At 35.5% G+C, this 72,089-nt stretch overlaps 2 protein-coding genes and 1 long non-coding RNA gene across 4 annotated transcripts; all 3 read right to left on the reverse strand.

Moving 5' to 3' along the window:
• Nucleotides 1–20,740: 20,740 nt before the first annotated feature.
• LOC107900192 (uncharacterized) lies at nucleotides 20,741–21,685 on the reverse strand. The gene has a single exon (XM_016825885.1). It carries the CDS (start codon nucleotides 21,683–21,685, stop codon nucleotides 20,741–20,743), a length of 945 nt encoding a protein of 314 aa, XP_016681374.1.
• Nucleotides 21,686–28,403: 6,718 nt separating this feature from the next.
• On the reverse strand, nucleotides 28,404–28,922 carry LOC121218294 (uncharacterized). Its single transcript, XR_005914521.1, has 2 exons — nucleotides 28,751–28,922; nucleotides 28,404–28,635 (listed from the first exon to the last, which is right to left on the reverse strand). It is a non-coding gene; the product is annotated as an uncharacterized lncRNA (long non-coding RNA).
• Nucleotides 28,923–29,384: 462 nt separating this feature from the next.
• Nucleotides 29,385–37,564, reverse strand: LOC107902053 (mediator of RNA polymerase II transcription subunit 8). Of its 2 annotated transcripts, none has more exons than XM_041095316.1 (13): nucleotides 37,252–37,564; nucleotides 36,303–36,725; nucleotides 36,081–36,205; nucleotides 35,802–35,926; nucleotides 35,539–35,722; nucleotides 34,963–35,070; nucleotides 34,804–34,868; nucleotides 33,960–34,238; nucleotides 33,587–33,640; nucleotides 32,296–32,499; nucleotides 31,136–31,189; nucleotides 30,056–30,113; nucleotides 29,385–29,803 (listed from the first exon to the last, which is right to left on the reverse strand). In XM_041095316.1, exons 4-13 carry the CDS (start codon nucleotides 35,841–35,843, stop codon nucleotides 29,604–29,606), a joined length of 1,248 nt encoding a protein of 415 aa, XP_040951250.1. In that variant the 5' UTR covers nucleotides 35,844–35,926; nucleotides 36,081–36,205; nucleotides 36,303–36,725; nucleotides 37,252–37,564; the 3' UTR covers nucleotides 29,385–29,603. The 2 variants fall into 2 exon arrangements, with proteins under 2 accessions (XP_040951250.1, XP_040951251.1); XM_041095317.1 differs by having other exon boundaries at nucleotides 36,303–36,496; nucleotides 37,252–37,561.
• Nucleotides 37,565–72,089: the final 34,525 nt, after the last annotated feature.

Consider the following 72,089-nt stretch of genomic DNA (forward strand, 5'->3'; position numbering starts at 1 on the left):
CACTTAAAGATTTCTTTTATGCTAAGAATTCATGCACAGCAATGAGAGCAAAAATGTGACTCTTCAAGTTAAAGTTCATGCGTGAATATCATTAAATGAGGTGCATGAACGTCCAAATACATGCCAATACAAGGGATGAACGTCCATGAACCAACAAAGGGGAGTGAATAACCATTTATATGCATTTAAGGGAGTTCATGAATCATTCGGTTCATTGTATGGTTTGTGTACATGAACTACATTAATGGATGACTGTTGGTCATTTATCTTTTTTTATAGTTTCCAATAAATAGTTGTTTTGTAAACATTTGGAACTTACTTACTTCATTGATTTTGATATTTTTATGAAATATAACAGACTTTGTGAGTTGTTCACTATCATTGTTCTTCTAGATTCAATTTAACTTATCTAGTTTAGCTAGTGGCATCAAACTTGTTTCTTTCTTGAACTTATCACTCTCCGAGTGTGGCATTCACCCTTATACCATTTGGTTCCTATCTTGCTAGATAGTGGGTTGCGGTCCTATCTAGCTATCCACTTTTCACCTTAAAACTTGTAAGAATCGGGTCCTTAATCTTTATTACGGGTTCATTCTTGTTTTAAGTATGTAATACCATCATTCTATCAATTCTATCTTTATTTTCATCCGCTTCTTTAAACTATCTTCTTTAAAATATAGCCTTTTGTTAAACCAAAACGAAACTACTTATTTTATCTATCGGGCATTCAACGACTCAATTACACCTCGTAAGCAAGTTCGTATCAATTGGTATTAGAGCTAGTAAAATTAAGTAAGTTTTTATAATTTTTCATACTCCCGGAATGAAGAGAAGTATAAAAAATTCAGATATAAAAAAATTCCGTGCAAAATACAAAAGTTGAAAATACAAAAGTGGGAGTTCGGGTTTTGAGCTATTTCAATCAAAAAAAGGAAAAGTTAGCGTACAAAAGTGTTTAATTTTCCGATCGTGTCTTCATTTGATCTTCAAAATCATTTTTCAGCCACACTCTTGAAATTGTTTTCTTTCAAGCCTACCTATTTACCTAACATAATTCCTTTTATTTTTAGCCTTTTGAAGCCAACCTACAAGCTTGCTAATAGGTCTAAGGTAATCTCTAAGAACTTCAAAAGGTGAACTTGAGAGGAAAAAGGCATAGAATGGAGAGTTCAATCAACGAGGTAAAAGTAAAAAAAGAGCAAAAAACACGAGTGGAGTGCTCATCTTTTATTTTCTTTGTAAGAGATTTAAGTGAGGTTTGTGGTGAGGTTTCAATCAACATGTCAAGAAGTTCTGAACGGAACCGAGAATATGTTGTTAATGGCGAGGTGCTAGTAATCAAGCGAAGCCTCAATCTTCAAAGTCTGGAGAACAAGCAGTAAAGGAAGAATATCTTCCATACTTGCTGCCATGTGCAAGGAAAAGTATGTAGCGTCATCATTGATGGCGGGAGTTACACCAACGTGGCCAGCACGATGATGGTGGAAAAGCTTGGCTTAACTACTACCAAGCATCCACACCCTTATAAGTTGCAATGGCTTAACGATGGTGGTGAACTCAAGGTGACCAAACAAATCCTTGTTACCTTTTCAATCGACAAATATGAAGATGAGGTCTTATGCGATATGGTGCCTATGCATGCTGGTCATCTACTGCTTGGATGGCCATGGCAATTTGACCAGAGAGTTATGCACGACGGCTACACCAACTGTTACAATTTCAAACACTTAGGAAAAACTGTGACTTTAGCCCCTCTTACCACAAAACAAGTGTACAATGATCAACTCAAGTTGAAAGTTTCTATTGAAAATTCGAAAGTAAGTGAGTTAGAAAAGAAAAGTGGCAAAGAAAAAGAAAAGAACTCAAAAAAAAGGAAGAAACGAAATAGTTGAAAATTATTGATAAAAGAGATAATGAAATGCAAAAACAAGAAGAAAAAGAAAGGAAAAGAGATAGTGAATCTGAAATGTGGAATATTTATGCGAGAGAAAAGAGGAAAATGAGAGTGATAAAAAAGACAATATTAGAGATGAATGTTTCAATGAGATCGAAGAAATAAAAGAAAGTGTGGAAAAAGAAAGAGAGATCGAAAAAGAAACGAGTGAAGAAGATGAAAGTACTCGAACAAAGGGAAGGACTATTTTTACTAACCCACATTCAACTTTGCTTTTTGAATTCTCTCCATTTCAGGTTTATAAAATTCCACCCAAGGACGAGTTCCAACTACATTACCTTGCTGACGAGAAACGATTCTAATTAATCGAAAAAGGTAAGTTGGAAAGTAAAAATGTTCTTCACATCTCTAAAAATAAGCAAGGTAAAGAACTTCTTGATACGAACCGCCTCGGTGTTGAGTCGAGTCGTATTTGAGTTGCCCGATCTTGAATTGAGTAGGATAGATTCGTTTCGGTTTAAAGTAAACAAAATAGAGATAATGGCTTCAAACAAAGGCGGTAGACAAAATAGATAAGAAACAATAACGAATTAATTGGCTAAGACCGAGAATGAACCAACAATAATGGATTGTTGACCCGAATCTCAAAATGGTTCTTAGGCGTTTATCGATTTAAAGAAACAGCAAGAAACCTTGACCCTCTATCAACTATGATAGTAACCAAAGGTATATTGAACGCCACACCAAAGGTGATAAGTTCGGCAAACAAGAAAAGATAGACGCCACAAGCTATGCTTGATAAGTCAAATCAATTCCGTAAGGACAAAGAGAATTGGATAACTCACAATTCAAAGTTTTCATATATATTCAGCAAAAATTCTCTTCTCTAAGGCTGATTACATCTATTTATAATGCTAGAACAAGGTAACCGAATGGTCAAAAACATCCAACTTAATGTGCCATAAAAACTAATGTCTTTTCTTATGCTTGAACCAAATAACTCCTTCCATAAAATCACTTCAATTCAGCTAATTTGAATATCTTTAATGGCTTAAAAATGACTCTTGAGTTGTCCTTGGCCAGCTAAATAGACACCATCTTTTAACCAGCTCCTTAATGACATTTAAAAGGCTTGATTAAATTCTCTTGAAAGCTCCAAAAAAAACTCCTTTAATGATTTTTAAGCTTCCTTTATAACTGCCCCTTTAATTGTAACTGAAAATAACTTGAATAGCCACTTAATTCAATGTATAACAGCCTTAAATTGTAACCACTATGAGCTGAAAAGTCACCTACAATAAACACATTAAAATGAGTTTATTAAACACATGAAAACACTTATTAATCATAACACACATTATTACTTACTAAAATAAATGAACTTATTCCAGCAACTAGTTTAATTAAATAAGCATAATTAAATGAACTGAACTCATGCATCAATAAATAATCCTAGGAACTAGATTAATTAAGAACAACACTTATTAAATAAAGTTCAACAAAAACACTTATTAATTAAAACTAAGATGAGTTGAATAAATGTCCAGCAACTCATTTATTAAACTAAGATGCTTAAATGAATGGTTTTGAAATGCAAATTTAACTAACATGAAAGTTACATAATTAAACTAACTTGACTTAATTTAATGATGCAAACTTAACTAATATGAAAGTTACATAATGCATGACTTTATTAAATGCAGAACACATATTAATGATGTGCAAACTATGACATAATTAAAAACACAAACTAAAATAACTAAAAATTAATGAATCAAAGTCCTTATTTTCCAGCAGCCAAATTGACAAACTGAAATTAAAAACTTCATTTTTCACTTGAGCCCCTCCAGTTTGGGCCAATCTCGGTAGCATCGAGTTGTGTCGTAACATGATGCGACTGGGATTGCATCACTTCTCGAGATTCAATCAGATTGGTACTATTTGAATTACGTTGACAATTTTTCCCATGCTGTTTATCTTAAAAAAATTCCTCATAATTTGTTGTTATACATTGAATAGAGTTGTTGAATCTTTTTCGAATAGCGTCCTAAAATGTTTCTTTCATTATTTTTTTTGTGTTTATTCGAATAACATCAAATTGCAAGATGATGTGGACATTGTTGGACAAAATGTGATTGTCGTATATGATAAAGATTTTGTCACGTGAAGATCTGTTCAATCTAGAATGCTACGTGAATTCTTTAACTCCATGTGCAAAAATTTTGTGGATATCACTCTCTGTTCAAAGGAATTTTGAAAGTTTTGATTGCTCTCACATACTTATGCGAAAAGTTTATTTGTGTGAATTGTTGCTGGAAGAAAAGTTTTTACTGTACCCGAAAATAAGTGATCAAAACCATGTGTTTAAACCCGGAGCATGTTTTCCCAAGTTAATGATGTTAGACGGTGAGCAGCATAATTTTATTTTGTATAAAAATATTTGCCAGTTTCATTTTTTCCATGATTTAACATTATTTTCGAAAAAAAAATATGTTAACTCTGCTGGTGTACAAAGTCAAAATCAATTCTTTGATTTCGGAGATTATTGTTCCCTATTATGGTTGAAAGGATTTAAGCATGTCTTGCATGATTATAACTTTATATTTCTTCATGTTTTTTCTATGTTGCCAGCTATGAAAATCTGGAGTCTAATTGAAATGGTTCTGAAAAGATTTGTGTTCAACCTGATGGAAGGAAGATATAATTTAAGGAACTTTGAACAACAAAAATTCTTTTCCAACAAATGGCCCGATTTAAGAATGAATCATTTTGAATTGTTGCTACCTAGAGATGTTGGTCCGTTCCAAGTGTTGGAGCCAATCGTTGATAACTCATATAGATTGGACCTACCAGGTAAGTATCCTTTAAGTGCAAATTTTAATGTATCTAACTTGTCTCTTGTTAATGTAGGCGACGATTTAAGGACAAATCGCCTTGAAGAGGGGGAAATGATATGAACTCACCCAAGGACTCAATCAAACCCATTTGTGACCCAATCGAGTTACCAGCTGGACCGATCGCTCGAGCTCTATCCAAGCAATACCAAGGAGTAATTTCGACTTTAGTTGTACGAACTTGGGAGGAAGCTTCAATTGGACTCGTCAAACAAGTTTGGGATGGTTCAACAAGTGCTCCATGCAATTTAATCCAAGTTGAATTCCACCTAGCTAACTAATTAGCTACTGAATAAGACTTAAACATTATTAGTTATTTTGGTCTTATTAACTATGTTTAATTTCCTACAGCTTTATTACATGTCTGACTGTTTTGTTGTTTAAGTCCATTAATTGTGTCATTGTTTGTTCAGCATTAATATTGTCTTGGTTTTTTACTTTAATTTATGTCTATTAAGTATGTTCTAATTAGGATAACATCAATGCATGTTTTGAGTCATACTCATTAAATATGTTCTAATTCGGACAGATTTAATGCATGTTAGCAAGTAAGATTTCTTAATTGTGTCTTACATTAGTACACATTTAATTTGGTGTTTAGTTTATCTTATCGATACTTTTAATCAAGTGTTTATTTTGTCTTAGCAGGTTATTTAATATGCGACTGGACATTCATGCATTTTCTAGGTTCATTAAAGCATATTTTAGAGGGACATTACACCCGATTGTGCATGCACTTTGGAGATGATGAATCCATTCTTCAAGGTTACTATTCGGCAAGGGAATGAATTTCAAAGATCTATGCATCAAATTCATGAACCAACAATCTCATTATGGTGTCATTAATGGAAATGCATGTCCCATGCATTATAGTAGTCAAAGGGGATGGAGAGGAATTAAAGGCTGCCAATTCATAGAACATGGAGTTTCTTCATGGATAAGCATCCATGCATGTCCAAGGGGAAAGAATTCAGTAATTAATGTGGCACAATGAATGGTAACATGCATGAACATCATAGAGGATGAATCTGCAAGATGCATGTAACTAGTTCATGAACCTACATGCCATTTAAACGCCTATTTATGAGAATGCATGTTCCATGCAAGTGCATGAACGACCCAAGCAGATGAATAAGAATTTTGGTGGTCATACAAGGCACTTGAAGCTTTCTTCTATGCTAAGAATTCATGCACAGCAATGGGAGGAAGAATGTGACTCTTTAAGTTAAGGTTCATGCATGAATATCATTCAATGATGTGCATGAACGTCCTAATACATGCCAATATAAGGGATGAACGTCCATGAACCAACAAAGGGGAGTGAACAACCATTCATATGCATTTAAGGGAGTTCATGAATCATTCGGTTCATTGTATGGTTTGTGTACATGAACTACATTAATGGCTGACTTTGGCCATTCATCTTCTTTTATCGTTTCCTATAAATAGTTGTTTTGTAAACATTTGGAACTTACTTACTTGATTGATTTTGATATTTTTATGAAATATAACAGACTTTTTGAGTTGTTCACTCTTATTGTTCTTCGAGATTCAATTCGACTTATCTAGTTTAGCTAGTGGCATCAAAATTGTTTCTTTCTTGAACTTATTACTCTCCGAGTGTGGCATTCATCCTTATACCGTTTGGTCACTATCTTGCTAGATAGAGGGTCACAGTCCTATCCAGCTATCCACCTTCCACCTTAAAAATTATAAGAATCGGATCATTAATCTTTATTACGGGTTCATTCTTTTTTTAAGTACGTAATACCACCATTCTATCAATTCTATCTTATTTTCATTCGCGGCTTTAAACTATCTTCTTTAAAATATAGCCTTTTGTTAAACCAAAATGAAACCACTTAATTTATCGATCGAGCATTCAACGACTCAATTACACCTCATAAGCGAGTTCGTATCAGCTGTTTTGGTAGATTAAACTTAGGGTTTGAAGCATGATAATGACATTGATGAAGTTCCAACCTTAATCATTCATGCTTATGTATTGTCGATGCAATCTTCTTTCTTCTGAGTGTGATTCATTCATTGGGAATTTAGAGGGTTCAAATTGCTAGAATGATCATTTGCCTTAGTAAAATTTCGTTAGCCTTGCTAGTTTTTGTTTTATTTGAGGACAAGTAAAAACTCAAGTTTGGGTTTGTGATAGCACTAGAAAGAACATAGGTTTTCCCCCTTACTTATTGGTTAAACTATTCCCATTAAGTTATTCTTAGCATATATTTTAGCATTTTCAGTTTAGTAAATTGCATTTTATAACTTAGTGAATCCTAGCCTATTTTATCCTTCATTTTGCTATCTTTTTGCATTAATGTCGCTGCATGAGTTAATTCTAGATAGTGTCTTGAATTACCGTTGCACCTGACAGCTGTCTGGATAAGAACTAAAAGTGTATTAGTTGTCCAGTCTGGTATAACCAATCTATACATCCAAGGGAAGAATAATTCTGAGGAAAGGACACATAAACTGTTGGAGGAGGACATAAAAGGTTGACATGAGAAAAAAAAAAGGAGAGAGCTTTTTCTTGACCATCATCTTCTTCATCTTACCTTGAAGCTTGCAGCTATGGCAGCTTAAGCCTCTCACGGGTGAGCCAACGTGAAAATTGATGCAGATTAGCTTCTACCGAGAAGACCTAAGTGTGAGACAAGAGGGAACAGAGAGATTCAGTCGAGTTGTCTAGGGATAGTATTCTCCACACAATTCTTTCTTATTTCTTTCTAAATGTTCGTGATTACTTTGTTTTGTGTTTGTATGGAAGTACACATGAATCTTGGTTAAATGTTATCGTATTCAATCTTGCTTTTATTTTTTAATCTTGGGTTTGAATATTTCTTAACACAGAAGTGTTATTACTATCACTGACACTGGAAAGCGCAGTGACAGTTCGAGCCAACAAGCATTACAACGAAAGTTGAGTGAGGATTAGAGAAATTTAGTCCACTTGTTCTTAATAGTGCCATATTGCCATCATTGGAAGCTGGGGTTAATGTGCATGTTTAAGTCTCAGATTAAATAGAGGAGTGACGCTTGGTAGGATATACATTGAAATATATTACCTCGACAATCACCTATCATTTTATACCTTGTGACACTTAGTATTCTACTAAAGATTCATGTTGGGGATCCCAATTTATCACTATTATATTTTATTTTATTATTTTCAAGTTGTTGCCCCGACAACTATCCTCACAATCTATCTCGTTTCTATCTAGTTATTACACCAACATGAATAGACAAAAGACAACCATCCCTGTGGGATAGGTATCCGACAGACTTACATTTGTCTACTATACTTGCATCAATAGTGTATGCTTGCACATTATTGCTATGCCGTTAAACAGTCGACCAATAACTCTCTGACTTGGGTTACACGGACAAGCCACACGCCCGTTTGCTAGGCTGTGTAACCTTCGAAATAACCTCATACACCCGTGTGCCTGGCTGTGTAACTTTCGAAATGCAACCTTTAAAACCTACAAGGGCCACACGGCCGTGTCACATGGTCGTGTGTCACACACAGCTGAGACACATGCTCATGTCTTAGGCCGTGTGGACAAGAAATTAGCCAAAATTCAAGTCATTTCTTACACCCATTCAAGAATATACCTACAAGACATTTGCACATTTGACCAAGGCATCAAAACATACTAAAACATGCATAAAATGACCAATTCAAATGACCAAAATCCATTCAACCAATATGCCATAATGGCACCTCAATCACAATCAAACTAACATGCCTGAACATGTGCATATTTAATCTCATTGCTACCATTTCTAAACATACATTACTTGATCTATAACATGTCAATATAGACTTACCATTTGGACCATTACTCACATGCATCAAAATCACATAAGTGACACAAACCAACCATTTCCAAACGATACCAACAACCAACATATATACATACCATATTTCAATCATGCACATCTATTCAAAACCTTTCTAAAGCATACCATAACTTGACCATGTTGAGGTCAATTCATCACCTACCACTTTGGCTATTCAAACATGCATTAACACATTGTCAAAATAACACACATCAACAATGCATCAAAAGCACCAAGATCAAATCAACCAAAATAACATATACATGCCAAATTTATCAACTAACATAAACTACAAGTCCACCTATACATACCATTATACCCTTGATCAAAACATCATAATCTGCCAATATAATCGTTGGATAGTGTGATAGTTCTCTGACGAGCTTTCAAACCGGTCAAGCTTCCGATAATCTATAAAGTAAGAGAAAGATAACTACGTAAGTAATGAATACTTAGTAAGCTCGTATAAACTTTAAATATAACATTTCATTTTAATAATGAACTTTATAAGGTAATTATAAACCTATACCAACTTCACAAAGTTTATCAAACTTTATAACCGTCAACTCATAAATAAGTAAATTCATCAATATCACATATATTTTTTCATTCCTAACATAATAGGATTTTATAAGACTTTTAACCCTTCCATTTACTTACTTTCCATTGCATTTACTTACTTTCCATTGTATTTACTTACTTTAGCTTAAATAACAACACCAATTCATTAATTAATATATTGGATCATGAACTAGGTATATTCATCCATAACATACGTAAATTTCTCACATATAAGTATATCATTCAACTCATCATTCCCTTTTCATCATATTACTTTTCAACTATGAACTTACCATTTCATTACCTTTCCTCACCTAATTCATATGCATAACACACAAGACACAAGCATAACATCAACTATGGCCACAAGCTAGTGCATTTAACATAGCTCTTTCGGAATCAACTTCAAGATAAACCATTTCATAATAAATTACATACTTTGATCCCTACCACCCTTTCATGAACATAAGCATATTTCCATTTGGACACTTACCATTCCAATGCGTAACTTTAAAAGAAAACATAATATAATCCAACCAATAGCTTGGCACAAGCCTAAGCATCATCAACAACACATGTTGGTGTATCAATTCATAATTCACTTGAATTAACATAAGATAAATCATTAAACATGAACAACCTCACTTGAAATCATCAATTTCATGAACATGGACATACTTTCATTTAACATTTCCTTTTCATTCATTTTCATAGTTTTCATGCTAAAAGTCATTTGAATAGTTATCGTTCCTTCCCTTTTTATACCCGTTGAACCACTTAGAATAATATCAGATACGTGGGAAAGCTCACACAAAGTTTGCTAAACATATCGTCGAAACCATTCCTTTTCATCATTGCTCACTCGAGTCATAAATGGGTTTACTCACACAAGCTTATGGTCAGAATGTAGATACATGATGCTGCTCACACAAGCTGATGAGTATTCACAACAAATGTCGAAACTCAACCATCGGTAGGACATTCAGGACCAACACCCTAAACATGGTAACCTAGGTCTACTCACACAAGCTGACGGTCGAAATGTAAGCTACACAATGCTTCTCACACAAGCTTATGAGAATCTGCAACAAATGTAAGACCTCAGTTGTCTGTAGGATAGTCAAGATCGGCACCCAAATCATGGTAACCCAAATGACATGTAATTTGTATCCTATATATTCCTAAGGTTCAAACGGGGTTCGATAGTCGTCGAACATCGTTGGATTTTCATAGTTTCTTTACATGATAAATTTCATAATAACACATATATATATTGATTCATTTACAATAGAGTAACACATTAAACATTCAATCTAATCAAGATTAAGTGATTATAGTTCATACGAACTTACTTGGCTAAATTGCAGAAATGTCAAAGTACAGGGGCTATTTGGTAATTTGCCATTCTCGATCTTGATCTAAATTAATAATTTCATTCAATTTATTAATTTAAATAGTAAAAATATTTATTTTATGCAATTTAGTCATTTTTAAAATTTTTAAAAAAATTGCCCCCAACATTTTACTTTATTTAATTTAGTCTCTGAGCCTAAAACATGCAAATTGGCCATTTTTATTGGAAACCCATGCCAATCGAATGTTAATAGCATCCATTTCAGCCCATTTTTACAATGATTTCACATCAATTCCTTGAACTATTACTCTTTCAACAATTTAGTCCCTAATCGGCAAATTCATCAAAAATCACTTAACAAAATACTTTTAAATACCAACCAATACTTGAAATTCATCATTTAACATCTAAAATAACAAAGATTCATCAATGGAAATATTAAAAATCTTTAATAGTTTAAAAATAAAGGTACGGGCTAGATGATCCTAGTTGCAATGTCTCAAAAACATAAAAATTATTAGAAAGGGGTCAAAAAATGGCTTACCATCCATGAGTTGAAGCATGGACGAACCTTGGTTGTTCTTGCCGTTGAACACATCGAAATATTAACGGATACATCGGAATATTGCACATAGTGCCACACTTTTGCCAAAGCTACTTCACATCACTTATCACACATAGGCTCGTTCTCGAGCTATTCACATTCACGGGTCTGCTCACACAAGTTGTTTGTCATTCGTAACTACTCAGTGCTGCTCACACAAGCTGTCAGGTATCCGCAACACATGCTGGATTACCCAGTCATTGGTAGAACTTATAAGACCAGCACCCGGATTCACTTAGTCACAATTTCACATAGTTTTCACATAGGTTCCTAGTGACATGTCATTTGTATCCTATTCTATTCTTAAGGTTCAACCAGGAAATTTCTCACTTGTCGATATTTATTCAAATACATCAAATATTTAGCCACATTTCCCAAAATATATAAAAATATGAAAGCGTAAGTAAAAACAATGCATTATTTACATACAAATTTACCTCGGTCCAAAATATCAAATGTTTGCGTCTTAGTCCACAACCTTGCCTTTTCCCCAGTCAAGGTCAATTCTGTCTTTCTTGATCTATAATAACACACTTAACTCATTTAATACACACATTTTAAATTCAGCCCCAAAAACACCTTATGGAAAAAATTACATTTTTTCCCCTAACTTTTCACATATTTACAATTTTGCCCCTAGGCTCGTAAAATGAAAAGTACTCATTTTTCTCATTACTCAAGCCTAGCCAATTCATATTCCCTCTTATAGCAGCCAACAATTTTCACTAAATCAAATTTTTTTCTTTTTTTACACATATTTTACAACTTTTACAAATAAGTCCTTTTATGCAATTTCACTAAAAATCACTTAGTAAAAGTTGTTTATTACACTTTAAACTTTCATATTCTACCATAAAACATCAAAACACATGCAAGTCATCCATGGTAAAATTTTTGAAGACAAACCCTAGCTCAAAATAATGGTAGAAATAGCTGAACCGAGCTGGGAGGATCTCAAAAATGTAAAGAACATTAAAAATAGGGCTAAAACGGACTTACAATCGAGCTTAGAAGCTTGAAAAACCCTAGCTATGTCTTTCTCATGTGAAATTCGACCAAGGGGTTGAAGATGAGCAAAAATTGGCTTTTAATTTGGCTTTTTAATTCATTTAATCACCAAATTACTAAAATGCCCTTAACTTCAAAATATTCTATTTCACCTATTTCATGTCCATTTTTGTCCAAAAAATTAACCAATGGTCTAATTACCTTTTAAGGACCTCCAATTTAAAATTTCATAGCAATTAGACACCTATAGCTTCTAGAACTCAAGTTTTGCACTTTTTTACAATTTAGTCCTTTTGACTAAATTGAGTGCCTAAACGTCAAATTTTTTTAATGAAATTTTCACGAAATCATTTCGTAAATCTGTAGGTCATAGAAATATAAGAATATTAAATTTTTCCTTGTTGGATTAGTGGCCCCAAAACCACTGTTTTGACGAGGCCCAAAATCGGGTTGTTACAACTCTCCCCACCTTTAGGGATTTTCGTCACCAAAAATCTTACTGGAAAGAGGTTTGGGTACTATTTTCTCATGGCTTCCTCTGATTCTCATGTAGCCTCTTCTACTCCATGTCTTTCCCACAATACTTTCACTAAGGCTATACTTTTATTTCTCAACTATTTAACTTCCCGAACCAAAATCTTTATTGGTTCCTCATCATAGGTCATATCCGGCTGAATCTCAATCTCTATCAGAGAAATTACATGTGAAGGATAGAAACAATATCGTCGTAACATCGATACTTGAAACACATTATGAATTCTTTCTCACTCTGCCAGTAAAGCTAACCGATACGCCATTGGCCCAATCCTTTCAATAACCTCATACGGCCCAATAAAACGCAGACTCAACTTGCCCTTTCGGCCAAATCTTAAAATTTTCTTCCACGGAGATCCTTTCAGAAACACTTTATCACTCACTTGAAACTCGATTTCTTTTCTTTTCAAATTTGCGTATGACTTTTGTTGATCTGAAGCAGCTTTCAGACAATCACAGATTACTTTCGCTTTCTCTTCGGTTTCTCTAACCAGATCAACCCCATGAAACTGTTTCTCACTGAGCTCGGTCCAATACAAAGGAGTTCAACATTTGCGACCATACAATGCTTCATAAGGTTCCATCTGTATACTCAATTGAAAACTATTGTTGTAGGAAAACTCGACCAAAGGTAGATATTTCTCCCAACTACCTTCAAATTCTAAAACACAACATCGGAACATGTTTTCGAGAACTTGAATTACTATTTTAAATTGACGGTCAATTTGCGGATGAAATGCGGTACTGAAATTAAATTTCGTACCCAAGGCTTCTTGTAACTTTTTCCAAAACCTCGAAGTGACCCTCGGATCCCTATCCGAAATAATAGACGTAGGCACTCCGTGCAATCCCACAATTTCGGCAATATACAACTCAACCAACTTATCAAGTTAGTAGTCGGTACGTACCAACATAAAGTGAGCCGATTTCATCAATCTATCAACCACAACCCAAACGGCATCTTTTTTTTTTTTGGAGTCAGAGGCAAACCTGTCACAAAATTCATTGTGATTCTGTCCCATTTCCACTTGGGAACCATCACTGGCTGAAGTAAACCCGAAGGTACCTGATGCTTAGCTTTCACTTGTTGGCAAATCAAACACTTTGATACAAATTCAGAAATATCTCTTTTCATACCCGACCACCAATACAATTTCTTCAAATCATTATACATTTTCGTACTACCTGGTTGAACTAAAAAACAACCACTGTGTGCCTCATGTAAAATTTTTTCGAATCAGCTCATCATCTTTCGATACACATACCCTATCACAAAACGTCAAACAATCATCTGGTCCGATTCGCAAATCTAAATCACAACCTGATTCACACTAAGCTCTCTTGGCTTGCAATTCACTGTCATTCTTCTATGCTTCACAAATTTTCTGAAGAAATAACGGTCTAGCCCTCAACTCGGCCAAAATCGAACCATCATCAGGCAAAGCCAAACTCTTATTCATAGCTTTCAAAGAAAATAAGGACTTTCTGCTCAAGGCATTAGCGACTACATTCGCTTTTCCTTGGTGGTAATCAATCACAAGGTCGTAATCTTTTATTAATTCGAGTCATCTTTGTTGTTGCAAATTCAAATCCTTTTGATTCATCAGATACTTCAAACTCTTGTGATCGGTAAAGATTCGGCATTTCTCACCATACAAATAATGACGCCAAATTTTTAAAGCAAAGACGATGGTAGCTAATTCTAAGTCATGCGTCGGATAATTCTTCTCATCAGGTTTCAACTGTCTCGAGGCATAAGCTACCACTTTGCCCTCTTGCATCAATACGCAACCAAGACCATTGAATGACGCATCACTATAAATCACGAACTCTTTCCCCTCTCAGGTTGCACCAAAACTGGCGCCTCAATTAATAATGCTTTCAATTTCTCGAAACTTTGGTGACATTTATCGGTCCATTCAAACTTAACATTCTTTTGCAGCAACTTAGTTATAAGAGAGGCAATAATCGAGAATCCCTCGACAAAACATCTATAATACCCGGCTAAGCCCAAAAAGCTTCTAACCTATGATACATTATTTAGCGGTTCCCAATCAACAATTGCCAAAATTTTACTCGGATTAACCCGAATACCATCACCTGAAACTATGTGTCCCGAAAATCCAACTTCTCGAAGCCAAAACTCATTTTTACTGAACTTAGCAAACAACTTCTTTTCTCTCAAAATCTGCAACACAGTTCTTAAGTGTTCGGCATGCACGGACTCATCTCGGGAGTAAATCAGGATGTCATCTATAAACACAACTACAAACTTATCCAGATACGGTTGAAAATTTTGATTCATCAAGTTCATAAAAATAGTCAGAGCATTAGTTAAACCAAAAGGCATCACAAGAAATTCATAGTGTCCATACCTAGTTCTGAAAGCGATTTTTGGAACATCTGACTCTTTAACTCTCAACTGATAGTAACTGAATCTCAAATTGATCCTTGAAAACAATGTCGCCCTTTTCAACTGGTCGAACAAATCATCAATCCTTAGTAACAGATACTTGCTCTTTATAGTCACTTTGTTGATCTGACTGTAGTCAATACAAAGTCTCATAGATCCGTCTTTCTTCTTCACAAACAGTACAGGAGCACCCCAAGGAGAAAAACTCGGTCTCACAAATCCATTATCTGTCAATTCTTGCAATTGAGCTTTTAATTCTTTCATTTAGTCAGAGCCATTCTGTATGGAGCAATCGAGATTGGTGCAGTCCCAGGTAATAAATCAATAGCAAATTCAATCTCTCTAATCGGAGGTAAACCAGGCAATTCTTCCAAAAACACATCTGAGAATTCACAAACTACTAGCACTGATTCAAGTTTCGACTCAGACATCTCAATATTCAACACGTATGCAAGATAAGCTTCACACCCTTTTCTCATGTATTTCTGAGCAGACATGTACGAAATCACCATAGGCAATTTATTTGATTCATCTGTTTCAACCCAAAGAATCTCACCATTTTAACATTTCAACTCAAGGGTTTTCTATCTACAATTTACCTTGGCATCATGCAATGTCAACCAATCCATACCCAAAATAACATCAAACTCATCAAACGGCAATAACATCAAATTAGCTCGAAAACAATGACCTTGAATCATAAAAGGGCAATTCTTGCAAACCTTATCTACTAATACATATTTGCCTAAAGGGTTTGACACTTTAATCACAAATTCAGTAAGTTCAACAGGCAAACTCTTACTAGATACTAAATTCACACAAACATATGAATGAGTAGACCCGGGATCAATCAATGCAATAACATTAATATCATAAAGAGAAAATGTACTAGTAATCACAACGGGAGATAACGTATCCTCATGAGCACATATGGCATAAGCTCTAACGGGTGCTCTAGCTTCTGGCCTCATAGCTGAATCTTTCACTACACTTTTACTGCTAGCTCCACTTCCGGCATTTCTCAGTGGTCTACCTCTGCTGGTAGTATTACCCAGTCTAACACTCTGAATTTTTTCTTCCTCGGCCCTCTCAAGACAATCTTTAACATAATGCTTTTGAGATCTACACTTAAAACAAGCACGGCTAACCATATAACACTCGTTGGGGTGCCGTCTTCCACAATGTTGACATTCAGGTCTATTGGATTTAACATTACCCACATTTTCCGTTGAAGTAGCTTGGGTTTTAGAAACTAAATATGATCTCCCACGGTCCCGGTGCGAATACTTAGCTGAAACAGTCAATCGAGGATTCATCTCTTTGGACTTCTTTAACTGAGATTGGAATGACTTACTCATTGGCCTTTTTCTTGTAACTCGGGCTTCAATCACAACTTTTTTCTTTTCTTTGTTCAACTTTTCAGCTTTGCAAGCTCGATCAACCAGTATCAAAAATTCTTTCAGGTCTAAGATTTCAACTAGCAGTCGGATACCCTCATTCAACCCATCTTCAAATCTCTTACACATAATACCCTTAGTAGACACACATTCCTGGGCATATTACTGAGTCTAACAAACTCTCTTTCATACTCTGCCACGGACATTTGGCCCTGCTTTAACTTAAGAAAATCTTTGTGTTTTTGATCACTGAACCGTTGGCTTATGTACTTCTTTCTAAATTCCTCTTGGAAAAAACCCCATGTAACCCTTTCTTTCGGAACCACAAACAGCAGTGTTTTCCACCAGTGATATGTCAAGTCCTTCAATAAAGATATATCACACTTTAAACATTCTTCGGGAGTACAAGAAAGTTCATCAAATACCCGAATAGAATTCTCAAGCCAAAACTCTGCTTTCTCAGGATCATCATCTATATTAGCCCTAAACTCTTCATCCCCTTGCTTTCAGATTTTATCAACCGAGGCTTAGTCAGTCTTACTACGAGAATCGATTGGGGAATAGGAGGAGGTGTAGGAGGTTGGGCATTCGAATTCACCCGAATAAATTCTGTGTACCAATTATTCATCAGATGGAGGAAGGCTTCCCGAGCCCCATCTCCCTGACTATGTGTTTCAAATCTACTTTCAACTGGCGCAATCCCTTGCGCGGGAGCCAGCACGTTACTCTTTATGCCATCAACTACAGCTCCGTCAGGATCTATTTACTCTATATGCAAACACAATTTAAATTGTCAGGAGTCATCACACTATCACAGTATATTTATGGCATGTATATCTAGACTCTCACACACGTTATGTTAGTTTGAGAATCGAATAAACCATGGCTCTGATACCACTAAATGTTACACCCCTTACTAGTGTCAGACGCCGGGATAGGGTACGAGGCATTATCAGACTTAAACATAACCAATCATACAAAACTGAGTCATGAAATTTCATCCAAATTAAAAATTTTCATATTTCATCATAAAGCCCCTAATATGGGCTTACGAGACCCAATACATTTTTTTTGAAGGAAAGACCCGAAGGTCGAAAGCTCAATTAATAGCATCTCTCAAAATTACATCATGGATCTCAATCGGATATTCCATGTCAAAAGCCTTAGTACAATTATTTTTAAAGGCCCACTTACAAAGCTAGTCCGCCGCTTTATTACAACAACGCGGGGTCCAAACAAAATTAAAAACAAAACATGGGTCAAAAGAATTTAGAAGCTGCCGGATACAGAAACCAAAGGTAGAAAAGTCAACGAACACTCTTTTTAGCCGATTCACCAAATTTGCGCAATCTGATTCCAGCTCCAGCTTGAGCCACCTTTTCTCCCGCGCCAGCTCCATGCTTTCAGCCAATGCCTGCAACTCGGCCCATTCAGCTCTAGTGTTAATCGCCAAAACACCTGCACGCCCCCCAAGCACAAAACCATCGTGATCCCTAGCCAGTAGCCCGATGCTCATCATTCTCCCAACAACTGCAGCATCAAAATTTATTTAACCACCCCAGCTCCAGGTTTCTGCCACCCTCTCTCTTCGACCGGCTTGGGAATCATCGGTTTTTCCACAAGATTAAAGATACGAAAGTCCCTATTCAACAAAGCAGCTCTATCCCAGATAACCTTCGCCTTTTCCTCCTTGTTACTAAACAGTTTATTATTCCTACTGTTCCAAATATTCCAGAGCACCGTAACAAAGTCCGAAAGTGCCTTCTTGTCCAGTGAACGCGCCGCATCTTCTATCCAGTCCATGCATCTACGGTAGTTGCCTTCCACCAAAACGTTATCAAGGCCCCCGTAAATCAGGACCGCCCTAGCTCTCGGACAATCTTTAAGCGCATGTATAAGGGTTTCCTTCTCAATCCCACAACGCGGGCACATGCAGTTAAAATCCCTCCTGATTTTAGAAATATTCTTGTACGTTGGCAGAATGTCATGGCCAATACGCCAGCAGAAAACCTTGATTTTTGGTAAGGTATGAATTTTCCAGATAAGCCTCCAAAAGACCCGATGGGGACCGAAACCCACATGCTTGAGAGTCATCCAGGAATAAGCGGATTTTGTAGAGTAGGACCCCAAGGGATTATGAAACCAAATACGGTGATCGTCAGGGCCATTATGGAGAATGGGAATTTTGCAGATTTGGTCCCCCATGTAGTCACCATAGATCTCCTGAACCCTCTCCTCCTTCCAGCCAACACTCAACTCATCAATAAGCTCACAAACCCTGGTTTCGTTCACCTCCCCTCTGTTCAGCCGAATAGACTCACCCGAGAGCCCTTCAACACCCCAGTTCTCCTGCCAAAAATCAATCTTTCTGCCATTTCCCACATTCCACCCAAACCCCTCATGCAAAATACAGGCAGCTCTAGCGATACTCTTCCACGTAAATGCAGGCTTGTCAACTTTCTTTGGCCGAAAAACATCACCCTCCGGGAAATACTTGGCACTCAAGACTTTGAAACATAATGTGTCTCTACAACTAACCAATCTCCACACTTGTCTCCCAAGCAACGCCACATTGAACCGCCGAAGGTCCCTAAAACCCATACCCCTCATGCCTTTCGGGAAGCAAACCTGATCCCACACCAAACTATTCCAACCTCTAGACTTATCCTTGCCACTCCACCACATACGGCTTATCATTGATTGGATCATCTCAAGAATACCCTCCGGAGCAAAGAACACCGACAATGCATAAGTGGGGATCGACTGGAGGACCGATTTGATAAAGACCTCTTTGCCACCATACGACAATAACCTCTTCGACCAACTATTAATTCTAATGGCCATACGATCAAGAATGCTTTGAAAAGCCGCAGACTTCTTCTTGCCGACTGGAATGGGCAGCCCCAAATAAGCATCGAGGTTGTTGACCACCCTCATCTTAAGCATACTGCTTAATCTGGCACGCTGAGGACCGGGAGTGCTGGGGCTGAAATAAAACATCGACTTCTCCAGATTAATATTTTGGCCAGACATCTTTTCAAAAGACTCCAAAATCTTTGTGAAAGCCTCTACCTCACTCTGTTTGTTCCTGACAAACAATAAAGCATCGTCAGCAAAAAATAGGTGGTTGATTCTCGGGCCATCCCTGCTGACCCTAATGCCCTTAATCTTATTCGTCTCCTGGGCATAGATCAACATACGAGACAAAGCTTCCATACAGAAGAGAAACAAATATGGGGAAAGAGGGTCCCCTTGTCGGAGCCCTCTTTTCGGGATGATGATATCGAAAGTAATAGAGTTGCATTTAACTTTATACCGGACAGAGCACACACACTCCATGATTTTATTAACCCACACCCTATAGAACCCTAATTTTAACAACACGCTTTTCAGGAAGCCCCATTCCACGCGGTCGTAGGCTTTGCTCATGTCGAGCTTGACTACACAACCCTTGTTCGGACCATTTTTAGAGCTGCCAAGATAGTGCATGAGCTCATGAGCCACCAGGATATTGTCATGGATCATTCTGTTGGGGACGAAGGCACTCTGATTTTGGCTAATGCACAGGGGGAGGAGGACTTTGAGCCTATTAGCAAGCGCCTTAGAAACAATCTTATAAATAACCCTGTACAAACTAATAGGCCTAAAGTTAACCATAACACACGGGTTATTAATCTTAGGGATCAGAACAATAAGCGTTTCATTTATACACTCAGCGCTCCTACGACCATGAAGAATATCCTAGCACAAACTTAAGACATCCTCGCCCACTGTATTCCAATGCTCCTTATAAAAACTCCCCGACGGTCCATCAATCCCAGGAGCCTTTCGAGGGTCCATCTGATTGAAAGCCTTCAAGATCTCCTCTTTATAGAACTCCCCATTCAGCTTCCTATTCATGTCTTCGTTTATACACTCGGGAATAACCTGCAAATCGCTTTCCTCCACCGAGTCAATAGAAGTCTTGAACAGCTCATTGAAATAATCACGCGCAACGTGGCAGATTTCCTTATTGTCCACGTGCCAATTCCCATGCGCATCTTTAAGCTTATCTATGTTGTTTTTCTTTCTACGGCCCGACGCCCGCACATAGAAGTAGCGCATGTTTCTGTCCCCTTCCCTCAGCCACTATGATCTCGACCTGGTCGCCCAATACTGTTCTTCCGTCTCATATAACTGGCCCAGCTTGTAACGAGCTTCCTTAAGCAGGTTCGTAGAACTATCGCTCATAGGCCATCCATGACTTTACCGATATCCTTCTCCAGACTTTTAATTTTATGCTTCATCCTTCTATAACGTTGGTGTTGCCACGGGCCCAATCTCTCCCGGATCAACTCCATTTTCTCCAGCAGGTTAGTTCCCTTGTTGAGCCAAATATTGGAAATAATGTCTCTGGCCTCCCGCTCTTTTGCCCAACACCGATCGTATCTGAACCAAACTTTAGGGTCGTACCCCTGCTGTTTCGGTTGACTTCCGTACAGGTCCATTAAAATGGCCTCATGGTCAGATTTGGACTGGCGCACAACAAAGGAAGCAAGGAACGACATTCTCTCCATGATATCATCCGAGATAACAAATCTATCCAGTCTTTCTTTGATCAGTCTGTTACCTTCTCTGTTGTTCGTCCAAGTGAACCAGCCATTACACGTTCTCACATCCGTCAAGCTTAACTCCTCCAGGATATTTTTAAACTCATCCACCAAAGCCCTAGGTTTTCTACGACCCCCTTCCTTCTCCGCATCATTCAAGATAGCGTTAAAATCACCTCCCACAATCCAACCTTCATTGACCGTGCTCTTCACTCTTCTCAGCATATCCCATGCCTGATGCCTTAAACTTGACTCAGTTTGCCCATAAAAGCCAGTGAACCTGAATTTCTCCCCATCCTCCATACATACAAGCGAATCAATATGATACTTCGAATAATTCTGGATCGTGACTCCCACGCCGTCCCTCCACAGCAGAGCCATGCCCCCACTCTTCCCTTCCGAGCTCACAGCCAAGCACCCCTCCATCCTACACATGAACCGAATACGAGAAAACTCGTTAGAGTGGATTTTGGTTTCACATAAAAACACAATGTCAGGAGTATTCGCAACGAGAAATTGCTTTAACTCACGAACTGTCGTGGGGTTTCCAACCCCCCGACAGTTCCAACTAAAGATTTTCATTGCTCTTGGCGGGGCTGGTCACCAGCCACCGCCTTAAAAGGTGAGACCGTTTCTAACAGCCTCCTTTTAACCGATTTTGCCAGGCTTTCCTCCACATTTTCTCCCCCCAAATCCCTGTGTCTCTTTCGTTTACCCTTACACCTTCCCATCCCGTACCGCATAGCTTTATGGTTCCTTTTTTCCACAGGGGAGGGTGACATTGACTCCTCTTCCCCAAGCCTTTCCTTTCCTTTCCGTCCCAACTGCTCACTCTCTCCCCTCGAGTCCGACTGGCTCTCCTCCTTGTCATTATTCATTTGAGTTTTTGAATTCACAAGCTCCACCCCATTTCTTCTTATATTTCTGTCTTGGTTTGGAATCACTATCGGAGCCCTCATCCAACTACCATACTGTAGGTTTGATTCATTTAGCGCCGACCCCTCCTTGTTATGTTTACATGTCTTGCTCGAGTGTCCTATCAACCCGCATACATAGCAAAAGTCCGGAAGCCTTTCATACTTTATCACCCCTATCACTTCCGTCCCTTCTTTATCCAGTAATTTCACCACTCTCCTTAGGGGTTTTAAGACATTTATCTTAACTTTGATCCTGACAAATTCAGTCCATCCTCCATTACGGTCCTTCCAATCAATCGCAACCAGCTCGCCCAGGGCATTTCCAACGTCCAAAGCCATCTGACGATCCATCAGCTCTAGCGGAAAATTATAAATCCTTAGCCAGAAAGGCGACCACCAAAACTCGTACGACTCAATGTCTTTTCCTTTCTCAAACGGCAACATTGAGAATAAACACCTATCAAACAACCAAGGTGTAAGGTTCAAGATGCGACTGCGGTCTTCCTGGCACCCGAACTTAACAATCACCACCCCTTCCTTTAACGCGACAAAGTCGACCTCTTCCTTGGTAAACCACAACAATTTGAAGACCCTGTACATGGCCTCCCTATTCGATATCTCCGTCGCCATTATCTTGCCAACTGCCCAAGACTCAAAGCCGCACGCGCTGTAGGTATCAATATTATAAATAACTTGGGTGGATTCCTCTTCTGAAAATTTCAGTCTGTCCACGAGGTCATTTATCTCCTCCGTCATTGATGTAACTTTGAAATCCGATCTTTCCTCCATGAGCCACCCGTAAGAAAACTTAGAGAGCGCCAGGCGCCAAGAAGAGCTCCGTAAAGATAGAGAAACCAAACCCGAGAGACTAAGATTTCCAACCGAAACGCAAACAACAGAAGCAAGGATGACAAAACCAGGAAGACCAAAGAAACCTATTCACAAACACAAGAGAAACGCAAAGACAAGAAAGAGAAAAAAAAACGAAGACAAAACCTGCATGCAAGAAAACATGCAACCAATCGTAACGAAGGGATAAAAAAAATTTTAAAAAACCAAAAAGTAGAAACAGCGTTAGAAGACGTACTGAAAGGAGGAAAAGAAATGAAAAAATAATAAAATGAAAAAATAAAAAATAAAAAATGTAAAGCAAACCACCGTGGGGGCCACAGAGGCCACCACTCCTATCACGAGAAGAACGATGACAAAAGCATGCAAAACCATGCAAAAACAACAAAATTCACGTGAAGGAAACCAAAACTCCAGCGGGTAAAAGAAAGAAAGGTGAAAGAAAGTAAAGAAACACCCGAAACACCGCAAGAACCGACTGGCGATCCCTGCACGCAAAAGTCTTGTCCAACAATCAAATCACCGTCTGACGTCCAACGTAAACAAAGCATGCGTACCACCGGAAGATCAGGAACCGATGAGCATAAAGATCACACCAACATAACACAACACACCCAAAAACCTCAAAACTGCCATAATATTCAACCGAATAAGGCAGACACACTCATTCATCCATGAACGGACTTCCAAGTCCCCTGCATTTTTTCAATCAACTTGAAACAAGCGGATTTTCTTGAAACAATGTGGAAAAGAGGGAAGAACATGCAGGGAAAATGGGAAAAATGTAAAACTGTTGGGTTCTGAAATAAAAATAAATTAAAAATTAAAACAAATTTAAGAAATAATTTCACAAAACACACATGAGGATTCAAACCTAGAACCTAGAAATAAACTAACACACATCCAACCACTAAACAAGCAAGCTCAATCTAACATCAGAACGTGGAAACAAACAAAATTACTCAACCTATGCATTGACCCTACACACATACCCCAAAACTTCTAACCCCAAATTCTTGGGTGTTACATAGCTCGACATTCCCTTATCTCTCTGTTCCAGGGCCTCTTGCCCAAAGCACAAAACACAAAGGTGAGTACTCACAATCTTATGGTATGCCATTATATACAACGGTTTTAGAAGACTTATAGTGTCAAAACATTTACTTTAAACATAGAGCTCACGGGTCATGAGAAGCTCACAAAACACAGGTCATAATTAGCTCATAATATAGAGCTTGCATATCTTTTCTCATAAAAATACATATATAATTACAATCATAAAATAGGAATATAGAGAAGACTTACTCTTAGAAATTAGGATAAAACCTTAATCTCCTCATTAACACTATGGTTCGTACATATATGTGGAGATCCCTAAACACTCACTAATTTGCTAGAAACTTTTAAACAAGCTTCTCTTTTCTCTTGTCTTTGCTTGTAGATGGTTCTATTAGGTTCTCAATTTCACAAACATACACAAGTCACTAACAAACAAAGCACATTAAAACTCATACATAACCACAAGCGATCCTAGGTTCACACATGCTAGTCTTTTAGAGAACCTAATTTCCTTTGTTGTGAACCTTTCTTAATTACTTCTAAACGTCAGCACAATAGAGAAACAAAGTTTTACCTTAAACCCTAAGAGCTAAGTTTTGGGTTCTTATTTTCATGGAAACTTGTCAACAAGAGAGAGAAGTAATGATAAAGAATTTAGAAAGAGTTTTTATCATTTAAAAGAATACGAAATTTCAATTAAAATAGCTTAATTTATAGGCATTAGGTGTTTTGATGTTCTTAGGATACCTTAGTCATAGTAGAAGTAGGAAAGAGTTACATGCATGAATGGTGTTGTGAAGAGGAAAATAAGTTGACTTCCTAATTTTGGTATAATTGTCCTTTAGCTACTTCTATTTCTAACTCTCAACCCCAAAACAGCGATCACAACTCGCTTGGTCCACTAGTGACCTTAGTTCGCTAGGCCCAAACCAATGATTGCAACTCACCAAGCCCACTACCTATCTTAGCTCGCCAGCGCATTGGCGAACACCAACTCGCCAGGCATAAACTTTTAGGCCTTACTTTGGGATGTTATATCATATTTTTGAAAAAAAAAATTCAAACTCTGATTTTTTTTCTCAATTTTATTTTTCGCTACATTTTCCAAACCCAATTTTCCAAGAATTCTAACTATATCCAACTCTGCCCAAACAGTTAATAAGGTAACCAATTACTCAATTTATCATATAAGTCAATTCACATTTCATAATTTGCAATTAATCAATCCATTCATCAATTCATTATGCAACATAACACATTTCAACCCAATTCAATGTTAATTTCATATAATCAAGTTACACTATTTCCATTCTTTTCAATTTAGTCCTCTCTACAATAATCAATCTCGAATATAGCATTTCAAAATCAATTAATTAATTTCAACTTACCATGATATTATACCATACAAAGCATAGTAAATATGCAACAATTATGATGTTTCAAATTAATTACATAATATTAAATTCCATTTCAAATCTCAATTAATTACAAAGTCACACATATTTTATAATTTATTCAATTTAGTCCATAAAATCGGGACTAGTATAACTTTCAATTTAAATCTCCAAATTAAAATTTGATTCCACTATTATTCATTTGGGACCTCCTATTTCTTATTTCCACAATCAATTTTACATTTCTTTCAGTTTCATTCCTAATGTACGAAACTATCAATTAGGCTTTACAATTTAGTCATTTTTCACTTCTAAGCTTAAAATCTATCAATTTAACACCTAAAACTTCAAGAAATCAACAATGCAAACTTCTTAAAACTTTAAAAATTTTAAAAATTGGTACATGAGCTAGCTAAATCAAGCTCCCATGACCTCAAATCTATCAAAATTAAAGGAAAATGGCTAGGGACTTACTTGAATTTAAGGATAAAAGCTTGAAACCCTTTAATAATGGTGTGGGGCTCATTTTTCTTTCTCACATTCGATTGAAGGTGGAATTATCTTTCCATCCACTGAATTTGGTCATTTATAGTAGGAATCTTAGGTTAATTAAGTAATCTTAGTTTAATTAAACAAAGTTTATTTTAATCATATTTATGACTATATAACTTTACCGTCAACCAACTCATGATTATGCATAGCCAAATTGTTATTTTAGACATTTGATTAATTTAAATTTAAGTCCCCAAGACATTTCCTAATTAAAAATCTATAGTGATTGGACTTTACAATTTAGTCTTTGAGCCCTAATTAATCACAATTTCGACTAAATTGACTATCCAAAATTCAATTCATATAAATAATAACTCTATAAATATTTTTATTTAATATTAGCGAACTCAATTTATGAAAATAGGGTCCCGAAACCGTATTTTTTACACCAATGGAAACCAAGTCATTAGAATAGGTGCCACTAGAGTCCTTGCTTGATTTGTATGGAATCTTTATTTTAGAAAAACATTTATTTTTGGAGATCTTAAAACTTAATCGTATTATTTATGAACATTTGAAAACAATTATATGGATTTTTTTGAATCATAAAATAAGTATTTATGACTCTTTTGGATTAAAACAAGATTGTTCAATTGAGTGAATCAAGGGCTTTCACCAGTGATCAAACTTTAGAACATTTAATTAAAAACTTAGAAATCATATTCAAACCTTTTGAAGGATTTAAAATCAATTTAAAATTATGTAGAAATAATTTTCGGGTGGTGGAAGGTGATTAAGGTCATGTATGAGCTTTAGGGAGTTCAAAACAGCCAAAAATAGTGTAGTGGCCTTGTACAAAGGGCTAGGTATTAGTACCAAAACCGTAGGTATCGATACATTGGCCATGTACTATAGCATTTTAGCTACTAACTTGTTCAGTGCAGTACCTATGACTAGAGTATCAGACCTAGGACCCCTAAACTGAAAATTGAGTCAAAATCACTCTAAAACCATGCCCAAACATTACCATATCATTTCAATATGAAAAAAAAACCATTATAAACCAATATTTAATCTCTTTTGGGCATAAGAACTTGACATCAATACATTCAAATTTGAATGACAAATATTTTAGCTAAACAAATTTAAAAAAAAATCCAAAACGTACGATTCACATTACAATTTTTATATTTAATATGAGACTTAGCATGCATGCCACTATCTATTACAAATTACACTTTAACATTTGAAAAACAACCTTAAAGGATCATCAAGTGATGTGATGCTCTCTGATTTTCATAGCGACTTCTCGGTAAGTCCATACCTACACGATTTAAATAACTAATGTGTGAGCTATAAATCTCAGTAAATAATAAGGATAATAAAACTTATCCTAAGTCTTAATTAACAATGAGCCCTTTAAATCAAACATCTTATTAAGTTTGTTTTAAGCTATGTTTGATTGTTTAACTAATTCATTCAAATTTACTAAGTTAAGGGCTCCACCTACAACTTAGTTATGAATTCATATTCAAGTTCCTTATGGGAGGTTTGTATCATTTTAGAACTTATTTAACAATCCTTAAGTCTTTGACCAATGCCATTTTCATGTATTTCAAGCTTCCAATTATGGACAATTGTTCTAAATGTCTTTCTTCATTCCATTCTCAATTTCTTCCTTAATGACTTTCATAATCCAATTCTCACCTTAATAGCACTTAAGGCTTTTATTTAAACTATGTTTATTAGGATATATTATTATGTCATAGTTTTAGTGGCTTATTTGTAGTAAGTTCTTTATAGTTGATATAGCTTTTTAATACATAGTACTTATTTTCATGGCCAAACTTATTAATCAAATTTTAACTCTTTATGACCTCAGTAAGCTTAAAGACAAAGGTCAAATACATGTGACTAATCGATTAACATACCACAGTAACAATAACATGTCATAGCGTTAATGTCCGAAGACTAGAACAATATAGTAACAAAACACACCGAAGTGGTATGCCCAAAAGCTAAACCACAGTCGAAACTCCCCTATAGGCATGTCAATCACACCCTAGCTAACTCACTAAGCTACTAGGATTTCATTTTATTAATCTATTTTATCAAAAGTTTCCGTTTTCAGTAATTATCAGTTTCAGTATAGATCTCCATAACTCATGCCACTATAACAAAATTTACTAACAATTTCATTTCACATTTTCTGTCAATATCCATTTCAATTATAAACATGATTTCTAGTCTTTTGAAGTATTTTGTTTCAATTCATATCGTTGGTAGACAATCATTTGCTAACTCCACATATAGGCACTAAAGTGTCATTCCATATACATTTCGATACAAATTTCCAGTGGTTAGTGTTCTTATCATATTATGATCATTTCAATGTTTTAAACTTGTATAGACTCTTGTTGACATTAAGAAAAATTTTCCACTTTGACATTTTTTTACCGTAGTGGCCTTACCCAATCTTTCCATAATGATTACACAATTCATTCATATGCATACATATCCTATTAAGTTATAATTTCTTCCATGGAAACCTTGGTAACATTTTCACACAATTGGATACAAAGCCTCACATTTTGCCATAAAATTTCACACTAATATTAGCACAATTAAACACTTATTTATAACATCAATTTCATAATCGCTAAGCCTCCTAACTTAAGAGAATGATGAGTATCCATGATACTTTAATATATACTCTACATTGCTTAATCAATCTTCCATGATCTCCAATTCGTCCGCTTAATCAAGCTTCCATGATCTCCAATTCGTCCTTGATCAAGCTTGGAACTTCATAAAACATTTGCTTATTTCCATAAAACAAAAATACATTAAAAATTAAGATAAATTGCTTTAAAGCTTTCTCTTAATATTTCTTAACAAATATCAAGCTAAGAGAGGTGTAGGAAGCCATTTCTTACCTTATTGTAACTTTCTCACTCTAGCTTCAAATTCTCTCTTTAAGCTTCATAAACCTTAAGTTGAGAATGATGAGATTAATGGTAGAAATGAGTTAAGGAGATTGTTTGTTAAGAGATTTTAACAAAATTTGAAAGTGAAAGGTAAAAATTTTGAAAGAAAGTGAAATAATCAAGAGAGGAAAAACGGTAGCCATGGGGTCATTTGGCTGGCTGGAGAAGAAGAAAAAAACAAGTGGCTAATGGTGTTCATCCCACTTTGAAAAATATCCACAAATGGGCTCAAAGCCCTAGCCCATTTTGTTGTTTAATTTTATCAAATTGTGACCTATTCTAACGATCCAAAATAAATTCACATATTAAATATCAAATTTAAATATTACTTTCATCATAAAAATCTCAAAAAAAATTAACCAAATTACCATTTTACACCTTTTTCTATTTTTTTACATTTTTTTTAAATTTGATACTTATGCCAATTTGAGTTCATAATTCATCATAAATCTTTATTATAATCCCATGAGTGATAAAACCTTAATATAATCCCATGGGTGATAAAAATGGCACGTTGACTCTTTCCCCGCTAAAAATGAAAAAAAATTACAATTTAATCTTTATACTATTCAATGTTTCAATATAGTCCCAAATGTGATTTTCATCACACCGAATCACACTTTAATCCATTTCATGCAAAATAATCCATAATAATAAATATTTTCCATATTCGGATAATTTTGCACATTAGTACTCGTACTTTTCAATGATGAAACATGGAAGATTATAAGCAAGCCAACCATAAGCAAAGCTTTAGCATGTTATCCACAAAACAAAACTATCGATACTTGTAATTGATCTATCACTGCTGGTTCTGCTGTCTTTGCTGTGCAAAATTGGGGTTATTCTGAAGAGCTGCCATATTAGATTGTAAATTCTGGGCAGTGCCCATATTACCGAATGCAGCTTGTGAACCATGCTGCTGCTGTGACTGCTGTTGCTGCTGCTGTGGCTGTGGCTGCATGGCCATAAGGCCTCCTGGATTGGATCCCATATTAAACACTGCATACAAAAGAGCCCGAAATGAAAATTTTTTAAGTCTGAACTCACATCAAACTCAAAGCTCTAAAGGCTATATAGTTGCATGCACAATGCGCTTTCAGTTTCTCCAAATTTTGGTTTTGTTGGGTTGAGGCAGAAATTGGAAGTCAAAAGAGGGAAGAAGCAACTGAGCACCACTAGATATAGAAATCAATACATGTATATGTATATGTATATGCATGCATGAAAGAATGTCAAGACCATTATTCATACTTTGGTCACTTAAGATTTGAGATGCATGAGTCCGCTGAGGATTGCTACCAGGTACAAACTGCAGAAAGAATTGAACTGAATGAGTTAGGTTACACTTAGAAGTTATGACAAAAGGAAAAAAAGAAAACTGAATGTAGTATATCAATAAGGACAAGTATACAAATGCAGTATATACAAACACCAATTACATATACAGCTTTAGGGACAATGGTTAATATGTGGCAAACAGCTGCCAGATCTGCAGCAAAATTGTGTTTGACCAATCCAAACTACATAAAGCCTTGAACAAGAAGTGATAATTTCTAGCAGGATGAAAGGGAACAGAACTGAGAGCCAGGAAACAGGATTTGACAAACAGCACTATCCTAATCCCGCATCTATGGCCAAACCATGCTCCCCCAGACCACCTTGCTCTTATTTTTATGCTTATTTAACTAACCTCTCTAGTTTCTTAGATAAGAATTAACAGATGCCAAGAGCCAAAATGCTTAGAAACCAAGCCAAAAAGATAAAATAGGAAAACAGATATTACTTGCCAATCCTATACAAAGGAGAGGCAAAGACATCAAAGGCTTAGCTACCAGCTCTTTTTAGTCTCAATCTAGCTGAAACTCTATGACACAACTAGTTTTGATTGAAACAAATCTATGGGTAAAACCAATGATTCAGTTCATCACAAGTGAAAAAGTTCAAAGGTTTTTAAATCTGCACCAGATATGCCTAGATAATTAAGGAAATAGTAAACATCCCTATGGATTTGTATAAATCTCTAAGACCAAGGAATCATGTTCCTGTAAGAATTTTAGAGAAGAAAACCACACAAACAAAAGATTGTATACATCACCCACTCACAACCACATGAAACTGAAATTTTACAAGCTTTTGATATTTACACAAAGTGAACCTTAGAAATAAAGACAGCTCCACAATTCATGAAGAACATGAAAGCTTAGAAAGTCTTTTTTTTCTTTTTAAATGACATTTATAATACAGACAAGATAAATTTCACAATATGCATGATTTAGATGAAGAGAAGTCTGACTAAGAAAAAGAAACTCAGCAAAAGCATTAGCAACTAACCTGCATCCTTGGTAGTAGTGACTGAGATGACATAGTTGCGGACATGTTTGGAATCTAAATCAAAACATTTAAAATACAAATTTAAACCATGAAAGATATAACTTCAATATAAAGGAGGCAAATCAACATATGTGTAATAAAAGCGCTTGTAATATATGGATGAGAACTGCTGAATTTGACATGCAAAGCTGTGAAACAGAAATTTCATCCACATTTCATAATCTTTAAGAAATGTTTCATTTCATCCTTCTGACCTAAATCTTCATATGCACAACCATGTTACATTCTTACATCCTTTATCAGTCAAAACTAAAATCTTTATCAAATTTGACACATTGATGCCATGTGTATGTCCATGTGGATAAATCCACCAAAACAACGAATGATGCGCATTTCCTCATTGTATAATTGTATCTAATTTACCTTACTATAATAGCATATATTTTCCTATTTGATCACTTCTTCACCACATCGTCACAAAGCATTAAGTTGTACAAAGGAATATTATATCATGATATACTCCAGCATTAAGCTCTACAACAGGAAAATCAAAATAACTGGTATCAAAATTTGAAAACCTTATGAAAACCAAATGAACATTAACCAACCAACCGTGCCACTCATTTCCTTCCATCATCTTTTACCAATGAGCAAAAAAAAATCCAACTAAAGGAAGCCCTTTTCTTTTGTCTGAGGCAAGTCATATTTGCTCCCTCCCTCAAAACCAAGAGCCTATCTTGAATCAATACTGCAAAAGGCATTTCCAATCCTAGAAACTATAAGTTCAATAACTATGGACGAAGCACTCTCTTAAAGAACATCAATAATTCCAGGATGAATAAAAACATAATTAAATAGACAATTTAGTGTTAATAAATAAAAGCACCTATAATGAACAAACTAACAGAAAGTTATTTGAATTTCTGCTTAAACTCCCTAATGTTAGAAGGTGGACACATTTCCTAAGTTGAGAAGCATGAGTAAAGGTACCATCAATCTGGTATATCTTTCATTAGAATACAAAAATCTAATTCAATGAATGACCTTATCCAATGATAAGTTTTATTTTAAGGAGAAAAAAGAACATCATATATAATGTTTTGAAAGAACAAATGCAAGAACACAGAGCATAAAACAGATTGAAGAGTTATATAGCTAACCATCTGAGTACTTGGTGTCCCCTGAGCAGCATTGAACAATGCAGTATTTGCTGCACTGGAGAATTGGCCTAAATGACGACTCAACTGATTTCCTTGATTGAGTTGGCTTTGCCCTATGCCATGCTGCACATGTCCTGGAGGAAGCTGCCTACCCTGAAATTGCTGATGGCCCAAGGGTTGAGAAAACTGCATCTGACCATGTAACTGGTGGAAAGAGATTTTGGTTTCAGTTAAACCAATAGTATAAAGAAAAGGTTTATTTTAGAAGGGTAAAACATGCCTCCTCAAGAATAAATTGTCCCAAGTTAGATCCAAAAGAAGGAAGAGATAAAACCACTCATTTGAAGGCTCACTTCACATACCTGCATCAACACACCACCACCCCAAGCAACTCCTACCCTCTCCGCTTCAAATAGAAAAAATAAATTGAAAAGGACTACAAGCCTAAAAAAAGTTCAATGGTTCCTATAAATTCAGTAAACAAAAGGAAGGAAAACCAAGATCTTCATATTTCGTTTCACAATAAAAACGTCACTGGTGCTTTTACTTCCATATATTTTGCTCTGCAGCTTTCATACAAAAGTATTCATCTTTCAAGTGTAGCTGATTCACAGAATACCTTCATAGTAATTCACTATTGTAGTTATTTCAGGAGGCGGTTGCAAATCTTGTAAAATTTTCTCTGTGCAGTGAAAGTGAGTAATAGCTAACAATCACTTAACATGTATACAAGTTTGAATGAGAACTGTAAAATATAACAAACATCCACCCACTATCATTTTAACTTTGCAGTCTTTGCAAGAAGCACTTTTTAAAATTTTGTTCTCAGATCTGCTGTATAAAACTCAACCTGAAATCAAAACCCAAACAGTCGTACTAAAACTTCTGGTTTATTTTAAGCTACCCAAGTGCAGGCAAGCGGCTCCAAAGACTCACAGAACAAACCCATTTCCTGAACTCTAAATCCTTAAATTTACTAGGTTATGGCAATAATGATATTCAAAAGCACAACTTAGGGTGGGTTTGGATGGGCGATTGGGTGCAGTGCGGTGCAGTGCGTTTAGCTTACTTTTTGTCTCACGCTATAGTATCGCTACAGTATCTAATCTCACCGCCACCGCTGTTTTTACACTAACCGCAGGTAAACGCACCGCCCATCCAAACTCACCCTTAGACCCATCACTGGAATGCGGTTTTTCAGGCACTGATATATATGAAGCATGCATTTGTAATTCATAAGAAATTTCAGATAAAACAAGAAGTAAAGGAAAAAAAGTCATAAGAAAGTTACCGACTGAAACTTTTGCTGAGTCTGACCCTGCAGATCATGAAGCGGCAGCTGATTCTGTACCAAAGAAATGATTGTTCATAGTTATAATACAACTGAATGGCTAAGAAACATACGAAGCTATTCTATGCTTCAACAAAACAAACATAAAAAACTTATTCAAATTTGCTTAGAATCATAAGATTCAGCCAAATTAACTGTCCTTTACCTCATGATAGTTTTGAAAACCCTTCAATCCAACCAAGAGTCATAGTTACTATGTAAAATCAAAGCATGCACTTACATGCATATGTACATATAGATGTCGATATGTCACGAGTTACTCTTATGGCCTCACAGAAACTTTAAAAGCACAAAAAATAAGCAAAATTTATACCTGTCCCAGTCCTTGCATTGTAGACTGCCTAAACTGTTGCTGAGCAAGGAGTTGCTGTTGATGCTGAGGCAATTGCATCATTTTTTGCCTTTGCTGCTGCTGCTGCTGCTGCAGTTGCTGCGTCTGTTGCTGAGGAGATGGTGTGTTCATCATAGTCGTTGCGGACCTTGGTGAGTTGGCATATGGGAGTGGAGAAGTTGTGATGTTATCATAGGAGGTAGCACTAGTAGCAGCAGAAGGAGATGCAGCTGATCTACCGATAAGTTGTGCTCCAGTAGCCTGGCATAAGAAGACTAGAAGAGTAAAGCTATTGCATATAAACTTTGATCTTCAGAAAATAAGAAACATAACCAGAAATGATACAGAATGCTTTTCATAGGATCAGAATCAACTGATAAGTATAATCCAATTAAAATGATTAAAATAGAATGTGTCTCCCATGAATGACTTAAAAAAGGAGAGGATGAAGAATTTATCAAGAACAGGATCCTGATGTGGCCTTTGCACTAGGCCAATGATCGCAATATTGAGGCTATAATGGTTGAATTTTACTCATAATTACGTTATCCTACTCCTAGCACCATTTAAAGAGAATGATGAGAACATATGGAGGCTGCAATCACCTAAGTAACAAAGAGTAGATAGTGTGCTCTAAGAGAGTCCAAAGTTGAGCTCATACAGACTTTGATATGAATGTAGCTCTTTCAGAATCAGATATTCATTTAGATGAAAATAATCACCAAGAGGAGCACAAATAGCCTTTCACCTTATTTGAAGAAAACATTCAGGTTTACTTGCATGTAGGTTTAGGAAAAGACTGATTAAGGGGAAGTCAATGACTAACCTGTAACAAAGACCCCTGACTGCCAATGTTGTTTGGCATAAGAGGAGTGTTCTTCATGTACATGCCTGTAAGCGAATTTGAAGTATGCTACTAAACCGCACAAGAAACTTTCCAGGATTGAAATAGAATAAAAAACTATAATAGTTGTACGAAAATTACCAGATGGATCAGCAAAAGATTGCACTCCATCAGCTGCAGGCATAATGTCCACCAGATGAAGTGGAAGCGAAGGTGTGATCAGCTTCTGATCTGCAGGTAGACGCAGACCTGCATACAAAGACCAATCAATAATTGGATGATAAGCATGCTAAGATCAAAGTACTAGGCCTTTCTCTAGAACATAAATAGACAAACCAAATCTTAGATGCTAATTCTAAAGAGATTCATCTACAGGTCCATTAAACTTCAATTAACCATAGAAATCAATGCAGAAACTTTCATCTACCATTCCATTAAAATTCAATTACTTCAACTACTGTATCAATTGACTGATGTTGATTATCTATGACCAAAGGGCATTCTTATAAAACAATACAAGGAAAACTATAATAGATTTTCTAAATTTAAACCTATTTTCAATGAGGGGAAAAAAATAAAACAACAACCATTGCATATGGCCCACCAAACTATCAGTTGAAAACTATTAGTAGCCTGCAGTTGCAAAATCTAGAAAGATATCTCGTTACATCTCATGGTCTAAATATAGTTGCTACACTAACTGCTAAAGACTATCACCTTCGCCAAAATTAACAGCAGTACGGAGTAAGTTCTCTTGTTCTTGAATTTTAGCAGCCTGCCCCTTGTCTAGAGTAGGAAGAATGGCTGGCCCTTGGCGAGAGAAAAAACAATATGCTTTGCGGGTATCAGCTAATACTTTCTCAGCACTTTCACATGCAGCCGCAATCATATCAATTCTAGCCTGTAAAACTATAAAAATCACACACCTGAAAATAACCAGATTCGACCAGAAAAACAATTATTGTGTGACACTAGCTCACCTTTAGCTTATCAATTTGTGAAGGTATCGGCAGATTTTGCATTCCTAGAAGCAACTATTCTCGCTTCAAATTATCCTCCACTTCCATCTCTGGCAGTAGCTTCGAGGATAACATAACCGGTAATACTACACAGCCAATGAACCGGATTTAATTACTCAGTAATTACAATGAATAAAGATAAGTATTATTGCCAATCCAAATTATCTCAATCAGCATTTTAAGGGGAAATAAAACAGCTAATAAACTTGAAGCGTAAAGAGAAAAAAAAAAAAAGCGTACTCGGAGCATTGTCAGCATTAACATTTTTGGGATGAACAACAAAAGCCTTTGAAACCTTTTTTATTTCATCCACAATGTTGAAAAGTTCGAGATTCACCATTGAGTATTGACCCAAAATATCCTGCCTGTTTTACGAACAAACAAAAAAGAAAAGCCCTAAATATATAATATGAAAATCTGAAGATTAAAGGTTATAAAAGAAAGAAAGAGAAGAGAGAGGACCATTTGGGGGTGGTATTTGTGCGAGAATAGGCGTCGAAGTCTTCGAGGATGCGAGTTATGGCCTTGAAGAGGGAAATGGCTCTGGTCTTTACAGATTCCAAATTGAGCTGTTGTTGAAGCGCCTGGTTCAGCCTCTCCGCCCCTACCACTGCCTGATTCTGCTGCTGTGGCTGCGATTCCGGCTGCGATGGGTCCTGAATCATTCCCTCCATTTTAGTTTAGCTAATCTTTCTGTCTTCTTCAAGATTACAAACAGCTGCAGACACTTCGTCTTGTTTGGGGACGGTTAATAAATGGGAAATTTTTAGGATAAACTACCAAGTTGGAGGGGTGAATTTGTTAATCGACTTCTATGAAATAGAATCGAAGTCCATGTCCAACATAAATTAAAATTTTCCCACTAAATACTTCGACTGAAATTGTCTGCAAAAAAGGTTGGAATGCAATAAACTCATCTTAAAATCTGGATAACTACATATATAATAAATGTTTTGCAATTTAAGCTTTCAACATTATATAGATTAGTCATTTTAACCACTTCTATTAAAATCACAAATACTAAATTGAGGGAATAGTTAAAAATAGATAGAATAATAAATTTAGTTCTCAAATTTTATATATAATATTAATTTAGTTATAATTTAAAAAAATAATTATTAAAATTTACAACAATTTAATTATAATTTTAAAAATTCAAAGAAATATATAAAAATATCTAAATATTTTCAAATATATATAATAATTTTAAAAAATATATAAAAATAAATAAATATTTTCAAAATATTATAATAATAAATTTAAATTTTATATTAATAATAAATAAAATAAAAACCGTCCATCCAATCCCCTCGCTATCCTTCCCCACATATCCTCCATTCACCACTGTTCTCCTTCTCTTCACCATACCTTTCTCTATAAGCATACATAAAATGGCAAAACTAGTGGCTACCTTTGTCGTTGTCCTCATAAGGGTGCTCTTTTCTTTCATGCAAAACTTGGGCTTGGAAAAAGAGGGCTTGGAAAAAGAGATGATTTATTCCATTTTCAAAGCTTTTCTTCTGCTTTCTGTTATTGGGTTTGTTCTTCAGTTCATATTTAACCAAGACAACATGAAGGGGAATAAAAGTTTGAGATAGAAGAAATTTGAAGATGAGGATAAAAGGAAGAGAGAAACAAATTTCAGAGAGCTTGAAGAAGAAGAACATCATGTATATTTCTTAACTGCATCCCCTCATTCAGATTGGCCATTAAAAAGGTGAGTAACAACAATGAATGGACAACCTGGCATATGCCTAAAACATACCGTTTCAATTAAGACTATTTACCCAAAACGACTCGTTTTACGTACTAATCTAATTCCCCCTTACGCATATTGTTTCATTAAAATCTTCAACACAAAATACAACGTTTCGATATAGTAACTAAAATTAATAGAAATGCAAAATAGTTTACCGTTATTTTTAATTATTCCATATTAAATAGTCCCCTCTCGAATACAATCCTTGTCCTCAAGGATCAAATAGTGGATATTGTTGCTGAAACTCGACCCAACGTTCCCAAGTTAAGTCTTCAAGAAAGGTATTGTCCCATTCGACTAACACCTCTATTGTTGTCTAATTTCCCCTTCTTACGATTCTTCTATCCAGTATTTGAACTGGTGTCTTGACAAGAGTGTCATCAGAGTGATACGATCTGCCTCGGTGTTGAGTCGAGTCGTATTTTAGTTGCCTGATCGTCGACGAGGAAGTTTCGTTTGATTTCGAAAATGGATGAATTTTGGTTAAGTATGGAATTGTATGTTGGAATAAGTTCAAGGTGGTTAAAAGATAGATGGATTTTAGATGGAATAACTTTGGATGGGCTCGGTTTAACAAAGAAGTAGGATAGAAAAAGTAAGTGATGGAGATGAATAATAGAACTTAAACATCAAGAAAGATTCGACACTATAACGAGTATTGCCCCAAATCTTATATGGTTTAAGGTGACAGTTGGGAATAGGTTGATGGACCAAAGTAGGAACCGAAGGTACATTTAGATGGATGAACGCCACACCAAGGTTGGTGATAAGTTCAAAAACAAGTTCAGGATGACGCCGATGACGCCACTAGCTCACTAGATAAGTCACTCGAGACTCGTACGAAATTGGAGAGGAAGTTAACCTCATAGAAACAAAGTTTCATTAAACAAATTGGCAAAAGTTTAGCAAAAGTCCATTACAAAATCTGATTTCACCTATTTATAGTGCTAAAAATAGGGTAGCCAAATAGTCATAAGCATTCATCTTAATGTGCTAATTAAAAGCTGAATTAAAATTCAAGTCTCTTGGCATTCTTGAAACAAATAACTCCTTCATTGAGTTCTCTTCAATTCAGCTGAATGAATGTCCATGAAGGCTTGAAAAATGACTCTTGAACTGTCCGGTTGCTGCCAAAATTTAAAAAGTAAATAATGCTATTTAAAACTTCCTTAAATGATGTATTAAACACCCTCTGTAACAGCTCATTCTTTTGTATTCAAATAGTACTTGAAAGGTCACTTCAATTAAGTTGTAACAGCTTTGAAATGTAACAGTTGTAAGCTAAAGAAACTCCTGCAATAAACACATTAAAATAACTCATTAAGCATATTAAACACTAATTAAACATATCAAGAATAAATACTTAACTTAGGTAAATAAACTAAACATATGCATTAACTATTCTAGCAACTAGTTAATTAAAGAAGCATAAATAAATAAACTTAAACTCATGCATCAATAAATAATCCTAGTAACTAGATTAATTAAGAGCAACACTTATTAAATAAAGTTTAACAAAAACACTTATTAATTAAACTAAGATGAGTTGAATAAATGTCCAACAACTTATTTATTAAACTAAGATGCTTAAATGCATGGTTTGAAATGCAAACTTAACTAACATGAAAGTTACATAATTAAACTAACATGACTTAATTTAATGATGCAAACTTAACTAACATGAAAGTTACATAATGCATGACTTTATTAAATGCAGAACACATATTAATGATGTGCAAACTATGACATAATTAAAAACACAAACTAAAATAACTAAAAATTAATGAATCAAAGTCCTTATTTTCCAACAGTCAAATTGACAAACTGAAATTAAAAGCTTCATTTTGCACTTGGGCCCCTCGAGTTTGGGCTAATCTTGGTGGCACCGAGTTGTGTCGTAACATGATGCGGCCGGAATTGCATCACAGAGTCAGTAGGAGGTAATTCGGTGGAACTAGGAGCAAAGCCAACATGCTTATTGAGCTGAGATACGTAAAAAGTGGAGTGGTTACAAGCATCAGTTGGTAAGGTCAGTTTGTACGCAACCTTCCCTCTTTTAGCTTCCACTAGATAAGGTCCAAAATAACAAGGTGATAGCTTCTAATTACCCCTCTTCTTGATAGAATGTTGTCTGTAGGGTTGGAGCTTTAGATAAACCAATCCCTGACTCTCTCTCGGACCTCCTCTTGTCAGCCATTTGCTTCATTCTCTCCTAAGCTCTCTTTAAATGAAACTTTAACGTACTCTTAGTTGCCTCTCTCTGTTGCTAGCCCCAATCTACACTAGCAACTTGAGAAGATCCAGCCAAGTAAGGTAGATGATGTAGAGGTTCTTGGCCATACAATGCCTTATATGGAATGGTTTGTATGGTGGAATGGTAAGTGGTGTTATACCACTGCTCAGCTAAGGGAAACCATAAGTGTAACAGCCCGTTTTTAGGATTAACTGGAACAGTGGTTTCGGGGTCACCAAATCCGACGAGTAGGTTTGTAAATATTATATTTAATATTTACGAGTTAATTGTGATTTTTAAAAATATTTTTGATATTGTGATATTTGTTTTATAAGTGATTTATTAAGTTCAAGTGGTATGACCCTAAGGTCAAGTGGGTTTAGGAAATGAGGTATCAGGACCTCATTTCTATAAATCGAGTCGTAAATATTTTTATAAATATTTACAAAGTGGCAAAAATATGGTATTAAAGTTTCGTTGAAAAATTTTATCGTTTCGATAGTTAATTAAGCAAAAAGGACTAAATCGCGTAAAATGCAAAAAGTTATATTCTAATTGTTTAAGTGTTTATTTTCCATGTTTTACTAAAGTAGAAGTCCCTATTTATCAATTAAACCATTACTTTATGATAGTGGAGATTGGTGGTTTGGCATATATGAAATTATGTATTATTATAAAGGACAAAAAGGTAAATGGAATATTAAAATGTATTAAATAAAAATAAATAAAGTAACAGCCCAATTTGGACCTTAATTGGAACGGTGGTTTCGAGACCACGAATCCGAGTTAGAATAATATTTAAATATCATTTTATATGTTTAAAATGTGTGAAGTTGCTTTTGTGAAAGTTTCGGTTAAAAATTTTAGTGTTTGGAGGTCGATTGATGAAAAAATGGTTTAATCGCGTAAAATGGAAAATTTAAGGGTTAATGTATAAGGGCCAAATTATGATTGTTTTTATATTATGGAATATTAAGGTTGCAATTTGGCCATAAATAGGAATTGGTGGCCGACCAATATGCATGGATTAATGACTTGAATTGTTTGTTATATTTTATGGCATTATGGTATACTTTAATATATGTTAATATATTATATTTAATAAAAGATGAAAGTGTTCATCTTTCTTTTATTTTTTACTCGGCCGAAACTAAGAGAAAGAAAGGAAAGTTTCAGCTTTGATATTTTCGGTCCTTGCATGTTCAATTAGATCAAGAACCAAAAAGATCGGACATGGATCGGGGAAAATAAAAAAAAATCGTTGAGTAGTCGAATTCGATTGTCCGTCGAAATCCGAGGTAAGTTGTTAAGAAAATATTTATTGTTGGTTTAAATAAATATAATTTATATATTTGTGTGAGCCGCGTTGAAATATATAAAATCTTGGTGTTGTCGAATGCAAATAGAAATAATAAATATGAAAATTTCACTAAGCATGTGAGTTTGATTATCGAGCACTAAGTGTGCGAAGGAAAATATTAAGCACTAAGTGTGCGATTTCATGGCCTTTCTAGTTAAACAATAGCACTAAGTGTGCGAATACAACGGGTGAAGGAAAATGATCAGACGGTCTAATTATCAAATGCAAGAGTAGTAGTGTAATATTTATGTTCGTAATAATGAAGGTACGTAATCAAACCTTTGTGGTTGATATTATTGAACTTGAAATTATATGGTGGGTAGTTATAAATATAATATGTATGATAGATTTGGAAAAATGAGAGATGGATGAGTTGAAAAGTATAAAATAAAATAAATAATGATAATAATAAAATGATATGATATATATATATAATAATGTTTGATTATTTATTTTATATATGAGTGAACATTCGACTAGGTATTAAATGGTAAGATGGGAAGTGTTAAGTAATTATTATTATTATTTTTAGAGTTTATGTATATTCGAACATGTTAGGTATTAAACTTGACTGATTGATATATACTGGTAGTCAAGTTTGGTTGAATATGTGATTTTAGTAGCAGGACTTGGTTACTCAAATTGAGTTTTTAATGTCTTTTAAATTGTTTAAATTGCTTATAACTAAGCTAAAATAGCTTACTTTGAGAATGTGAAAGTGTATATATGTGATAAGGCCTAATGACCGATGTGATGAATGTGAAAGTGTATATATATGTGATAGGGCCTAATGGCCGATGTGATGGATGTGAAAATGTGTATATATGTGATAGGGCCTAATGGCCGATGTGATGAATGTGATAAGTCCCGAAGGGCATTTGTGTCAGTACTATATCCGGGTTAAAACCCCGCAGGCTTTATGCGAGAATATTATCACTGATTAATGTCCGTAAGCTTCGTGCTCGTACTATATCCGAGCTCTAAAGACCCGATGACTACGTGTGGGGATTTTGTCCGGGTAAGACCCGATAACTTCGTGTGGAGATTTTGTCCGGGTGAGACTTCGTAATAAGAATTGCTTATAAATATATTCAATGCGAAAGGTTAAACAGGTATGTACTCCAAGTTTATATGTGAGCTTGATTTGCACTAAATCATAAGGTAGTTATGTGACGCATACGAGAGCAATCTATGAGACTATTCCTATGATTATGTGACATCGGATCAGAGTGAGAGGTTATGTGAAATCATACGATATATCTATGTCACATGAGCTCACTTTTATGTGAAAGTTTATCTGCCTATTGTATATGATGAGATGTGCATATTCGGTAAAGGGATGGTATGCCCGAAGGAAGAGTGAAATAAAAGTACGAACAACTATGTTACAATTTGATTGTTATCTGTTGACACTGCTTAAAACTTACTAAGCATTGTAATGCTTACTCCGTTTACTCTGTTTCCTCTGTTTTATAGATCTCATTGCGAAGCTACAGGCTCGGGGATCGTCAGCAACTAGTCACACTATCACTATCCACTGTTTGGTACTGCTATGTTTTGGATTATATTATGGCATGTATAAAATAGACTAGTGGCGGAAGAATATTTTGGTTAATGTATATAGCCATGCGAAAATGGCTTATATATGTTTGAGCATAATGTTATAATCATTTGGTATGGAATGGTTAATCACTATCATAATTTGTGCTATTCATGCTAAAAGGGCTAGTTGAATCATGGAAACTATGAAATAGGTAAAGTCTACCTTAAAGGCAGATGCTGGCAGCAGCAGTGATGTAGATTTGGAAAATCACTAAAAATAGTAGGATTGGAATTAAATAATGAATAAATTATGTAAACGAACCTTGATGAATCTATTTTCATAGGAAAGTAACGAAACGGTCATATGGACAGTATGTTAAGAGATATTCAGGTTCTCGTGAGACAGGGCCAGAACGGTTTCTGGATTCCCTGTTCCGACTTTGGAAATTCATTATAAATTAACCAGAGATAATTAGGAGTCATGCCATATATGTATAGATTCCTCTCTGAGTCTAGTTTCTATAGAAACAAACGGCATCAGTATTGAAGCTCTGTGCAGGGAGATATCCAAGTCGTAATGTGAAAAGGTTAGTGTAGTCGATCCCTGTAACATGGGAGACTTTGACTAATAAACTGTACTAATTGGCCCGACCAAAAATTCTAGAAAAAAATATGTAGATGGGCATATGAGTCTAGTTTCAGGGAAAAATTACGAAACTGATTTTCGAGTTGTGAAACTCAAGATATGATTTTTAAGGTGACAGTGTCGCAGTTAGCCAACTGCCTGGAAAATTTTAAAATGGACTGCGATAGTAAGCGAATTTAGTCTGTGAACCCCTCGTGTCCGACTCCGGCAACGGTCTCGGGTACGGGGTGTTACAATAAGATCCAGTTAGAAGGCCTCTTCCCAGACATGCACCTTAAGTACCCTTCTAAGCACCTATTTAAGACTTAGGTTTGGCCATTAGTTTGGGGGTGATAAACAGTGGACAGATAAAGCTTAACCCCCAATTGTTTAAACAAGGCTTGCCAAAATGAGCTGATAAACACCTTATCCCGATCAGAGATGATGCATTCTAGAACTCCATGTATCTTGTAGATGCGATCTAAGTACTCTTGAGCCACAATAAGTGCAATAAAAGGATGAGACAAGGCCAAAAAATGACCATATTTAGTGAGTCTATCAACTACAACAAGGATGGTGTCCTTCTCTTTGGATATTGGAAGTCCTTCCATAAAATCTAAGCTAACAACTACCTATGCATGATCAGGGACTAGAAGGGGTTGTAACAAGCCTAGATATGTTGAATTATCATACTTGCACCATTGGAAAACAGTACATTCCTTCACCCACTTTTTCACATTTTTGAGATACCTTTCCAATATAGAAGACCTGAGAGTCTATACCTTGTGGCATGTACCCTTGAATACCCCTCAACAGCTTCACCATGGAATAAGTCGAAAAACGTCTTCCTCATCTTAAGATCCTGGCCAACTACTACCTTTCATTTTCTTCTCAAAATTTTGCCATCCCATGAATATTTTAAGTAAAGTTGAGGCTTCTACTAAAGGTCAAGGAAAATTTGTTGCAATCCAGGATCAGTGAAACAAGAATCAAGGATTTGTTCCCATACCTCAAACCAAGAAATGCTCCCAACATATTGGAACAATCGCCCCTGGTGTGAGTGGTCCCTTCTAGATAGTCCATCAACTACTATATTCTGGCCCCTTTTTTTTGTAGGTGATAGTGTAGTCATACCTAAGCATATTTGCTACCCATTTCCGCTGATAGGGTGTGATGGCCTGTCCGTTAAAGAAACCGTAGACTTTGGTGGTCAGTCCTTGTTTACTCTGTGCGCGATGAATACACGAATGATATTATTTGATGATGGCTCGATCTTAGCAGAGTTAAAACCTAACCTGATGTTTTTATAGTAGATCTGAAACACCCCTTACCCGAGACTGTTGCCGGAGTTGAGCATGGGGCGTTACTTGACTTAACTTATTAGTTCGGGGCATAAAAATTTGCTTTTAAAATTTATTTCACTGTTCACCATAATGTTGTGCACCTGCGCAGCAGTCACTAATTCAACTATAACTCGAGTTACGAAACTCATAATTTAGATCCCTAAATTTTACCTAAAACTATACTCATATATTATCTTACCATAAAATTTTTATAATTTTTGGTTTATCCAATTAGTACAATTTATTCAATAAAGTCTCCCCTGTTTCACTGCATGACAGTTCTGACCTTTATTCAGTAAAAATCAATTTTCTCATCGTATGATTTTCATATGGTGTTCTAACTTATTTCTATAGAAAATAGACTCACTAAGGAATCTAGACATATAATTTATAACTCATAATTTTTTTTCGAAATTTTTAATGATTTTCTAAATTCAGAATAGGGCAATCCAAAAACCATTTCGAGCCTGTCTAACCAAAATTAAAATATCTCAGAATATAAAATTTCTTTACCCACACCGTTATTTTTCTATGAAAATAGACTCGATAAGCTTTAATTCTATATATCATTCACCCTCTAATTCATTTTATACTAGCCTTGGTGATTTTTTTTAAAGTCACGTCACTGCTGCTGTCCCAATACTATTTCATTGCAAATTTTTACTCTTTCATAATTTCTAGGTATAAACTATCACCTAGGCATTCATAATACCAAACATATTCTTACTTAGCCATTTTAATAGCTAAACATTATCACATATTTACACATCATCCTTTAGCAATATCATAAGGACAAACATTCAAAATGACTAAGTCCCTATACATGCCATAGCTCAAACATTGATCATCATAAAATACCGAGTTGTTGTTGTTGATAGTGTGAGTGCTCTCCAACATCTTTAAGATCCCCGAATTAGCTTTGCAATACTATAAAAGAAGGAAAATAAAAGAAGTAAGCATAAAGCTTAGTAAGTTTACAAGTAAATAAATAACAACATTTAACACAAATAAATATACTCAAGTGTCATGATCTGTAATTTCCTCTTTACTTAATCTCTTACTCGTTCACTTACTTGTTTACTTAGATAACTTATGATTATAACTTACTCTTCTCTTGCTGAAATGTTGGTTCTCAATTGATAACATAATATGTTCTTAACTCTTATAACTCACCTGAGTTTCCTATTTATGCTTTTACCTGAACTTTCATGGAACATAATTTGTTTACTAGCCCGTTGAGCCATATTGGAATAATAAGGATACTTGGGTCTCTTTTCTAATAATAACATGCCAAAGCCATGTCCTAGACATGGTCTTACATGGGATGTTTTCTGTACTGCCAATGCCATGTCCTAGACATGGTCTTACATGGGATGTTTTCTGTACTGCCAATGCCATATCCTAGATATGGTCTTACATGGGAGTTCTCATATTGGTGCCCATGCCATGTCCCAGACATGGTCTTACGGGGGACCTCTCATCTCGGTGCAACGCCATGTCCTAGACATGGTCTTACATGGGACCTCTCATAATCTTAATGATTCCAATGCCATGTCCTAGACATGGTCTTACATGGGATCTCTTTACCCAAATGTCATGACATTTGTATCCAATACATTCCTAATGTTTCAACGGGACTTTTTAACACTAATTCTCTATCATCTCATACTTGAGTCAACATTAAATAATTTCATAAAATAAATACATAATTACTGGAAAATAGCAGCATTAATAATAATTATTGAAATATTGTATTTATTTTCCGTAAACTTATGTCGGTACAAAATATGGCCAAATCTATCAACTTAGTCTTCTACCTTTTTCTTTCCTCGGTCTAACTCCAGATTTCGTTCTTCTTGATCTATAATAGCAAATTTATCTTATTTAATACTCACATTCATCAAAACAATCCTTGACTCGGACTTTGGAAAAATTACGATTTTTCCCCTAAACTTTTGCATAATTACACTTTTGCCCCCAAGCTCAGAAATTAAACTTCATCCCATATTCTTATGTTTTATGACATGCTGAACATTTTTCCCTTCTATGGCAACATCAAATTCCCATTCTAACACTTACTTATGAACATTAGATATTTTTACCGATTATGTTGTTTTACTCGTTTTCACATAAAACATAATTTCAAGCTTCATATTCTACCATAAAACACCAAAATAAACACATTTCACATGGTATTTTTCCAAATATGAACCCTAGGTTAAATTATTGCTAGAATAAGCTAAATCAAGTTATCGGAGCTTCAAAAACGGGGCTTGAAATCACTTACTATAGAGCATGAAAGCTTGAAAACCTTAACTATGGCTTCCCCCTTTGCTAATTCCGGCCAAATGAAGAAGATGACCACAATTTGCCATCTTTTTCCATTTTAATTCATTTTAATTACCAAATTACCAAAATGCCCCTAACTTAAAAATATCCTATTTCACTTATCTCATGTCCATTTTTGTCCATAACTTAACCAATGGTCTTATTACCATATAAAGACCTCCAATTTAAAATTGCATAACAATTGGACACCTCTAACATATAGAACTCAACTTTTGTACTTTTTACAATTTAGTTCTTTTGACTAAATTGAGTGCCCAAATGTTGAAATTTTTGAACGAAATTTTCACGAAATCATTCTGTGAAATTGTAGGCCATAAAAATATAGTACAAATAAATTTTTCCTCATCGAATTTGTGGTCCCGAAACCACTATTCCGACTAGGCCCAAAATATGTTACGTTTCTCACCCTTTAGGGATTTTCGTCCCCGAAGATCTTACCTGTGAAGAGATTTGGGTACTGTTTTCGCATAGCCTCTTCGGGCTCCCATGTAGCCTCATCAACCCCATGCCTATTCAATAACACTTTCACAAGTGCAATACTCTTGTTCCTTAGTTACTTAATCTCTCTATCTAGAATATTTACCGACTCTTCAACATAAGTCATGTCTGGCTGAATCTCAACCTCTGTCGGTGAGATCACATGTGACAGATCGGAATGGTAACGATGTAACATAGACACATGGATTACATTATGAATCTTCTCTAACTCACTTGGCAAAGCTAACCGATATACTAAGGGCCCAATTCTTTCAGTCACCTCAAGCGGTCCAATGAAACGTGGACTTAGTTTGCCTTTCTTGCCAAATCTGAAAATTTTCTTCCACAGGGATACTTTCAAAAACACTTTGTCACCAACTTGATACTCGATCTCTTTTCTTTTTAAATTTGCATAAGACTTCTGTCTGTTTGAAGCTGTTTTTAAACAATCTCTGATAACTTTTACTTTCTCTTCTGTTTCTTTGACTAAATCAATCCAGTAAATCTGATTTTCCTGAAGCTCTGTCCAATACAAAGGCGTACGACACTTACGTCCATACAAAGCTTCATAAGGAGCCATCTTCAAACTCGACTAATAACTATTATTATAGGGAAACTCTACCAATGAAAAATATTTCTCCCAACTACCTTGAAATTCTAAAACACAATATCTGAGCATATCTTCAAGTAACTGAATAACTCTCTCTGACTGACCATCGGTATGAGGATGGAAAGCTGTACTGAAGTTCAACTTTGTACCCAAAGCTTCCTGTAATTTCCTCTAAAACTGCAAAGTAAATCTCGGATCTCTGTTTGAGATAATCGATAACGGTACCCCATGTAGTCTGACTATCTCTGAAACATACAATTCAACCAACTTGTCAAGTGAATAATCCTTACGAATCGGAATAAAATGAGCTGACTTCGTTAACTTATCAATCACAACCCATACTATATCATTCTTTTTCGTTGTCAACGGTAACCCTGCTACAAAATTCATGTTAACTCGTTCCCATTTCCACTCAGGAACTAACACAGGTTGCAATAAACCTGAAGGTACCAGATGTTCGGCCTTTACCTATTGACAGATCAAGCATCTAGAAACAAATTTTGAAATATATCTTTTCATTCCTACTCACCAGTACATTTTCTTTAAATCGTTATACATCTTTGTACTACCTGGATGAATAGACAGAGAACTACTATGTGCTTCTTATAAGATCTTCCGAATAAGCTCATCAGTCTTTGGTACACATACTCTGTCTCTAAACATCAAACAACCATCAGAACCGATCTAAAAATCAGACTTTACACCCTACTCGCATTGAGTCTTTTAGCTTGCAACTCACTGTCATCTTCCTGAGCTTCATAGATTTCTTTGAGAAACATCGGTTTAGCCATCAACTCAGCTAAAATGGAACCATCATCAGATAAAGCCAAACTGGTATTCAAAGCTCTCAATGCAAATAAAGATTTTCTACTCAAGGCATCAGCAACAACATTTTCCTTATCCGAGTGGTAATCGATCAATAACTCATAATCTTTAATCAACTCTAGCCATCTTCTTTGCCTTAAGTTAAAATCTTTCTAAGTCATCAAATACTTCGAGCTTCTATGGTCAGTAAATATTCGACATTTCTCACTGTACAAGTAATGTCTCCAGATCTTCAACGTAAATACAATGGCAGCCAGCTCTAAGTCGGGTGTTGGATAGTTTTTCTAATGTGGCTTTAACTGTCTGGAAGCATATGCGATTACTTTATCTTCCTGCATAAGTACACAACCCAATCCGTTCAAGGATGCGTCACTGTAAATCACAAATTCTTTACCCAGTTCTGGCTGTACTAAAATAGGAGCTTCAGTCAACAGTGCCTTTAACTTGTCAAAACTCTACTGACACTTTTCAGTCCATTCAAACCTGATATCTTTCTGGAACAACCTTGTTAATGGGGTAGCTATCATGGAAAACCCCTTTACAAATCGTCGGTAATAACCAGCTAATCCAAGAAAGCTTTTAACCTCTAACACATTTCTAGGAGGCTTCTAATTAGTAATTGCTGAAATTTTACTCGGATCAACTTTAATATCATCACCTGAGACAATGTGCCCAAGGAATCCAACTTCCTGAAGCCAGAACTCACTTTTAATAAACTTCGCATCAAGCTTATTCTCTAACAAAATCTGTAAAATGGTTCTCAAATGCTCGACATGTTCAATCTCATCACGAGAATAAATCAGAATATCATCAATGAACACAACTAAAAATTTATCTAAGTAAGGTCTGAAAATAGGATTCATTAAGTCCATGAAAACGACCGGAGCATTAGTCAAGCCAAATGGCATCACAAGAAGCTCATAGTGACCATACCTAGTCCGGAAAGCAGTCTTTGGAACATCTGACTTTTTAACCCTCAACTAATAATAACCAGATCTCAAATCTATCTTGGAAAACATAGTAGCTCCCTCCAATTAGTCAAACAGATCATCAATTCTAGGTAGCGGATATTTGTTCTTTATAGTTACTTTGTTAAGCTGCCGATAATATATGCATAATCTCATCGATCCGTCTTTCTTTTTCACAAAAAGCACCGGTGTACCCCACAGAGAACAACTAGGCCTCGCAAAACCTTTATCAGTTAACTCCTGCAACTGAGCTTTCAATTCTTTCAATTCCAACAGGGCCATTCTATAAGGAGAAATAGAAATAGGAGTTTTACCTAGAATCAAATCAATACCAAATTCAACTTCTCTAATAGGAGGCAAACCTGGAAATTCTTCTGAAAACACATCTAAAACCTCATGTACCATTGGCACTGATTCAATTTTCAACTCTGGATCTCTAGTGTTCAATACAAAAGCAAGATAAACTTCACACCTTTTTCTCAAACATTTTTGAGCAGACATAACAGAAATCATAGCGAGAGAACCATCTGACTCATCTGAATCAACCCGGATAATATCACCATTTTGACATTTCAACTCAAAGTATTTCTTTCTGAAATTCACTATCACATCATGGGCAGTCAACCAATCCATACCAAGAATCACATCAAACACATCAAATGGAAATAGCATGAGATCGGCCGAAAAACAGTGACCTCTAATCATCAAAGGGCAACTCTTACATACTTTGTCTACTAACACATACTGGCCTAATTGATTTGATACTTTAATTACAAATTCAGTAGATTCCATAGGCATGTTCATACTAGGCATCAATCTCATACAAACATTGGAATGGGTCGAACCCGAATCAATCAAAGTAATAACATTAGTATCATAGAGAGAAAATGTACCCGTAATCACATCAGGGGAGGATGCCTCTTCACGAGCACGGATAGCGTATGTCCTTGTGGGTGCTCTAACATATGGTCTAGCAGTTGAGTCTCTGGACATACCCCTGTTACTTGCTCCAACTCCCGAATTCCTCTGTGGTCAGCCTCTAGTAAAATCATTTCCCGATCTCGGACTAAGTATTACGTCTCTTTTAGCTATTTCGGGACAATCCCGAATATAGTGATCTGGTGCACAACATCTAAAGCAAGCATTTTCATTTTCTCTACACTCTCTAGGATGACGTCTATCGTATTGGGCACATTCTGGCTTCGGTGGTCGAGTACTACCCGTACTTGCAACTATAGTAGTCTGAGCTCTTGGACCTTCAAATCTTCTGCCTCTGTTTCACTAGAATAGGTGGTTAAAAAATTTGATCCACTAGAGAACTCTCTAGGCCTCTTGGATGTAGACTGAAATGATCTGCTCATTTGTCTTTTCTTCGTATCTTGCACTTCAATTTCAAGTTTGCCCTTCTCCTTCTCTTTTAATAAATTTTGTACCTTAGAGGCTCTTTCAATCTGAACAACAAACTCTCTGATTTCTAAAACACCCACTGTCAGTCGAATATGATCATTGAGCCCATCTTCAAATATTTTGCACATATTGGCTTTGGTGGACACAAATTCCCAAGCATATTTAGTAAGTCTAACAAATTCACGTTTATACTCGGTCACAGTCATCTTACCTTATTTTAACTCAAGAAACTCTTTTCTTTTTTGATCTACAAACCTCTGACTGATATACTTTTTATGGAACTCCTCCTGAAAGAAATCCCAAGTAATTTTCTCACTCAGTACCACTGACACAAGAGTCTTCCACCAATGATAGGCCGAATCTCTAAGTAGTGAGACAACACACTTCATGCATTCTTCAGGTGGACAGGATAATTCATCAAAAACTCTGATAGTATTCTCGATCCAAAATTCAGCTTTTTCTGCATCATCACCTTTAGTAGCCCGGAACTCTTTAGCCCATTATTTTCTGATCTTATCAACTGGTTGTCTTTCTCTTATAACTATACCTGCGGTTGGGGAAGCTACATGGGAAACTTGAGAATCATGAGAGGGTAGAGGTCTAACAGCCAGATTCGTACGAACGAACTCGGGAAACCAATCATTCATAGCTTGGAAGAAGGCTTCTCGAGCCCCTCCTCTCTGACTAACTGATATGGGCCTGTCACTACAATCGGGTGGAACTGTCCCTTCTACAGGAGCAGGCGTATTACTCTCTACATCATCTACACCAGCTCGTTCGGGATCCATAAATATAACAGAAAACATTTTAAAATCGTCAGGATTCGTCACACTATCAAAATATAAGTAAGGCATGTATAGATAGACTCTTATTCACACTGAACGTTTCGAGAACCGACTAAACCTGCTCTGATACCAAAAAATGTAACACCCCTTACCCGATACCATTTCCGGATTTGAGCATAGGGCATTACTTGACTTAAATTATTAGTTCGGGGCATAAAAATTTGCTTTTAAAATTTATTTCACTGTTCACCATAATGCTATGCACCTGCGCAGCAGTCACTAATTTAACTATAACTCGAGTTACGAAACTCGAAATTTAGATCCGTAAATTTTCTCTAAAACTAGACTCATATATATTTTTACCATAAATGTTTCAAAATTTTTGGTTTAGCCAATTAGTACAGTTTATTCATTAAAATCTCCCCTATTTCACTGCCTAATGGTTCTGCCTTTATTCACAAAAAATCAATTTTCTCATCGTATGATTTTCATATGGTGTTCTCACTTGGTTTTATAGAAAATAGAATTACTAAGGAATGTAGAAATATAAATTATAACTCATAATTATTTTTGTACAATTTTTAACGATTTTCTAAAGTCACAACAAGGGATTCCGAAAACCACTTTGACCTCGTCTAACTAAAAGGAAAATATCTCAGAACACATAATTCTTTTGTCTACACTGTTATTTTTCTATGAAAATAGACTCAATAAGCTTTAAATATATCATTCACTCTCTAATTCATTTTATACTATCCTTGGTGATTTTTCAAAGTCACGTCACTACTACTGTCCCAAAACTGTTTAACTACCAATTTTTACTTTTTCATGATTTCTATACATAATTTATCACCTAGAAATTTATAACAACAAACACCTTCATACTTAGCCATTTTAATAACTATTCATCATAAAATATTTACATATCATATTTTGGTCATAATATAAGAATATACAATCGAAACGACTAAGTCCTTATACATGCCATAGCTCGAAACATAGATCGTCTTAAAATACCAAGTTGTGGTGGTTGATAGTGTGAACTTTCTCCGACGTCTTCAAGATCCTGACTATGCTTGATAATAATATATGAAATAAAAAGAAATAAAAGAAGTAAGCATAAAGCTTAGTAAGTTTACAAGTAAATAAATAACAACATTTAACATAAATAATGATATGCAAGTATCATGTTCTTAAGTTTCCTCTTTACTTACTCTTATTTACTTGTTTATTTACTTACCTATTTAGATTACAACTTACTCTTCTCTTGCTGAAATTTTGATTCTCACTGATATCATAACATATTCTTAACTCTTATAACTCACCTGAAGTTGCTAATTATACTTTTACTTGAACTTCTATAGAACATAATCTGTTTTCTAGCCCGTTGAGCCACATTAGAACAATAAGGATACTTGGGTCTCTTTTATGATAATAACATGCCAAAGCCATGTCCCGGACATGGTCTTACATAGGATGTTTCTTGTACTGCCAATGCCATATCCCAGATATGATCTTACATGGGAGTTCTCATATCGGTGCCCATGCCATGTCCAAGACATGGTCTTATGGGGGACCTCTCATCTCGGTGCTAACGCCATGTCCAGACATGGTCTTACATGGGACCTGTTATCTAGGTGCCAATGCCATGTCCCAAACATGGTCTTACATGGGACCTCTTATCTCGGTGCCAACGCCATGTCCCAGACATGGTCTTACATAGGACCTTTTTACCCAAATGTCATGACATTTGTATTTGATACATTCTTTATGTTTCAACGGGACTTTTTAACACTGATTCTCTATCATCTCATACTTGAGTCAACATTAAATAAATTTATGAAATAAATATATAATTACTGGAAAATAACAACATTAATAATAATTATTAAAATATTGCATTTATTTATCGTAAACTTACCTTGGTACAAAATATGGCCAAATCTATCAACTTAATCTTCAACCTTTTTCTTTCCTCGATCTAACTCCAAATTTCATTCTTCTTGATCTATATTAGGAAATTTATCTTATTTAATACTCACATTCATCAAAACAATCCTTGACTCGAACTTTGGAAAAATTACGATTTTACCCCTAAACTTTTACATAATTACACGTTTGCCCCAAAGCTTGGAAATTAAACTTCATCCATTATTCTTATGTTTTATAACATGCTGAACATTTTTCCCTTCTATGGCAACATCAAATTCCCATTCTAACACTTATGAACATTAGGTATTTTTACCGATTATGTCGTAAAAATATATTAAAAATAAAATTTTCCTCATCGGATTGTGGTCCCGAAACCACTGTTCCGACTAGGCTCAAAATCGAGATGTTACATTTCTCCCTCTTTAGGGATTTTCGTCCCCGAAAATCTTACTTGTGAAGAGATTTGGGTAGTATTTTCGCATAGCCTCATCGGGCTCCCATGTAGCCTCATCAACCCCATGTCTATTGCATAACACTTTTACAAGTGCAATACTATTGTTCCTTAATTGCTTAATTTCTCTACCTAGATTTTTTATCGGTTCTTCAACATAAGTCATGTCTGGCTGAATCTCAACCTCTGTCGGTGAGATCACATGTGACAGATTGGAATGGTAACGACGTAAGATAGACACATGGAATACATTATGAATCTTCTCTAACTCACTTGGCAAAGCTAACGAATATGCTAAGGGCCCAATTCTTTTAGTCACCTCAAACGGTCCAATGAAACATGGACTTAGTTTGCCTTTCTTGGCAAATCTAAAAATTTTCTTCCACGGGGATACTTTCAAAAACACTTTGTCACCAACTTGATACTCGATCCCTTTTCTTTTTAAATCTGCATAAGACTTCTGTCTGTCTGAAGCTACTTTTAAACAATCTCTAATAAGTTTTACTTTTTCTTCCATTTCTTTGACTAAATCAACCCCGTAAATCTGATTTTCCTTAAGCTCTATCCAATACAAAGGCGTACGATACTTATGTCCATACAAAGCTTCATAAAGAGCTATCTTCAAACTCGACTGATAACTATTATTATAGGCAAACTCTACCAACGGCAAATATTTCTCCCAACTGCCTTGAAATTCTAAAACAAAACATCTGAGCATATCTTCAAGTAGCTGAATAACTCTCTCTAACTGACCATCGGTCTGAGGATGGAAAGCTGTACTGAAGTTCAACTTTGTACCCAAAGCTTCCTACAATTTCTTCCAGAACCGTGAAGTAAATCTCGGATCTCTGTTTGAGATAGTCGATAATGGTACCCCATGTAGTCTGACTATCTCTGAAACATACAATTTAGCCAACTTGTCAAGTGAATAATCCATGCGAACCTGAATAAAATGAGCTGACTTTGTTAACTTATAAATCACAACCCATACTGCATCTTTCTTTTTCAGTGTCAACGGCAACCCTGCTACAAAATCTATGGTAACTCAGTCCCAATTCCACTCAAGAACTAACACAGGCTGTAATAAACCTGAAGGTACCTGATGTTCAGCCTTTACCTATTGACAGATCAAGGCATCACCAACATCATTTGCCTTACCCGGGTGGTAATCGATCACTAACTCGTAATCTTTAATCAACTCTAGCCATCTTCTTTGCCTCATGTTCAAATCTTTTTGAGTCATCAAGTACTTCAAGCTTCTATGGATAGTAAATATTCGGCACTTCGCACCGTACAAGTAATGTCTCCAGATCTTCAATGCAAATACAATGGCAGCCAGCTCTAAGTCGTGCGTCGGATAGTTTTTCTCATGTGCCTTTAACTGTCTAGAAGCATATGCGATGAATTTATCTTCTTGCATAAGTACACAACCCAATCCGTTCAAGGATGCATCACTGTAAATCACAAATTGTTTACCCAGTTCTGGTTGTACTAAAACAGGAGCTTCAGTCAACAATGCCTTTAACTTGTTAAAACTCTACTGACACTTTTCAGTCCATTCAAACTTGACATCTTTCTACAACAACCTTGTCAACGGTGTAGCTATCATGGAAAATCCCTTTACAAATCGTCTATAATAACCAGCTAATCCAAGAAAGCTTCTAACCTCTGATACATGTTTAGGAGGCTTCTAATTAACAATTGCTGAAATTTTTCTCGGATCAACTTTAATACCATCACCTGAGACAATGTGTCCAAGGAATCCAACTTCCCGAGGCCAGAAATCACTTTGACTAAACTTGGCATAAATCTTTTTATCTCTCAAAATCTGTAAAACGGTTCTCAAATGCTCTGCATGTTCAATCTCATCACGAGATTAAATCAGAATATCATCAATGAACACAACTACAAATTTATCCAAGTAAGGTCTGAAAATTTAGTTCATTAAGTCCATGAAAACAGCAGGAGCATTAGTCAAGCCAAATGGCATCACAAGAAACTCATAGTGACCATACCTAGTCCGAAAAGTAGTCTTCGGAACATCTGACTCTTTAACCCTTAACTGATAATAACCAGACCTCAAATCTATCTTGGAAAACACAGTAGCTCCCTTTAATTGGTCAAATAGATCATCAATTCTAGCAGTGGATATTTTTTCTTTATAGTTACTTTGCTAAGATGCTGATAAACTATGCATAATCTCATCAAACCGTATTTCTTTGTCACAAAAAGCACTGGTGCATCCCCACAGAGAACAACTAGGCATTGCAAAACCTTTATCAATTAATTCCAGCAACTAAGCTTTCAATTCTTTCAATTCCAACAGGGCCATTCTATAAGGAGAAATAGAAATAAGAGTTGTACCTGGAATCAACTCAATACCAAATTCAAATTCTCTAATAAGAGGCAAACCTGGTAATTCTTCCGGAAACACATCTAAATACTCACGTACCACTAGCACTGATTCAATTTTCAACTCTGGATCTCTAGTATTCAATACAAAAGCAAGATAAGCTTCACACCCTTTTCTCAAACACTTTTGAATAGACATAATAGAAATCATAGTGAGAGAACCATCTGACTCATTTGAATCAACCCAGATAATATCACCATTTTCACATTTCAACTAAATGTATTTCTTTCTACAATTCACTATCACATCATGGGAAGTCAAACAATCAATACCAAGAATCACATCAAACTCATCAAATGGAAATAGCATGAGATCGACCGAAAAACAGTGACCTCTAATCATCAAAGGTCAACTCTTACATACTTTGTCTACTAACACATACTGGCCTAATGTATTTGATACTTTAATTAGAAATTCAGTAGATTTTATAGGCATGTTCATACTAGGCATCAATCTCAAAAAAACATAGGAATCGGTCGAACCTGGATCAATTAAAGCAATAACATTAGTATCATAGAGAGAAAATGTACCCGTTATCACATCAGGGGAGGATGTCTCTTCACGAGCACAGATAGTGTATGTCCTTGCGGGTGCTCTAACATCTGGTCTAGCAGTTGAGTTTTTGGACATACCCGTGTTACTTGCTCCAACTCCAAAATTCCTCTGTGGTCTGCCTCTAGTAGAAGCATTTCCCAATCTCGCACTCGATATTACTTCTCTATTAGCTATTTCGGGACAATCCCGAATATAGTGATCTGGTGCACCACATTTAAAGCAAGCATTTTCATTTGCTCTACACTCTCTAGGATTACGTCTACAGCATTAGGCACTTTCTGGCTTAGGTGGTCAAGTACTACTCGTACTTGCGGCTGTAGTAGTCTGAGCTCTTGGACCTTCAAATCTTCTGCCTCTGTTTCGGCTAGAATACCTGGTTGAAAAATTTGATCGACTAGAGAACTCTCTAGACCTCTTGGATGTAGACTAAAATGATATGCTCATTTACCTTTTCTTCGCATCTTGCACTTCAATTTCAAGTTTCCCCTCCTCTTTTTCTTTTAACAAGTCTTCTACCTTACAGGCTCTTTTGACCAGAACAACAAACTCTTTGATTTCTAAAACACCCACTGACAATCGGATATCATCATTGAGCCCATCTTCAAATCTCTTAAACATATTGGCTTCGGTAGACACATATTCCTGAGCATATTTAGTAAGTCTGACAAATTCATGTTCATACTCGGTCACAGTCATCTTACCTTATTTTAACTCAAGAAACTCTTTTCTTTTTTGATCTATAAACCTCTGACTGATATACTTTTTACAGAAATCCTCCTGAAAGAAATCCCAAGTAATTTTCTCACTCGGTACCACTGACACAAGAGTCTTCCACCAATGATAGGCCAAATCTCTAAGAAGTGAGGCAACACCCTTCATGCACTCTTCAGATGTACAGGATAATTCATCAAAAACTTTGATAGTATTCTCGAGCCAAAATTTAGCTTTCTCTGCATCATCATCTTTAGTAGCCTGAAACTCTTCAGCCCATTGTTTTCTGATCTTATCAACTGGTGGTCTTTCTCTTATAACTATACCTACGGCTGGGGAAGCTACATGGGGAACCTAAGAATCATAAGGGGGTGGAGGTCTAATAGCCAGATTCGTACGAAAAAACTCGACAAACCAATCATTCATAGCTTGGAAGAAGGCTTCTCGAGCCTCTCCTCACTGACTAACTGATACGGGCCTTTCACTACTATCGGATCACACTGTCCCTTCTGCGGGAGCAGGTGCATTACTCTCCATATCATCTGCACCAGCTCGTTCAGGATCCATAACTATAAAAGATAACATTTTAAAATCGTCAGGAGTCGTCACACTATCAAAATATAAGTATGGCATGTACTAGACTCTTAGTCACACTGAATGTTTCGAGAACCAACTAAACCTACTCTGATACCAACAAATGTAACGCCCCTTACCCGAGACCATTGCCGGAGTTGAGTAGGGGGCGTTACTTGACTTAACTTATTAGTTCGGGGCATAAAAATTTGCTTTTAAAATTTATTTCACTGTTCACAATAATGCTATGCACCTGCGTAGTAGTCACTAATTTAACTATAACTCGAGTTACGAAACTCAAAATTTAGATCCGTAAATTTTCCCTCAAACTAGACTCATATATTACCTTACCATAAAATTTTCATAATTTTTGGTTTAGCCAATTAGTACAGTTTATTAATTAAATTCTCCCTTGTTTCATTGCCTGACGGTTCTAACTTTTATTCACTTAAAATCAATTTTCTCATCGTATGATTTTCATATGGTGTTCTCACTTATTTCTATAGAAAATAGACTCACTAAGGAATCTAGACATATAATTTATAAGTCATAATTTTTTTTTACAATTTTTAATGATTCTATAAAGTTAGAATAGGGGACTCCAAAAACCATTCTAAGCCTATCTAAACAAAATTCAAATATCTTAGAATATAAAATTTCTTTACCCACACTGTTATTTTTTAATGAAAATGGACTTGATAATATTTAATTATATATATCATTAACTCTCTAATTCATTTTATAATATCCTTGGTGATTTTTTCAAAGTCACGTCACTGCTGCTGTCCCAATACTGTTTCATTGCAAATTTTTACTGTTTCATAATTTCTAGGTATAAACTATCACCTAGGCATTCATAATACCAAACATATTCTTACTTAGCCATTTTAATATCTAAACATTATCATAAGGACATAAAATACCGAGTTGTTGTTGTTGATAGTGTAAGCGCTCTCCGATGTCTTTAAGATCCCCGAATTAGCTTTGTAATAATATAAAAGAAGGAAAATAAAAGAAGTAAGCATAAAGCTTAGTAAGTTTACAAGCAAATAAATAACACCATTTAACACAAAGAAATATACTCAAGTGTCATGATCTCTAATTTCCTCTTTACTTAATCTCTTACTCGTTCACTTACTTGTTTACTTAGATAACTCATGATTATAACTTACTCTTCTCTTGCTAAAATGTTGGTTCTCAATTGATAACATAATATGTTCTTAACTCTTATAACTCACCTGAATTTCCTATTTATGCTTTTACCTGAACTTTCATGGAACATAATTTGTTTACTAGCCCGTTGAGCCGTATTGGAATAATAAGGATACTTGGGTCTCTTTTCTGATAATAACATGCCAAAGCCATGTCCCAGACATGGTCTTACATGATTTTTTTTGTACTGCCAATGCCATATCCTAGATATGGTCTTACATGGGAGTTCTCATATTGGTGCCTATGCCATGTCCCAGACATGGTCCTACATGGGATATCTTTACCCAAATGTCATGACATTTGTATCTAATACATTCCTAATGTTTCAACGAGACTTTTTAACACTAATTCTCTATCATCTCATACTTGAGTCAACATTAAATAATTTCATAAAATAAATACATAATTGCTAGAGAATAGCAAAATTAATAATAATTATTGAAATATTGTATTTATTTACCGTAAACTTACCTCGGTACAAAATATGACCAAATCTATCAACTTAGTCTTCAACCTTTTTCTTTCCTCGGTCTAACTCTGGATTTCATTCTTCTTGATCTATAAGAGGAAATTTATCTTATTTAATATTCACATTCATCAAAACAATCCTTGACTCGAACTTTGGAAAAATTATGATTTTGCCCCTAAACTTTTGCATAATTACACTGTAGCCCTAAAGCTCGGAAATTAAACTTCATCCCTTATTCTTTTATGTTTTGTGACATGCTGAACATTTTTCCCTTTTATGGAAACATCAAATTCCCACTGTACCACTTACTTATGAACATTAGGTATTTTTACCGATTATGTCGTTTTACTCGTTTTCACTTAAAATCACTTAGCAAAAGTTTTTTAACATAATTTCAAGCTTCATATTCTACCATAAAACATAAAAATAAACACATTTCACCGATGATTATTTTTCCAAATATGAACCCTAGGTTAAATTATTGCTAGAATAAGCTAAATCAAGTTACAAGGGCTTCAAAAAAGTAAATAACATTAAAAACGGGGCTTGGAATCACTTACTATGGAGCTTGGAAGCTTGAAAACCTAACTATGGCTTCCTCCCTTGCTAATTTCTTCCAAATGAAGAAGATGACCACAATTTTCCATCTTTTTCCCTTTTAATTCATTTTAATTACCAAATTACCAAAATGCCCTAACTTAAAAAATTCTTATTTCACTTATCTCGTGTCCATTTTTGTCCATAACTTAAATAATGGTCTAATTACCATATAAAGACCTCCAATTTAAAATTTCATAACAATTGGACACCTCTAACATGTAGAACTCAACTTTTGCACTTTTTATAATTTAGTCCTTTTGACTAAATTGAGTGCCCAAACATCGAAATTTTTGAACGAAATTTTCACAAAATCATTCTGTGAAATTTTAGGCTGTAAAAATATAGTAAAAATAAAATTTTCCTCATCGGATTGTGGTCTTGAAACCACTGTTCCGACTAGGCCCAAAATCGGGATGTTACAAGATCTACGAAGCTCAAAAATGTGGTAGTGAGTTGCTAGCTAAACGGGTACAGTGTGAATTGACTTCTGATTCAAAATTTTAGATAGGACCTGATGATTGTTTACTATTCAGAGGAAGATTGTGTGTACCGAAGATTTCAAAGCTTATACAAAAAATTTTGCCCGAAGCTCATAATGGTAGCTTATCTGTTCATCCAGGAAGTAATAAAATGTACAGTGATTTGAGACAGTTGTACTAATGGCCAGGAATGAAATGCGAGATTTCTGATTTTGTATCGAGATGTTTTATATGTTAGCAAGTTAAAGCTAAACATCAGGTACCTTCAGGATTGTTACAGCAAGTGATGATACCAGAGTGGAAATGGATAGAATTACTATGGATTTCGTATCGGGTTTACCCCTATCTCTGAGAAAGAAAGATGCCATCTGGGTTATTGTTGATTGTTTGATGAAGCACATTTTATTCCAGTACGTGCAGATTTCTCCCTTGACAGATTTGCTGAGTTATACATTTTTGAAATTTTCAGATTACATGGAGTGCTAGTCTCCATTATTTTGAATAGAGATTCTCTGTTTACATCGTGATTTAGAAGAAAGTTACAGGAAGCTCTTAGTACGCGACTGCATTTTTGCACTGCATTTCTCCCTTAGACCAATGGTCAGTCCGAGCGTGTGATCCAGATTCTTGAAAATATGCTTCGGTGTTGTGTTTTAGAATTCGAAGGCAACTGGGAGAAATACTTATCGTTGGTTGAATTTGCGTATAACAATAATTTCAATCGAGCACAAAGATGGCACCGTATGAGGCTCTGTATGTTTGTAGATGTTGAACTCCATTATACTAGACTGAGCTTAGTGAGAAAAAGATACACGGGGTTGCTTTGATTCGTGAGACTGAAGAAAAAGTGAAAGTGGTCTGAGATAGTTTGAAAGCAACTTCAGATCGTTAGAAATCATTTGTGAATCTTAAATGTAAAGACATAGAGTTCCAAGTCGACGACTCGATATTTGAAAGTATCGCCCAAGAAGAAAGTTCTTAGATTCAGTTGCAAAGGGAAGCTGAGTCTGCGATTTATTGGGCTGTTTGAGATTACTGAAAGAATCGAACGTGTTGCGTATCGATTACCTTAACCGTCAGAACTTGAAAGAATTCGTAATGTCTTTCATGTATCTATGTTACGACGGTACCGATCTGACCTTTCACATGTAATTCCCCCGATGGATGTCGAGATTTGGCCCGATATGTCGTACAATGAAGAACCGATTAGAATTCTGTCATGAGAGGTGAAAGAATTGAGAAACAAGAACATAGTTGTAGTAAAAGTTCTCTAGCAGTGACACAGACTAGAAGAAGCCACCTGAGAACTCGAGGAAGCTATGAGAAAGCAATATTTGAACCTCCTTTCTGGTAAGATTTCTGGGGACGAAAATCCCTTTAGGGGAGAGTTTTAACAGCCCGTTTTCAGTGAAATCAGAAGAGTGGTTTTGGGACCATAAATCTAAAGTCAAAAAATTTATTTTATTATTATTTTATGGTTTACACATGATAGAAATATTGTATAAAAATTTCGTTAAGAAATTTTACCGTTTACATGCTCAATTTGATAAAAAGAACTAAATTGCGTAAAGTGCAAAAGTTGAGTTCTAATAGCTAAAGGTATTAAATAGCTATAGAACTTTAAAGTGGAGGTCCGTATATGGTAATTAGACCATTTGTATGTTAGTGGATGATAATGGCTTGGCAAATTAAATAAAATAAAGCAAAGTTATCATCTTTTTGTTTCATCATCAACTGAAAATAAGGATTAGGAAGCCATTAGAGGAGATTCAACATTCAACTAGTCTTTTTCTAGGTGCATGGTATGTATTGTAGTCCTGTTTTTGATGATTTCTATGTTTTCGGGATCATTGTAGCTTAATCTAGCTAGCCTGAGGACTAATTCGTGAAATTGTTAAACTATTAAGGTTTTACTATTGATGAATATATATGAGTTTTAAAATTTGGTGATAGAAAATGAATGGTTGTTAGATAAACAACTTTTGTAAAGGAATTTTTTAATAAATTATCAATTAGGGGCTAAATTGAAAAATGGAAAATATTGTGTGGTGAAATTGTGAATTTATGAAATATATTTACTGCTACTAATATGTATAAAAATTGGCTACGCTTAGGTAGGGGTTAAATTGCATGAATTTCATTTTTCGAGCCTAGGGACATATTTGCAAAAAATTAAAAGTATAGGGGTAAAATGGTAATTTTGCAAAAATGTGATGGACTAATTTGAATTAGAAATATATTAAATTGAGTTAAATTTATCCGTATAGATTTGGTTAGACTTCGTACAGAGTTAGATCAGGGCAAAGAGAAAGTATCAGATTAATCGCCTCCGTATCTACGTATACTCGTTGAGGTAAGTTCGTGTATTTAAATTGAGTATTTATATGTTTTAATTGAATTATATGTGTGTGATTTATATAATTTCCATGTATAAATATCGGTCGTATATCCGATGACGTATGTTGATTACCGAGTCCCGTTTGAACCTTAGGAATTCGTAGGATACGAATGACATGTAATTAGGGTTATTGATTTGGTTGTGGTCCTGCATGTGTTGCGGACACACCATAGCTCGTATAAGCTTATCGATTTTAGCTTATGAGAGCTTATCGGTTCTCAGCTCGTATGAGCTTAATGATTTACAACTCATGAGAGGATATCTATTCATAGCTCGTATGAGCATACATGTACAGGAATTGACAGATTACAGTTTAGCACACTATGTGTAAGCTATCCCAAGAATCCAATAATATTCTAAATGGTTCAACAGGCAATGTTCTGTTACGAGATGATATGAGTTTTTTACGAACTATTACAGGTATATACATGAAATACATAGAAATGATATTACATGATATATTGAAACATGAAATGGATGATACATGTATATGAAACTTGCTTAATGGTTATGTTCATCCTTGTTTATTTTCTATTGTATGTGATTTTATATGGCTAACATGTTGGTGAATATGTGTTAAGGCATTTGGTGAAGTTGTGTTGGTATATGTATTGTTTACTTACCTAATATGTACTTAAATGGTAAGTTAAATTCTATGTTATACGAACTTACTAAGCTTAAATGCTTCCTATGTGTTATTTTCCGTGTTTTATAGTGAATTAGAAGCTCGTTCGGGTTGGAAGCTTGTCGAAACTATATCACACTATCCATCGGCTCTTTTGGTATTTTCAGTTGGTTTATGTTTGGTTATAATGGTTATAGTGAATCAAAAGCTCGTTCGGGTTGGAAGCTTGTCGGAACTATATCACACTATCCATCGGCTCTTTTTGTACTTTCAGTTGGTTTAGGTTTGGTTATAATGGCATGTATAGGTTATTTTGGCTAATGTTGGCCTATATGTTTTGTTGTGATTATAGCCATTTGAGTTGGCTTGTGTTTTGGTATATTTTGGCATGTATATATGTGGCCTTAATTTGGTTGATGTGTTGTTTAATTGGTGGTTGAATGATGAAAGGTAATGTGATAGTTATATGTGCATTTTGTATAAGTGTTTTGTGAGTTGATGAATTGGTACCTTGTTGTGCAAGACATATATGTCTAATTAAGTTAGAAATTGAAGGGCATGTTTAACCTCAATTGGTATGTTTTGGTAAAGTGGTCTACATGATATGTAATGATGCAATTATGTATATAAGTTAGTTGAACATTTGGTTATATTGAATACATGGTTAAACATGTTTATATTTGTCATTTGAGGTACCTAAGGGCATATTGGTTGTATATGATCATACCATTTGTATAAGGCTTGATTATGCTTGTTTTGGATGCCTTATTATAGCTTGTGTTTATATACATTTTTTGGGTGTAGGGTTATACCAATTTGGGTGAGAAAGATGGCTTATAAAATGACTTATTTTCGTCCACACGGGCAGAAACACGGGTGTGTGTCTCAGCCGTGTGTGCCACACGGTCGTGTGTCCCCTGTAGCTTTTAAAGGGTTCCAAGTCAGGCTGTTACACGACCTAGCACACGGGCATGTGAGGTTACTTCGAAAGGTACACGGCCTAGCACATGGCCATGTGGCTTGGTTGTGTGACCAAGTCATAGAGTTACACAGGTTCAGACACGGGCTAGGACACAAACGTGTGTCCCCATTTCGAATGCCCACACGGCCTAAGACTCGGGCGTGTCTCTTGGTTGTGTGGGTCACATGGCCTGGCCACACAGCCGTGTGACCCTTGCAACTTTGAAAAATTTTAATGTTTTTCAAAAAATTCTCTAAGTTTCCGATTGGTCCCAACTTGTTTCGAATGTGCATTTAGAGCCTTGAGGGCCTGTATAAGGGATATTATGTATGTTTTGAATTAGTTTTGATATGGATATTGATATTGATATGTTATGACATGGTTGAAATTTCTATCTGTTTGCCTTGAAATCTCTGGTAATACTTCGTATCCCTGTTCAGGCTACAGATTTGGGTTAGGGGTGTTACAATTAAGGTCCCTCAATGGAAATGAGAGAGAGTGACTATGAATTTTGTTAGTGGATTGCCCTTGACACCTACTAAGAAAGATTCAGTTTGGGTGATTTTGGACAGACCGACTAAGTCAACTCACTTCCTACCGATCAATGCAGATTATACGTTGCAGAAGTTGGCGAGATTGTATATTTTTGGGATAGTGTGACTGCATGGGGTACCGCTATAGATTATTTCATATCGAGATCCTCATTTTACATATCAGTTTCAGAAGAAGCTACATGAGGCACTTGGTACTTGACTTGACTTTAGTATGACTTTTCATCCACAGTATGAAGGGCAGACTGAGTGGGTTATTTAAATCCTTAAGGAAATGCTGGGGGTTTTGTAATCAATTTTCAGGTAGTTAGGTGGAGCATTTTCTCCCGGCGGAGTTTGTGTATAATAATAGCTTTTAATCAAGCATTCAGTGACACCCTATGATGCATATTATGGTTAAAGGTGTCGAACTCCTTTGTGTTGGACTAACTTAGGTGAGAAGAAAATGTTGGGCCTAGATTTAGTTAAGGAGACTAAGGGTATTGTTAAGTTGAATCAGGAAAGACTGAGAATGGCATCAGATCGATAAAAATCCTATGCAGATTTTAAGAGAAATGATATAAAATTTAGTGTCGGGGATCAAATATTTCTAAATGTGTCGCCATGGAAGAAGGTTATGAGATTTTGTCGAAAGGGCAAGTTGGGCCTAAGGTTTATTGGGCCTTATAGGATCCTTAAAAGGATTGGATCAATGCCTTATCAGTTAGAATTATCTCTAAAGATAGATCGTATCCATGATGTGTTCTATGTCTCTATGTTGAGGTAGTATTGATCTGACCATCTCAAATGGTTCTAATTGAGGAGATAGAAGTGAGCCCTAATTTAACATTTGAGGAGGAATTGGTCTTGATTTTGGAGTATGAGGTTAAGGTACTGAGGAAAAAGTGGATTCCACTGGTCAAATATTTATGGTGAAATCATGGCATTGAGGAGGCTACATGGAAGTCGGAGGACTCGATTTGCAAAAATATCCCCATCTATTCGGATCAGGAAAATTTTAGGACAAAATTTATTTTTTAAGGCAAGTAGAATTGTCAGGCTCCATTTTTATTTAGATATTATTAGTTTGTGGACAAGATCGTAACCACAAATCCGATTTAAAGAGAAAATTATTATTAATTTTTATGATTTATCGAGTGATTAGATATAAGTACTAGAGTATTGATAAGAAATTTTATTGATTGCATGCCTAAATTGCCTATTAGGACTTAATTGCAAAAGTGGGTAAATATGAGTTTTAGATGATAAAAGATTTATTTGAAGTGCATAATCAAAGTAGAGGTCCTTAAATAGTAATTATAGCATAAAATTTCCATGGACAAAAATAGGCATGCATAGATAAAAATAACTAAATTTTTAATGAAGGGTATTTTAGTCATTGAATAATAAAAAGAATTAAAAGGGAAAAAGATGGCAAAAATATCACCTTCTCCAAAAAAGCTTGCTGCCAAAATTTGAAGGACACCATAGCTAGGGTTTTCACACTTTCTCAAGCTCAGAGTAAGTGATTCCAAGCCCCGTTTTTAATGTTCTTTACGTTTTTGAGATCCCGGTAGCTTAATTTAGCTTATTCTAGCAATAATTTAACCTAGGGTTTATATTTGGAAAAATATCCATAGGTGAAAAGTGTTTATTTTGATGTTTTAAGGTATAATATGAAGCTAGAAATTATGTTAAACAACTTTTGTTAGTCGATTTTAGGCGAAAACGAGTAAAACTCCATAATCAGTAAAATACCTAATGTTCATAAGTAGATGTTAAAGTGAGAATTTTATGTTGTCATACAAGAGAAAAATTTTCAGAATGTTGTAAAACATAAGAATAAGAGATGAAGTTTAATTTCTGAGCTTTGGGGAAAAAGTGTAATTATGTAAAAGTTTAGGGGCAAAATTGCAATTTTGCCAAAGTTAGAGTCGAGGGCTTTTTTAATGAATGTGAGTATTAAATAAGTTAAATTTGCTATTATAGATCAAGAAGAATGGAATTTGAGGTTAGATCGAGGAAAGAATAAGATTGAAGACTAAGTGGTAGATTTGGCTATATTTGGTACCGAGGTAAGTTTACGGTAAATAAATGCAATATTTTGATAATTATTCTTAATGCTATTATTTTTCAGTAATTATGTATTTATTTCATGAAAATATCTAATGTTAACTCAAGTATGAGATGACAGAGAATCAGTGTTAAAAGGCCCCGTTGAAACATAAGGAATGTATTGGATACAAATGTCATGACATTTGGGTAAAGAGATCCCATGTAAGACCATGTCTGGGACATGGAATTGGCATCCTTGAGATTTAGAGAGGTCCCATGTAAGACCATGTTTGGGACATGGCGTTGGCACCAAGATGAGAGGTCCCATGTAAGACCATGTCTGGGACATGGCGTTGGCACCGAGATGAGAGGTCCCCCGTAAGACCATGTCTGGGACATGGCATGGGCACCGATATGAGAATTCCCATGTAAGACCAAATCTGAGATATGGCATTGGCAGTTCATGAAACATCCCATGTAAGACCATGTCTGGGACTTGGCTTTGGCATGTTATTATCAGAAAGAGACCCAAGTATCCTTATTGTTCCAATGTGGCTCAACGGGCTAGTAAATAACTTATGTTCATGAAAGTTCAGTTAAAAGCATAAATGGCAAGTTCAAGTGAGTTATAAGAGTTAAGAGTATATTATGTTACCCATTGAAAATCAATGTTTCAGCAAGAGAAAAGTAAGTCATAATTATGAGTTATCTAAGTAAACAAGCAAGAGAACGAGTAAGGAAGTAAGTAAAGAGGAAATTAAAGATTATGTCACTTGAGTATTATTAATTGTGTTAAATCTTGCTATTTATTTACTTCTAAACTTACTAAGAATTATGCTTACTTTATTTATTTTCTTTTTATATAGCATTATTAATCAAATTCGAGGATCCTAAAGACGTCGGAGATCGTCCACACTATCAACCACAACGACTCGGTATTTTATGAAGAAATATGTTTGAACTATGGCATGTATATGGACTTACTTATTTTGAATGTTGTATTATGATTTTGCTAAAGAATGATGTGTAAATATCTAAAGATGAATGATTGTCAAAATGGTTAAGCATGAAGGTGTTTGTTGTTATACATGTCTAAGTGATAAATTATGCATAGAAATCATGAAAGAGTAATAATTTGCAAAGAAACAGATTTTAAACAACAGTAGTGACATGATTTTGAAAAATCGCTTAGGATAGTATAAAAGGAATTATAAGGTGTATGGTATATAGAATGAAAGCTTGTTGAGTCTATTTTCATGGAAAAATAACGGTTTAGCAAAAATAATTTTATATATTTAGATATGTGAATTTTGGTGAGACATGGCAGAACCGTTTTTGGAGTCCCCCATTATGAGTTTATAAAATCACTAAAAATTGTACAAAAATAGTTATGAGTTTTAATTTATATTTGTAGATTCCTTATGGAATCTATTTTCTGTAGAAAGAAGTAAGAACACCATACAAAATTCCTACAATGAGAAAACTTATTTTTAGTGGCAAGGGGTCAAGACAGTTGAGTGGTGAAACAGGGGAGACTTTAACTAATAAAATGTACTAATTGGATAAATGAAAAATTCTAAAATATTTATGGTAAGAATATATATGAGTCTAGTTTTAGGGAAAATTTACAGATTTAAATTTTTTTTTTAGCTCAAGATATAAATGACTGAGTGACTGCTGCGCGAGTGGACAACTTTATCATAGATAGTGAGATAAATTTTAAAAGCAAACTTTTATGCCTCGAACTAATAAGTTAAATAAAGTAATGCCTCGAGCTCTACTTCGGCAATGGTCTCGGGTAAGGGGGTTACACATAGCTTCCCTTGAGATCCAAGTTCAAGTCGACTCTCCTTTTTATTTTAATTTCGGCACCCCACTCTTGGTCAACCTCTTTTGCCGCCTAAATGGGTTGTCATCCCATTGAAAACTTTCCTTCGTTTTCTTCCTCCTCCTTTCCTTTCTTATCCCCCTTTTCACTCCATGTGTTCCCCTCTTTTCTTTTCTTCCCCTTGTCTTCCTCCTTTCCTATTTCCTTTTGACTTGCTCGTGCTGCCCCTACAACATAGAGTTATCATATTTTTCATTTTACGACTCATCTTTTCTCTTTTCTCTCATATTTCCTCTTTTCCACCATATTGAACCACCACCTCAAGTTTATTTTTACACTGTCATTCATCCACTCTCTTCATTTCCTTGTCGCCACCGCACCATCGCTGGACCTCGCCGCATTCGCACTGCCGTCATTGCCACCACCCATTTTTCTTCATTTTTTTCTCTTCTCTTCACTTCTTTGGTTAAAATTGAATTCTTATTACTCTTTCATCAATTTTTTTCAATTGATAACATTATTATTATACTCATTATTATTTTGTTTTGATTTCTCCTTAGTTGCCCCCCTTGAATTCGTTTTCAAGATTCTCTGATTGAATCGTAGTCTTCGATCTATTCCAGTGTAGAGTAAGTAATAACTAGTTAGTCAAATCGTATCATCTCTTTTCTTTATTAAGGGTTAAAGCTAACATATAGGTATGTACATATTGTTTCCAATAAAGGTTCTAATATGAATCGATTAGATCTGTGTTAGAGCAAGTGAAATGATTGGATCTCCAAAGGATTATAGGGTAAGTTTCTCATTTGATTTTATAAAAGATTTTATTGGATTTTGACTGAACCTAACTCATGTGTATCTTTGGTGTTGAACCATCATTCTTTAATCAGATCAAGCGCGATCTGATTAGATCTGTAATGCTGAAGTGTGGAGGATTAGATCTAGAGTTACGAGACCTTTATTCCAGTTGTTGGTTTTAACAAGATGGAGCTGTGTAGATGGCGTAAAAATATTATTTGATTATGTTTAATTATAATTATCATTTAACCTGCTCCGAAATATGGCTAAATGAATACACTAAATATTCTTGGTGGTTAATAAATACTTTATTAGGATTGATTTCAAGAAGTGCCTCTAATCTGAAAATACATGATCCCATATATGTATGTATGATATAATATGACTCGGTGATGTTTCGTATAATATGTGATATTAAAGTATGTTATTGATATGTTATTGAGACTGATTACATGATAAATCATGTACACTGTTACTGAAGTTTTAGTCACATGTTAAAAATGTGGTTTATGATATTGATAATATACTAAAAGCATCATTAAATAAGCCCACTGTACTATTTTACTGAATGCATGATATTTCATGCCACTTTTTTTGTCACTGATCGCATGACTAAAACATGGTTACTATTTCTGCTACTGATTGCATGTTTTAATCATGCTTATTGTATTGTTATGTTATCATTAAAAAAATACCATACTGCATTGTGGTTGGGACGATTATGTAAGGAGGAAGTATTGGCAGTTTATCTGCATTTCTGGTGGCTTTTCCACAACACTAGCTATAACAACCCTAACCTGTATCCGTCGCCAAATTAGGGTTACGGAGCATTATTGAACAATCGAAAACAACTAAATTAAATATCATTCAACAATATAATCACATCATAAACCAATCAAGTACATACATCCCGTCCCTAAATCGAGCCCTCAAAGCCTTAAAAATATCTTAGGAGTAAATCGGGATCAATTTGAAACAACTTGAAATGCCCTAGGAAAAAGTCACAAAAATTTAGGAACAGGGTCACACGCTCATGTGGCCAAGCCGTTTGCCTCACTCAGCTGAGTCACACACCCCTTCTAAAGCCGTGTAACCTTTGAACTAAGGACACACAGTCGTGTCCCAGCCCGTGTACTATAACACCCCTTACCTGTTCAACACCGAAACAGGGTACGAGGCATTACCAGGACATAAACACATGCAATCGTACAAAAACAAGACTTATATATATATTTTTAAATTAAAAATTTTCGGTCAAGTCATGCAAGCTTACACATCCACGAAATGCATCATCATGAACATATAAATTAATCAATATTAGCCAACATCAATGGCTTTATACAAAATATATTGTCAAATAGCATAAACCAACATTT

Source organism: Gossypium hirsutum, chromosome D06 (assembly GCF_007990345.1).
Source record: "Gossypium hirsutum isolate 1008001.06 chromosome D06, Gossypium_hirsutum_v2.1, whole genome shotgun sequence".
In the NCBI taxonomy this organism is placed as follows: domain Eukaryota; kingdom Viridiplantae; phylum Streptophyta; class Magnoliopsida; order Malvales; family Malvaceae; genus Gossypium; species Gossypium hirsutum.

Excerpts from the sequence above, each read along its gene's own strand:
- LOC107900192 (XM_016825885.1), bottom strand. The coding sequence starts at position 21,685 with ATGAAAATCTTTAGTTGGAACTGTCGGGGGGTTGGAAACCCCACGACA.
- LOC107902053 (XM_041095316.1), bottom strand. The coding sequence starts at position 35,843 with ATGCAAAATCTGCCGATACCTTCACAAATTGATAAGCTAAAG. Across the intron at positions 35,723-35,801 it reads CACAAATTGATAAGCTAAAG|GCTAGAATTGATATGATTGC; the intron begins GTGAGCTAGTGT and ends ATAGTTTTACAG. Across the intron at positions 32,500-33,586 it reads CTCAGCAAAAGTTTCAGTCG|TTACATGGTCAGATGCAGTT; the intron begins GTAACTTTCTTA and ends TCTTTCCACCAG.